Source organism: Leopardus geoffroyi, chromosome A2 (genome assembly GCF_018350155.1).
Source record: "Leopardus geoffroyi isolate Oge1 chromosome A2, O.geoffroyi_Oge1_pat1.0, whole genome shotgun sequence".
NCBI classification, from domain to species: domain Eukaryota; kingdom Metazoa; phylum Chordata; class Mammalia; order Carnivora; family Felidae; genus Leopardus; species Leopardus geoffroyi.
This window is the reverse complement of record NC_059331.1, coordinates 134,875,961-134,948,049: the sequence shown is the minus strand read 5'-3', so window position 1 is coordinate 134,948,049 and position 72,089 is coordinate 134,875,961. Positions and strand designations below refer to the sequence as shown.

The window sequence follows — 72,089 nt, the reverse complement described above, 5'->3', positions numbered from 1 at the left end:
GGTGCCTGGGTGGCTCAGTCGGTTAAATGTCCAACTCTTCGTCTCAGCTCAGGTCTTGATCTCAAGGTTGTGAGTTCAAACCCCAAGTTGGGCTCCACGCTGGGCATAGAGTCTACTTAAAAAAAAAAAAAAAAGAAAGAAAGAAAGAAAGACAACCATTAAAATTTACAACGTTAAAATTGTATTTGAAAAATTTAACAATCTCTTCCTTTATTTCTCACTGATAATTAAGGATAGATTTTTAACCCAATAGAGTTTTTTTCATATTAAGCATTTTGAGATAACAACAAAGCTCTATTCTGGGATAGATCTACCTACACATCAGAGAAGCTACCATGTAGCCAGCACATCAACTGAAAACAGAAAGAAACATTCAATATATGGGAAGCTAGAAATGTGGGCCCACTGCCCTGAGCTATTCCCTTCCCAACATCCCATCTGCCTCCCCTCCTCTTCCTCCTCTCTACCAGGTTTACCTTAAGCTATTTGGCACCTCCAACCCCAACTACTTCAGCAGCCTCACAGGCTGTGTAGTAAGATGAGTGGTGGTTCCCCAAAAGATATGCGCATCCCTTAATTCCTAGAAGCTGTAAATGTTACCTTATTTGGAGAAGAGTCTTTGCAGATGTAATTAAGTTAAGGATCTTGAGATGAAGGTATCATCCTGGATTAATTGGATGGTCACTAAACCCAATGACAAATGCCTTTAGAAGAAACACACAGGAGAGACTTGACAGATGGAAGATGAAGAAGTGGTGTGACCACAGAGGCAGAAATTGGAGTAATGCTCCACAAGGCCACAAGTCAAGGAATACCACCCCTGGCCTTGCTAGCTTCCCTGGGGCTGAGGCTGACAGGATAGTGTAGCATGGCCAGTGAGCCCCCGCGACGCACTGTCCTGGGGGTGGTCACATGGGTTGTTAGCATTCAACTCTCCCTCTGCTAGTTATGCAGTTACCTCTCACTAAGATTACCGATAATCTGTGTTGGAAAGAAAACTACTTTCTTTAAAAAATATCCATAGTTTCGGTAGGAAAAATATAAGCTCAGGATGGGTCAGTACCAGGAAAATCACCCCTCAGAAAATATTCGCAATTTTTATTTTTATTAAAGCATTCCTTGAGCATAATACAAAAGAGCCTGAAGAGGTGGTAGATGGTGGTGGAAGCCCTTCTATACTGGGATTAGAAGTATCTAGAATTCATATGTTTGTCTATTTGAACTTCATTTTTATTAACTCTCTGACACATTACTTTTTGAGGGGTAACAAAAGTTTGGAGAAATTTTCTTCAGCCCTCTTCACATCACAATCTGCTCCTTGCAGTTCCTTTGCCAGTCCTCTGTCCCTGCAACCCCCTCCCCTAACCCACCATGTGCTGCTCCTCAGGTAATAGTCCTCCTGCCTCTCCTAATAGCCTTGTGCCCATTTGTTTGAACTTTGCACTGGGATAAAGATATTTTCCCAAGGTGGCCTATCCTCCCAATTTATTGAAGAATTTTATAAAGAAAATACAAAAGTAGGGGTTCCTGGATGGCTCAGTCGGTTAAGCGTCCGACTTCGGCTCAGGTCATGATCTCGCGGTTTGGGAGTTCGAGCTTTGCGTTCGGCTCTGTGCTGACAGCCCAGAGCCTGGAGCCTGCTTCACATTCTGTATCTCCCTCTCTCTCTGCCCCTCCCCTGCTCGCACTATGTCTCTCTCTCTCTCAAAAATAAACGTTTCAAAAAAAAAAAAAATACCAAAGTAGGCTGCTTGACAATTTAAAATTAGTGATTGATTAGCTTTTGGGCTTCCAAAGCTACAATGATAGGCTTATAGATTTCACAGTTGTTGGGGAAGAGTGATAAAAAAGGAAAACAGGTTCCCTACTTCTTCTTCTTCTTCTTCTTCTTCTTCTTCTTCTTCTTCTTCTTGAGAGAGAGAGAGCATGTGTGTGAGCAGGGGAGGGACATAGAGAGAGGGAGAGAAAGGATCTTAAGCATGCTCCATGCTCAGGGCAGAGCCTGATGTAGGGCTCGATATGGGGCTTGATCCTACAACCCTGGGATCATGACCTGAGCCGAAATCAAGAACCTAACACTCCACAAACTGAGCCACCCAGCCGTTCCTACAGGTTCCCTTCTTCTAGGCCGGAGCATGGGAATATTAAACAAACAAGCAGAGCATGAACAATGCCTTCCTGGGGTGATAGAAATGATGGTGGTCACAACAACACACAGGGCATTCATTTCTAAAATTGTCATTGTATGAACAATCCTGGTGGAGTCCTCTTGTCTCATGGAATACTGTCTGAATTTCAGTTGAAAAGTACTAGGACTGACCCTTTGGATATAAGTAAACCCTCTTGTAGCTTCTTAGTAATACTAAGGATGGGCCCCTGGAGGAAGCTGGAATCTCCATTCATCTAGGCAAGTGGGATTCATTTTACTCTGACAAACTTATATAGCACATACTGTGACCACTGCTCTAAGTACTGCCACTGTTCCATTTTATAGATAGAAAAACAAGGTACAAAGAGATTTAACACCTTGTCCAAGGTCAGAGTTGATAAAGGACAGTGAGAGTCAAACCCAGGCACTCTGGTTAGACAGTCTGTTTGATATGATTTGATTAGCTTTTAAATCCAGTAAAGAGAATGGAAGGGTTCCTCTGCTGTTATTCAAATAACTGTTCCAAGAAATAAAAAGACATTGTGCATAAGGTAGTTACATATTAGTGTGAGTTGGTGTCACAGCATGATGGGAGGGTATCTCTGGCATTTTACAACAGGCAAAAGTCATACAAGAATATCTTGCATTTAGTATTGGAAAAGTTGAAACTGCCTTATGTACACAAGATTGAAATAATATTTATTTCAGCAAAATATTTTGAGCCTGTTCATACCCTGAGATTTGGAAAACCTGACATTTTCTTACCCTAGCTAGTGTAATCTATTTTAGCATTGGTGTTCTCCATTTTCTAATAAAATTAGAGTTTTAGGTTAAAGGGAAGTCTTTATTAAAGCAAATGTTGTTTTCAATGTGATGTTGTTTAATTTAACCAAACTGGTATCCAGGATGCCCCTGGGACATAAGCTCTGTAGACTGTGGGTTTTAGGAAGGTTAAAACATATGTCCGCTGGGTATTCTTGAGGGATCTTAAAATCTCAGGTAATATGTTACAATTTTCAATCAATTTTTGAGAATCCATACAAAAAACTCTTAATTGCCATTAATGTCTAGGAAGCCAGGTTGTGACTATTAATCTTTAACATAAAATTGAGAATCAATTACTTAATATACCTGAAGTTTTCTTCTAAACTTAATTGTTTTTTTTTTATTTTTTTAAATGTTTTTATTTATTTTTGAGACAGAGCATGAGCAGGGGAGCGGCAGAGAGAGAGGGAGACACAGAATCTGAAGCAGGCTCCAGGCTCTGAGTGGTCAGCACAGAGCCCGACACGGGGCTCAAACTCACAGAGTGTGAGATCATGACCTGAGCTGAAGTTGGACGCTTAACCAACTGAGCCACCCAGGCGCCCCTAAACTTAATTGTTAAGTAAGTGGTTTATGTCAGTATCTTTTTGTGGAGAGTCTAGCTCATCAAAAAGATGATAAAATTTCATATATTTAGAGATTAAAGATTGAGTCCAAGCTAAAATTGAGTTTGCTCTGGGTCAAGCAAAGTTGTTTGAAGAGAGAAGTTGCCATTTAATTAAAAACACCAGCAGGTGGAGACAATCTTATGAAAAGGTTTTTTCAAAATTTCAGACTTTAATGTCCTTTGTTTTCAGAACTTCAGGCACATCTTACCAGGCATATCCCCCTGGATCTGATATTGGCCTTTTAAAGAAACATATCCCAACAAAACTCACCATCTTTATCAACACAGAAACTCCCCAAAGCCCATCCTTTTTGGTTTTTTTTATGGAGGCCTCAATACCTAGGTGTGATTGACTAAATCAATGGCCGTTCATGACTGATCTCAAATTCTAGCCCCTCTCCCCTCCCAGAGGGCTGAAAGTTCCAACCTTCCAATCACATGGTTGGTTCCTCTGGCAAACTCAGGTGTGCTTGAAAAGGGTTTCTTATGAATAACTGAGGACACGTTTATCTCTCTAATAGCTTAGGAAATCCCAAGGGTTTTAGGAGTTCTGTGTCATGAACTGGATGAATACCAAATATGTATTTCTTGTTATAAATCACAATATGACAGACTTCCTCCCCTTTGCCTCCTGGGTCACTTACACTCCTATTAATGGCCCAGTTCCAGTGTTGTCTTCCTCCCTGAAATCTGCTTTGCTCTCACCTCTATTCCCTTCACACACCCCTCTACTGAGGGCTTAACACATTACATAATCATTGCTTGTTTGCACGTCTACCTCTCTACCCATCTGGTGAGCTTCTTGAGCTCATTGGCTCCTTGTACACCTTGTAAACATCACAGTCTTTTGTCAACTCTGAGCGACTGTTGAATAAATGAATGAACACGAGCTTGATGTTTTCTACATATTCATGAGACTATTATCTGGAGAATTTTCTGACATCAGCTCTACTTGGTGACCATATAAGATTATTGATAGTGAGAGAACTTTTGTATCAAGCCACAATTACGTGTATCTAAAATAGTTCATTTACTATTAATTTTCTTTTTCTCATATCACTCACCTACATTTGGAAATATATGTTACAAGGTATGTAAGCAAAATAGCTGTGTTGTTTCTTTTAATATTAACCAAAATTACCAGGTATCAGACTTATTTCCATTTATAAGATTCATGAAGTAAGAAGATATGATCCTTTTATTACCATGTAACCAGAGAAAACTTTGGAGCATAGATGTATTCTACATTTCTGAAACATGATTTGGGAGAATATGTGAGTTTGATACACTTAACTTTTAGGGAAAATACCAAGCCTATAGCCACAAATATTCTAGTTTTTCTAGACATTCAGAATACCTTCACAAGCCTTTTTTTTTCTTTTTTTTTTTTTTTCATTTGAAATATGTGGGTATTTTATGGGATTAAGAAGAAAAAGGATTTGGCTAGCATATCTAGTTTCTTTGAAGTGAAGTGAAATTTAGAATTTGATAGCTGGTCTAAATTTTCCAGATAGTGCATGTTGCTGATACATAAACTTATTTTCCTCAACCTAGTGTAAACAAATAAAGACACATGGTGGGATACAGTGTTCTCATGTCTATTCTGACTTTTAAAAACACACCTATCTTGTAATATTCCTTAGCCTTCTTCTTGTCTTAAAAGATATGACACATCGGAATGTATATTTGCTCAACAGAGTTGATGGAAGTCTTTGTCCATGGCAACCATGAATCTCAACCACACTCCACTTCAGCTCACCAAAAGATGGACTACTTTTATTACCTGAACAGGAAAACCGAGTCATTTAAAAGGGTCAAAAACCAGACTCTTTCCTAATCAGAGACCTTGGACCTTGGAACCCAAACATGTGCAACTTGGGTCCTGTCCTTTTGGAGACTAACTAATGGGAATAAATTTTTCCATAGCAGAAGAGACATTGTGATTTTTCCGTATTGCACTCCAATTTTTTGAGAATGTGCTTGAGAAGGATGCTGAACTAAATTCTAGATTTCTGTCTTCTATTTCAAATACATTCCATGCAGATTATGGCACAAGTGTAGGGTGCGCTACTCAGCCTCCCCACACACTATGATTCATACGGAAACCCCTTTTACTGGCTGCCAACAAACCAAGAGCTTGGGATAGCAGGATTTGAGAAGGCACGAATTCAGAGTGAGCTCCGGCTGGGCAGGAACACAGTGTGCATTCCAGGCTGGCAAAAGTGCCCAGTTTACAATTGCAAGGGAAGGCAGACCTGCTGATGCTGAAAAACAGTCAAGGAGGCTAATAAATACTTGGTAAATGAAGCCAAGAAGTGCACGATTTCTCTCTCTCTGTCTCTCCACCTTTCTTTTCTTCTTTTCTTTTCTTTTCTTTTCCCTCTCTCATTTCTCTAATGTGTTCTCAGAGCTGAGACGTTAACTGTAAATTTTCCAAAGTCCCTATTCCTTGTGTAACGGCAAGCCACTGTGTTATACTTAGCTATCTCTGTAGCTACATACTGATCCATCCTTAAACTTGTAATGCTAAAGTATGTGCTGGTTTGAATCGGCATTACCATACAAGGCAGCTTTGAATTCCTCATGGTAACCTTTTTATTACTCCTTTTGAATTTCCCAAGCACTGCCAAAACGTCTTGAACTTTGGGAATGATTATAAACTTTATAAACATAAACCTTTGATTCCACTTTGAAATCTGTTAAAGAATGCCAAAATTATATTAGCAATGCACATTTCAAAACCAAAGACTTGGAATACTATTTTGATTACTCTAACCCTAGAAAACATTTGTTGGTATCATTGGACAATTCATAAATGGGCCTTGCAACAGCTGTGCTGGTTTTCAGGAAGATTCTACAACCCAGAAACAAAGACTGGGCTGCAAAGCTAGCCTGTGTGTCTGTGTTTGCACATGCCTCAGATATTTAGAAAGCTGCCCCTTTAAAATCTCCAAAACATTTGTTAGAAACACTTCATAATATAAGTATGTTTCCCCTGGCACCTCAGCAGGGCAATTCTTGTTTTCAGCTCAAAATATGGGGGATTTAGTTCAGAAACAGAAAGGGTTTTGTCTTGAACATGGTTCTGCTGCTGGTTGTATGACCCAGAATCAATGCAATGTGGAGCAACTCTATAAGAAGGAGCTTTCTCCAGAAACTGGGTGAAAGCTTCTGAAGGATGCAAATGTGCATGGAATAAACCCATATGGAAGTGCAAACAAGCAAAGAAAACTATTTTTATGTGGTCTTGGTATAGTTTATATGAAAGGGAAGAGACATGTACTCAGTATGACAATATGGCAAGGTGAGTAAGAATTCAGACTTTGAGACTGGATTAACAAAGCTCGAATTCCAGTTCTTCTGCTTCCGAGCTTTGTGGCCTTGGTCAAATCACACAATCTCATTGTCCTGTTTCCTTATCTGTAAAATGATATAATAAAACCTACCTCCAAGGGAGTGAGTGTATATGTATAAAGCATTTAGAACAGCGACTAGGTCTGCCATTCAGAAGAATGATAAGGCAATTTTGATTTTTATTTTAGTTTTATTTTATTTTCAGAGAGAGAGAGCAGGGGAGGGGCAGAGAGAAAGGGAGAGAGAGAATCCCAAGCAAGGATTCCCACCATCAACATGGAGCCCATTCTGGGGCTCGAAACCATGAACCGTGAGATCATGACCTGAGGTAAAATCAAGAGTCGGACACTTAACCGAGTCCCCAGGTGCCCCTGATAATGGCAGTTTTAAAAAAAGAGAGTGACTGGGGCGCCTGGGTGGCGCAGTCGGTTAAGCGTCCGACTTCAGCCAGGTCACGATCTCGCGGTCCGGGGGTTCGAGCCCCGCGTCGGGTTCTGGGCTGATGGCTCAGAGCCTGGAGCCTGTTTCCGATTCTGTGTCTCCCTCTCTCTCTGCCCCTCCCCCGTTCATGCTCTGTCTCTCTCTGTCCCAAAAATAAATAAACGTTGAAAAAAAAAAAAAAGAGAGTGACTAAGAATGAACTTTGTTTCAAACAATGTAATAGCAAGCTCTCATGTAATAATGCTTGCCCCATCACTCATACCTAGAAAAGATCATTCTAAAGCTATTAAATTTTCCTTTGGTAAAATGCAGATTAAGTACTCTGAAAAAGGCTAAGATAGATCTTTTGGCTAGACATTAGCAATAGAAATCCTATGCTCCTTTTACAAGTAGAGAAGCATGAATTATCCTCAGCCTTTAATGAGGAGACTGACCCCTCCCTCTGGGATGCAACCCGTTACAGCCGGGCTTAGCCTGTGTTCCTACTCTGTCTTATGTCACCATAGGGCAGAGGGGAATCCTTAATAAATATTAAATGGTGATGATGATTTCACAATAATGCCTTACAGTTACCTCCTAGATTTTGCAAAACTGCATAAGGTATTTCCTGATACTGTAAAATACGAGTGTAGTGCCATTTAGTAGAAAATAATGGAAAATCAATTCAGAATGAAAGTACTTTCAGTTGCTGTGGTCCTATATGGTCTTCCAGCTTTTCTTCCCAGGCCCCATTTTAAGTCCATTAGCAGAACTTCTTTTTCAACAAAGAAAGAAAGAGAAAATGTGTGTGTGTGTTGGGGTGGGGGGGAAGTGCTATATGCCTTTGTTAAGCAGGACTGCCAAAACTCTCATCTCTCACATAATCCCTTATAATTCACTCTTATATATGCTTAATTACATTGAAGGTAACTGTATAAATTATATAAATTGCATAAATTGTATAAATTGCAATTCAAGAGGTGCCTGGGTAGCTCAGTAGGTTAATTGTCCAGTCAGCTCAGGCCATGATATGGTTTGTGGGTTCAAGCCCCATGTCAAGCTCTGTGCTGACAGCTCAGAGACTGGAGCCTGCTTCAGATTCTGTGTTTCCTTCTCTCTGTGTCCTTCCCTGACTTGCACTCTGCCTCATTCTGTCTCTCAAAAATAAATAAATGTTAAAACAGTTTTAAAAATTGCAATTCAAAGGAATCAACTCATTTTTAAATGTGATAAAAATGGTAAGAAATTGGGTAAATCACTGATTATGAATAGTATTACATACTCTTTGATAAACTGTAAGTATTGACAAACTTCCAGGCTAATCTCCAGATTTTGTCTCTACTGTTCTACTTATCACAATGGATTGAACACCTATCTCCCTTTTAATATATAAGATGTGAACATCTTGAAGGCAAGGCCTATATTGTACACAGTTTCACACCCATAGTACTTGGGAGCTTGTGGGTGACTAATCAGTCCCCCCTCAATCTTCCTTAAATAAATGACTTTTATTTATTTCTTTTTTTATTATTTTTTATTTTTTTTTTAAATTTTTTTTTTGTTTGTTTTTCAACATTTATTTATTTTTGGGACAGAGAGAGAGCATGAACAGGGGAGGGGCAGAGAGAGAGGGAGACACAGAATCGGAAACAGGCTCCAGGCTCTGAGCCATCAGCCCAGAGCCTGACGCGGGGCTCGAACTCACAGACCGCGAGATCGTGACCTGGCTGAAGTCGGACGCTTAACCGACTGTGCCACCCAGGCGCCCCATGACTTTTATTTCATAGAACTTGGAGAATAAACAAGGACCTGTGTTCTAAATTCTTTCCCACTGAATCTTTAATAGCACTAAAGGTGTTTCTCATCTTGGCAACTGGAGTGCTGAGGATTCCATTTGTTCAGCATAGGAATTCAAGAACTGAAGATTCCCAGTAGGAATATAGGCCTTCCATTTGCTCTAGGACAGTGATCCTAACCTCCAGAATGTACTGTCCTGAAAACAGTACTCACCAGGGTTTCTGAATCTGGATTATTATGAATGTCCTTATGTTTATAAACTCTACAGATAGAGTTTATGGACTTATGTTTATCAAGACTGCACATTTGTATAAATCTTTAAGCAGAGGGAGAGGAAAGGCAGACAAAAGGATGAGTTAATACCTTAAGTATTATATTTGTATAAGTAACATTTTGTAGTATATGGAGTAAATTTACGTATTTTACAAGAATTCTTCTTTATGTATCAACTAAATCTGTTACATAAGTCTTACAGATACTATGGCTGTATAACAAATTACCCCCAAATTTGTTGAAACACCCATTCATTATGTCCATGAAATCTATGGTTGGGAATATGGACAGGCCACAGTGGGTTCAGCTTGTCTGCTGACATCAGGGCTTTAGCTAGAAGACTTGAGGCTGGGAATGGAATAGTTTGAAGAATCATTCACTCATGTGTCTAGAAGTTGATGCTGGCATTGGGCTGGGCCTCAGTTCCTTTCCATATGGACCTTCCCACATGGAATCTCCATATGGGCTACTTTGGGACTCCTCACACTCTGATGACTGGGCCCCGTCCCTTGAAATAGCCTAGAGAGGTCATACTTGTTGTGATCTAGCATATGAAGCCATGCCTGCCATATTCTGTATATTTTGGTAGTCACAAAGTTCCCCTCAGGCTCAAGGGGAGGGAAGATAGATTTCAGGTGGTAAGTGGCAAGGTTCTGGAAGAACATGTGAAACCATAAATATTACTATGGCTATTTTTGAAAATGCAGTCTGCCACATAGGGAATGATATTCCCATTTTATGGAGGAGAAATTGAGACACAAAATACGTGGTTGCTCAGAACTTTCAATGTCTATTGTAGAAGTTCCCAAACTGCTGATTTTTAATTCACCAGTAAAGAGAACATAGTGCCTTAATTTTACCCTGGAAAAATAGAGAGTAACATGAAAATAATTTCAAAAATATCATTAACATACAGTCACATTTCATAAGGACACTAGTACCCTTTTTTGTAAGTTAATCTGAGATGCCAACATAACTTTTATTCACTGACTTCTTTATCTACATCTCTAGCTAGGTTTTCTTCAGATTCAGATTTCAGGTTCCAGAGTATACTCCTACACCTGCCTCAAGTTCAACATTTTCCAAAGCAAACTCATTTTTCTCTCAACCTCCATAAGTTTAAGGAAGCTCCTCCATAAGGAGATCTTCCATTTCTGTTGATGTCACTGCCATTCTTCTTATTGGCAGGAATAGGGTTTTGGGGTTGTCCTTGACTCCTCCCTGTCCTTCAATCCCACTGTGACTAGGTATTTTAGACTCTGGTTTTGTAATGCTTTTATTTATCTATCCACTAATCTAGGAAAATGGGAAAATAACCTCTGTTATTGGAGAAGACATTTCAATATCTCAGTCACTTTAAGATCATTTCTGTTGTCTCTTTTCAGGAACAGGATGTCATTACTTTAATGTTCTGTTTACTTGTTTGTCTCCTCCAGGAGGCTATGAAGAACTGAGAGCAGGAGTCTTACCTTATTCACCTCCAGTTTCCTAGTATCCCAGTGTAATACATGATGTAGTCAAGGTATGTTTGTAGAACTAGTAAGTGATCTACTTTATCTGTACTAGTTAGGAAAGACTATAAACTCCCATGACAAAAACCTTAAATTCAGTGGCTTAAAACAATAAATGCTTACTTCTTGCCTACATCATGTTCCAGTGGGCAACAGTGTGATAAAGGGCTCCTTTATCTCTTGGCTCCACTATCTTCTAGGGAATTTTAAGTTTTAACAGCCAAACCTAGAGTGCTCTTGCAGTGAATTCTGGGAAATAGAGTCCCACTGGAGATAAGTTTAGTTATCATCTAGCCAATATCACACAATCCTTTCAATGATATACTTATTTTTAATTATAATAGTCATCTTGTAGATCTGCAGGCCCTCCCCTCCCCCTTTATTTCCATTCTATCTCCCCGCCACCCCCCCCCCACCTCATTTGGGGAGAGTTTTATCTGTTTTTGGCATAAACTTGTTTGCCAAGTGTGACACAATTGGGGTTAGATCATCTTTTGGGGGGGATTTGGACTCAGAACCTAGAGGTGGCCCCAAGTCTCTCAGTGTGATGAAATTTGTAACCTGTGAACCCAGGAATGTCAGGATATCCATCATTCACTAATCATGTGAACTGAGGACCAGAACATGTCCACAGAAAAAGAAAAATGGAACAGATATGCATGGAGGAACTTGGATGAAAGCAAGATGGGGGAAGAGAACTGGTTGTTGCCCATCCCCGTTTCTATTCTTTCCTTAGGCTGACAACTTCCTGCCTGTACCCTTATAATGAATAATCCTTTGGAAAAATTTGGAAAAGCCAAAAAAATATGCTAATCAGAAAGACACTTTCTGCAAAGAATTTGAAGCAGGTCAAAAGGAGAACTCATATAATTAAGTTCTCTGGAAAAATCACAGAGGTATTTAAGTCTCTGTGTAGGGTCATATTTTGCTCAAAGTCTCCTGGAAGTCAAAATAAATAGAAGAGATAGTTATTTATGTCACTCTCAATTTCAGAAATGAGGAAACGCATACCTGTCTTTGGATAGTAATGCTCTGGTAGCACTGTTAGGGAGGAAGAAAATTTCCTCTACTTTACTGTGTTCTTTGGCTGATAAATTGAATTAAGACAGATTAACAGGAGAAAAACATATTTAATTACAAATGTGTGGGAGCCCCATAAGAATATCAGACCCCACAGGCAGCCAGGCAATTGAGCCTCATATACCATCCAGAGCTAAGGAGAAGGGGGTAAGGAGTCTGAGACTTCCAAGAGGAGGAAGACAATTTACAGGAAGATGGGAAAAACAAGTATTTGGTAAACAAATGTTTGCCATACCATACAAAGACAATGGGACACAGAGAGGAATTTGATCTCCAGACCAGGGTGAGCTTCCCCCAGCTTAACCACACCTAGCCCATATTCTTTGTAGTTATCTCTGGTGATAGTCTTTCCCTGGACCAGGCACTCTGTCTAAATTCTTTTAGGCAGATAAGGGAAAGGGAAAGCTTTTCCCAAGTCTTTGGACCTTGATTAACTTCAGCTCAAAATAATCCACCTGCCAAATTGGCAAACTCATTCTGAAGCCCTTCAGCACTAAGCTCTAATAGTAATTTCTTAGGCAGTGGGGTATAAATGATTCATGTGGGAGAGTCCACAGCCTTCTCTCAATCCACTGAGACTATCAAAGAGGATCCCAGTTCTCAGATGTTAAGATAAAGGCAAATACTTGGAATCTTAGAACAATTGTGATTTCATTATAGCTACTATCCATGCCCTTATTGTCTAATATTTTTAATGGCTTTGACCTATTTGTATATTCTCTGATCTTGAATCTATTTTCCCCCATTTGGCCACATTTAATTTTATGTATTAGAATTCTTTACTTCCATTCTCTCTAGAACATAAAGCACCATGAGAACAGGGACCTTGTCTTGTTCACTACTTTGTTCCCAGTGCCTGCAGGCATTCCAGGCCTATAACAGATGTTCAATAAATATTTATTGACTGTGTGAGTAGTGAGTGAATGAATGAATGATTCAATGGAGATAAGTGGAGATGGAAGAGTGCAAGAGAAGAGAAGTTGGGTAAGACTGAAGTTTGGGGGCCTTGTGAAGAGAACAGCTAGAGGTGTGATGAAACAGTTTGGAGAGAAGAGGGAATTTTAATAAGTATTGCTGAAGGTAATGTGTTTTGATCCTTGTATCATTATTTTTTAAAAGCTAAAGTAACTATTTTTTCCACTTCCCTTCCCCCATGGTCTTCTCAAGTTCTACATATGAAACCATATGATATCTGTCTTTCTCTGACTATCTTATTTCACTTAGCGTAATAGACTCCAATTCCATCCATGTTGCTGCAAGAGTTGAGGGGGTGGTGAAGGGGGAAGAGAAAAAGGGTGATGGGCATTGACGAGGGCACTTGTTGGGATGAGCACTGACTGTTGTATGTAAGCAATGAATCATGGGAATTGACTCCCAAAACCAAGAGCACACTGTATACATATATACATTGTTTTTTATCCAACTTGACAATAAATTATATTTAAAAAATAAATAAAGTTGAGCTCATATGGGCATGCATATACATAAAAAAATAAATGAAAACTAAAGTAAAAAATTTTTTTAACTTACTGAGATATACTTCTTCTACTGATCTATTTAAAAACAAAAATTTGACTGGAGCACCTGGGTAGCTCAGTAAGTTAAGTGTCTGACTCTTGGTTTCAGCTCAGATCATGATCTTGCATTTTGTCAATTCAAACTGTGCATTGGGCTCTGGACTGACAGTGCAGAACCTCCTTGGGACTCTTCTCTCTCTCCCCCTCTCTCTGCCCCTTCCCCACTCACTCTCTCAGTCTCTCTCGAAATGAATAAGCTTAAAAAATTTTTTTTTAAATAAAAAAATTGATCAGATGAATTCCATCTCAACTAGTAAAACTCTTACCTGGTTTTCCTGGCTTATTCAGATGTCAATTCATTTTGTTATTCACCATTTTGGAGGCATATATCATGTGTTGAGTGTTCTATTGGATTCCAGGGAAACAACATAAATAATATATTCCTACACTCAATTAGGGCAATGATATAAGTAATCTAGTAGTATAGATCAAAACCTTTGTGGCAGCAGGGGATGGGTCTCAAACTTAGTAGGATGTGAAAGTGTCATGGATCAGCTTCTTAGAGGTAGCTCCCTTTGCAGTCTTGGATGTATGAAAGAAGTTGCTAACTTCAAAAAGCTGTTAGCATCTGGGTATGACTAGATAACAATGAATATGTGTGAACAGTTGGAAAAAGAGGCTGGATCACTGTTAGATTTTTAAGTAGGAGAATAGAAATTCCATCTTTGTATTGCACTGGGGCAGAGTAATAGAGAACAGATCAGGACAGTGTTTCTCAAATTGTGGACCCAGATATCAGCATCAGCATCACTTGGGAATTTTTTAGGAATGCAGAAATCAGACCCCACTCAAGACCTACTGAATCAGAAACTCTGGGGAGTGGTGTCTGGTAGTCTGTATTGAACAAGTCCTTCAGGTTATTTTGCTGCATACTAAAGTTTGAGAATCACTCAGTGAGCATGAGGTTGAGAGGGTGAGACTATAGGCAGAAAGGCCTAATAGGAACTTAGAATATCCCTGGTGAGGAACAGTGAGGTCATCAACTATAGTGCTGGGTATGGTATTGGAGAGGCAGGCGTAGACAGATTCAAACATATGTTTCAGATGGTCAGATAAGTCAGCATTGTAGGGAGATCAAGGAATAAGATATAGGTTGAGAGACAGACTTTAATGGAGGAAGTAACAATGACCTGTGACTTGAAATGGATCAGAAAGATAGAATGAGATGGAGAGGGGAACAAGTCAAGCAAGATCTAGTAACCAGTCACTTCAATGACTGCACAGTGTCTCTTGTTGTGACTCCACATCACCTCTGTCCACTTAAGTGGCATCCTGCCTAAGAAAGATATCCCCAATTGATGCCCTTGTCTCATCTCACAAGCCAACAGAAACCCCAAGCCTCAGAACTAAACAGCTTCCCAGCAACCCCATACCCTACAGCTAAAGAATCTGAACTCTAAATAATAATTTGCCACAATGTTGAGTTGCTTGCCAGCACAATAGCCATTACCCTTCTTCCTATATCAGCAAATTAATATTGTTCTGGGTGGTCATATGCTCAGCCCTTAGGGTATGAATTATAATTGACAAGTCAACCATAACGATGGCTTTCCTTTTTCTCTGAGGTGACCTTCTTCTAGCCAATGAAGTGGGAGGGTAGCTAAGTCTGCTGGGGGCTCCTGGGAAAGACTTTACTCCCTGTTAAGACAGTAAAATACCCTTTTGCCTCTCCTCTGCTTTGTACTTTGGGTACTGTTGTGTGAGGGAGAGGTGCTTGAATGAAAGGACAAACGAGAGTGGAAGGCAACACATACAGGATGGCAGAGCAGAGAGATTAGAGAGAGCTTGTTCTGAGCCAAATTTGGACTAGCCTATGTTTTGTCTTTAAGCCACTCTTAGCTGTGTTTTTAGTTACTTACAGCCAAATGCATTCCTAATTGATGACTCATTCTTCACTAGCAAACTACCGGAACTAACCTCGGTATGCCTCTCAGCTCTGTTTACCCCAGACATCTAGATTTTTTGGCCTCATTTGGAAATCTGATATCCATTCTGCCTTTTAAATTTTAATCTGGCCCTATCCCTTCCCACACTCTCTAACTTTACCTCTGTGTCCTCCGCATGCAGCTTCTGTGAACTGCAGACTCTCTGTACCCTCAACTGCTTCATCTCCTTATTCCAACAGATAGCCAAGTATCCCTAAGGTCTCTGTTTCTTCCATAGTATTCTCTAGTAGAGGCCAATTATTTTTGCTTTCATATGGGCATTCCACAGTGCTTGTAGTGTCCATGTCTTCCTCATTCTCCATTGGCATTGCCACTAATTCCTTTTTTTTTTCCTAAAAAGAATCACAGCTCTTTAAAGTATATGTAGTAGATGGCTTTGGACTTTACCACCTATTTCTACCCTCAGTTGTCATCTTCTATCAAATTCCAGGATACCTCTAATATTTTTTTATAACTGTGGCCTCTGGCTCATTCTTCTCTCAACCATTTTCCGTATTGTTAATTTTGGTAACTTCAGCATATTGATATATGTGGGCTTATTATTTCCTAGACTCCTCGAATTCAATGATTTGTCCTCTATCCTACTCAGCTATAACTATGAGGAGGAGAGGGACAATCAATGGGACTTGGCCAGAAGTTCTCTAGACTCCTAAACCCAGCCCTCCTTTGAACTATATCATGATGCCTTCACAGTCAGTCAGTATTTATGGGGGCATAAACTCTGACATCTCTGCATTCAGTAATGGCTAACTCCAAGAAAGATAACTGGGTGCAAGTTGTTTTGTTATTGTCTGAAGGTCAAGATATTCTGGGGGGAAGTATCATTGAAGAAAAATCAATAGCAGCCTTCATAAATGTCAGAATAAAATGCCATTCAAAACTTGTATAAAAGGTTAATGATATCTTATTTTAAGTGTTTCAAAATACATGATCAGATTAAATAGAAGCTACAATGTCATGTTTTTCCCCATGAAAAGACAAAGTAATTAGCTAAAGCTATTTAAATATCCTGATAAATATATGAAAAAGTTGTCATTGAACATTTAAATCAGGAGAGGTCAGGAAAGGGCAGTGTAAGAATCCGTGGTAAAATGCTATTTTATGGAGACATTGAGGGAGTCGTAAGTTTTCAGAGGAATTAAGCGAATACCCAGGAGACAAGTTCAGATATGCCAGGGCATCTTGAGACAAAGGCTTAATACCGATCTTGGGTTATGGTGTCTCTTTGGTAACCATGGTGAAGCTGGATGAGCTTAAATACTGTGTGTTGGAAATTCCTCGAGAATGAGTCAATAGTGAATCTCTTGCGGGTAAAATTGGGCTGAAATATTTCAAAGTCAGATTTGGAAATCTATGCTCGAAGACTTCAGAAATATCAGCTAGAGTCGGTTAAAGGACAAACCTCACAGGCCCTTATTTAAAAAAAAAAAAAAGATATTTTACAACAAATAGGCTAGTGTGTCTCTTGAGCAACTTGTATTTCTTAATGGGATCAAATAACTGAAATCCACTGATTTCTCAAAATTATCACTGAATCCATGTGTTATAAGCACATTTCTGCTTAGAGATGAACAGGATATGTGCAGATTCTGTGAATGAGTTCATGATTAATCATTCTAAAGAGTCATATTCTTCCAATAAGGATGATAAATGTATTGCCTCAGTTTTCTTCAGCAACTGATGTATCATAATCTTCTTCTGAACTTCCTGGGTCAGGAAAGAAACTCTTCTGTTCTCAAGTACTCACTGCTGAGTAGGGAATAAGAGAATCAGAAGTCACCATTTTACCTTTTAATATCCAAGATGGTGGCTTCAGCAGATGGGAAAAAAACATTTCTCTTACTCTCTGTGGTGCCTTCATCATGGTTCATATTCTGATGCCTTCGCTTTCCCAGTCTAGTCCTTCCAGGGTGAGTGTCTGTCTGCTGCTGTGTAGACATAGTTGTTAAATGCCTGCTATACTGAGTGCAAAATGATAAGATAGATCTCTATTAGAACTTAAATGGAATTTGGATGATAAAGATTTCCATTTATTGACCCATGAGAAATTAGTAGATCCAAAGCTTATTCTTCAATGTCTACTTTTTAAGAAAAACAATGCAGGGATCCAGATAAAAACATTTATTACTTCCCTATCTTTTTTCTATTGCAAGGGGAGGATTTAACTTTGGTCCCTATACCAAGTAAACCATTGTTTAGAATTGAAGAAAATGCAAAATATAAAATGATGGTGGTGAGGGAGGGATCTCACTTTAAATGCTAAAGGAAATACTAGAAGAAAAATAAATCTTAGAAAATCTAGTAACAATCTTAGTCTTTTGTTAAGTGTTTATACCACAAAGTATTGAAGAGACTTTGTTTTTCCAAAAAAAAAAAAAAGCAAAACCAAAACTGATTAACAATTAAAAATGGCACTCATTTTCTTGTATTACATTTCATTATAGTTCATTCTCTTGTATTACAAGACCAAACTAAAAATTAAGTCAGGGCAAAGAGTAAAAACCAGTGGCTCTGTATTTCTCAGGTAAAGTAGTTTATTCTTTTAGGTAATGCCTAATATACATGCACTAACCATACATGATTAGTGAATGATGGATTTGGTCAAATTTCTTGTATGGAAATTTCTTTTAGGCTATGGGCGGACATGTAAAGTGTAGCCATGTTAATATGCAGGGGAGTTGCTTCAATTTATTCCCATATAGCCATGCCTGGGAAAGTTAACTTATTCAACTTTGTGACAAAAAAATGGTATGGAAAATGTATTTTTTTCATTTGAGATAAAGGTAAAAAGAGCAAGCATAAAGTGATATTTATAGACAATGATGGACATTTGTAATACAAGCATTTAAAATTGTATGTAGGATTAGATTACTCCTTTAGATAAGGTGAAATGTGTTCAAGCCCCAAAAGATACTTTTTCATGACCGGGGAAGGCATAGTGCAGAATAATGTATAAATGTATATATCTGTATGTTAGTGATAGTGTGTGAGTGGTGGGACGGGGTATGGAATTTAGGAAAAGCGCCATCAGCCAGACAATCATGAGATGGGAAAAAAAAAATCCAAAGCGAATTATTTTGAGTATGTGCCAGAGAAAACCACTACTCCCACTATGATAGAAATACTTTAGACTGGAAAAAAAAAATCTCATGATCCACTAATACCAGAAAGAATTAATCCCCCACTATTCCACACTTGCTTCCTTTTTCACATTAGGTTGCTATAAAGAATTGTTAGAAAACCAAAAAACAATTCAAGTATAAGACTAATATTTATGGGATTCATCTTCAAAGAAGATAGCTTAACTTCAGTGAAACTTCAGTGAAAATGACTTTCCTTTTCTGAAACAGAAAACTCTTGCATGAATTGAAAACCAACTTAAATGCCTTGATTTACTTAAACCTTTCCCTTCTCCATCATGAAAAGCCTAGTTTCTGTCTTGTTAGAAACAGCCTTTATTTTTGTATGAGGTTTTATCCATGGAGACAACGCCCCCTGCTGTGACAAGTGCTTAATTGCAAAAGTATTTTCCTTTTTTTTTTTTTTTTTTTTTGCTCTCAGAAAGGTTGACTAAAGGTACAATTGTTGAAGTGAAAATGACTTTATTTTGAATATACATATCATTCATTCAGTTTCATTTTTATATTGCATAGCCGTGTATGGAAGTATACAGGGAAAAATAAACAGAAATATCTAGGCATGGAAGTATACAGTCAAAGAAGACATTCAATACATATCCTTGAACAGGCTTAGTAGCGTTGTAGGACAGTATCCATTAGAAAAGAATGGGTTCATGCAAAAAATCTATCCAAACAATGGTAGGCAAGTGCAATCAGTACAAGTTATAGTTTTTTGGGTACAAAAAGTATACATGTTCTTTGGATTGAAAACATAATATAAATGAATGGCTTGGCTTTTATGTCTAAGCCAAAAATCATCTATAGAAGATGTGTGGATGTCACATGTGACAATAATGTGCTTAAGGCCACAGACAGAGGTCACCAGCTGACAAAGAGAATGCTGAGAGGTAGGGCAAGTAAAAAAAGAAGAAAAAAAAAAAAAAAGAAAAGAAAGGAAAGAAAGAAAAAGAAAAAGAAATGCAATAAAACCACCTCTGCCTAAATTAGAAAATAGCAAAGGCATTAAAATGATAACAGCTCTCCATACTATGCTGCATTTCTATTTTCTGTCAAAACAATTCACTGTGAATCACTACAAAGTTCAGTGAATAAGATAAGGCAACACATGTAAAGCCTTGGCATTAGGGCAAGTTTAATTTCCTTTCATTTTACACAGGAGGGGGGAAAAGAATACAGAACTAGAAAATGCACATCTTTCCATTCAACAACACTAATTTTTAAATGTTCATATATACTGTGTTTGGCACAAGAGGGATAGGCACATGAAGATTAATTAAATCTCAAGCTTCCACCTCCAAGATTTTACATATGGAAAGCTAAGCAAAGATAACAGTTCTTTACTGTTTTAAAAATCAAATGCTTAAGCAGGTTTTAAAAATTGAGATGAAAAATATGATAAGGAAAAACAGCAAAGAAAGATACTGAACAAAATCTCCTGGTTTCCTTTACAGTTCCTTTTTTTCCCGTTTATTTTTTCCAAATTGCATTTTACAGCAGAAATGCAGACCACTTAGGATAGCTATGGCTCACTATTGCTTGGTGCTTTCCTCTTAAGACATCATCTTCTTACACTCCACTGAACAGAAAACCATCCCTTCTACTGGCATGAACTTCTGCCCAATGAGACACTTGCTGCAGCAGGAACACAAAAAGCACTCTGTGGACGCATGCCAGCTGAAGTTGTTATAGGTCACTCGCTGCACTTCAGGATCAATGGCATTGTGGCATCCTTGACAAACCTGTTAAGTCAATTACACAAATAAGAGAAGAGGATGAGAGATCAAACTGTGATGGTAACATTGTCATGTAGGAACAAACAACACATTTCTTTCAGGTGGTAAATTTAACTGAGAATGGCCACCTCAAGAATATACAGCTGAGAGTGACCTTCTGGTTAACCTTTTTAGCCAACTTAATTGGGGTCTAAATGTAGAGCACTGTGAGGAATAACAGGTGAAGGCCAAAAGGTGATTTGATGCTTGTAAGATATCCCATGATGTTTGAAGCAGAAAGTCTTGATGGCAAGTTTCAAAGCAGTTTCCTTTCAGCGTATTCTACTAGACTGCATCTTAGTAATTATAAAAAAAAGTCTTACGATTTTTCCTATAATACCAAATGCTGGTGAAGATGTGGAACACCAGGAACTCTTATTCATTACTGGTGGGAATGCGAAATGTATAGCTACTCTGGGAGATAGTTTAACAGTTTCTTAGAAAACTAAACCTACTTTTATCATAAAATCTAAAATTGTGCTCCTTGGTATTTACCTAAAGGAGTTGAAAACTTAGACCCACAAAAACCTGCACATGGATGTTTATAGGATCTTTGTTCATAATTGCCAAAATTTGAAGCAACCAAGATTTCCTTTGGTAGGTGAAGGGATAAATACACTGTGGTACATCCAGACAATGGACTATTAACCAGTGCTAAAAAGATATGAGGTATCAAACCATGAAAAACATGGAGGATTAAATGCATATTGCTGAGTGAAAGAAGCCAGTCTAAAAAAGCAACATACTGTATGATTCCACCTCTATGACATTTGGCAAAGGCAAAACTATGGAGAAAATAAGAAGATTGTGGTTGCCAGGGGTGGGATAGGGAGGTGGGAGAAAGGAACAGGTAGAGCACAGAGGACTTTTAGGTCAGTGAAAACATTCTCAATGATATTATAATGATGGATGTGTGTCATTCGCCTGTTCTACACATTTGTCCAAACCCACAGAATATACAACACCAGGAATGAACCCTGAGGTAAACTACAGACTTTGGGTGATTATGATATGTCAATGTAGATTCATCCTTGGTAAAAAATGTAGCATTCAGGTGAGTGATGTTGATAATGACTGATGTTATATATGTTTGAGCACAGGGGTTACAAAGGAAGTTGCTGGATCTTCCTCTCACTTATGTTTTAAAACTAAAACTGCTCTTAAAAAAATAGTCTTAAAAAAAGATTTTTCCTCACTCTTTAAAGCTTCGAAGTAGTAATTTTACTAGCTTTACCTCTGACACATGAGATTATTAACACCACTAATTTCTAGACAGTATGAAATGAAAATCATGTTCAAGGTAATTAAGGACTCAATTAAAAATACTGACAGTGTTTGAGAATAATTAGTTTGCACTAAAAATATAACTTGTAGTTAACTGGTTTCTGTTCTAAGTCATAATTTATGTATAATCTAATATTGTAAAACATTAATACTTACATTCTTTGTACCATTCAGTGTATGTTATGTACAAATAAATATATGGCATACATGCACATTCACACCCAGACACATACATAATTTTCTCCTTTAGCTGAGCATGTATATGAAGAAAATACATGAACAACCCTCAGTATTATAGGAGAAAACAAAACTACCCTATTAAGACCTCCAAAACACTAGACAGACCATAGGCCTTCTTGTTTATGCATGTTCTGAATGAACGTGACCATCTAAAGGTTTTGTTTTAAGTATTTTTATAACAAGTGAAGAAAGGAACGAATTGTCCTGAATTACATAAAAATGTCTAATCTTCCACACCTTTGGTTTCTTAATGTCTGTCAGGAATCACTGAGAGCTGAAGGTAGGTCATTTAACCTGACCCTCCTTACTTAGGAGACCTTAAAATGTCTCCTAAGAGAGAATCCCAAGAAGGCTTAGCATCATCAGAGCAGAACTTGATGTGGGGCTCGATCCCATGAACTGTGAGATCATGACCTGAGCTGAAACCAAGAGTTGGACGCTGAACCCAACTGAGCCACCCAGATGCCCCTTTCATTTGTGATTTTCAAAAAGAGATAACTACTATTCAATTATATGTAAAATTGGCGGAATTGTTTAGATTAAAAAAAATGAACTATACACTGAATGGTATAGGAATTTAGGGTTAGTGGTTTCGTATAATTTAGTTTTGCTAATAATTTGTCATTCATCCCGAAGTCTGACATTTAGTCCCAGCTAAGGTCTACTGCTCCTAATTTTTCATAAATCTGAAAGTTGCCTAGGCCTCATTGAGGGTCTGGGGATTATGGAAACAATCAGGGGATAATGTGTTTTTCACTTTCTGCTTGGCATTTGATTTTTCTGGGTTCTTAAACCTCTGATATTTCAATTAGTTCTTATATCCTTAAATTTCTCCTACTTCTTTTAGTTTATGTATACACAATGTGAAAAAGCCAATGACACTGGTTGTAATGAGCTCTCTGGCGGGAGGTTCCTGTGAGATCTCAGAGATGTGAATTCAGGGGGTGGCCATTTGAGACCAGAATTCCAGAGACCATGCAGAGACAAACTAGGTGTATTTCCCATTACCCTCTTTCCAAGTTAATTTTTATCTCAGAAATGCCCTGTTTTGAGTTCAGTTCTTGCCTTCAGGTTTATACATAATTTGTTTGTTTGTTTGAAGATTAAAAGATCTTAGCAGGGGCGCCTGGGTGGCTCAGTCGGCTGGGCGTCCGACTTCACCTCAGGTCACGATCTCGCGGTCCGTGAGTTCGAGCCCCGCGTCAGCTCTGGGCTGATGGCTCAGACCTGGAGCCTGCTTCCGATTCTGTGTCTCCCTTTCTCTCTGCCCCTCCCCCGTTCATGCTCTGTCTCTCTCTGTCTCAAAAATAAATAAAACGTTAAAATTAAAAAAAAAAAAAGATCTTAGCAGACTGATGCTCTGAACTAGATAATCTTCAAAATTTTACACCATTTAGTATGTGGCATGGGTAGCTCTTTTTGCCATGTGCTGGCTTGTTCAGGCAATGGAGAGAAATGTTCATTTTACTTTTAGACAAAGGGCAACAGTGCATCTTACTGAGAAAGTAAACTTTCTAAAAGAAATCACACCATATTGTAAACCTAAATAATTTAGACTCTCTCTCTTTTAATAATATCTGTGGTTATTCCTCTCTATTGGTTAGTTACAATATAATGAAGAGAAACTTCTAACAGTTAAATAAAGCAGCTTCATCTATTTAAAGCTTTATTCAGTAAATATTTATTGAGTATCTACTATGCTGTTCTAGTGTTGGAAGTACAAAACAAAACAAACAAAATTTCTGCCCCCATGGGGTCTGCATCCTAGTCCTTGAGATCAAGGTCACACACCCCTACAATAAAATACATATTATGGTAACCCTTTCTTTTCCTTTAGAGAAACTGTAGGAACAAAATTCAGAGAAGCAGTTTTTAGCTAAATTATGTACCAGGCCACATGGTGATTCATTATCTTTTCCCCAAGTACAATGAGGGTCCCTGTTGATCCCAAAGATAATGAGAAATATTAGAACACAAATCAGTCACTCAAACATTTCCTAAGGGCAGACATTAAGGACATGGAAATAAACAGGCAAGCTCTATCCACCAGCTACTTATAGTCTAGGGGAGGAGACAGATGGGTGGTATTACTTACATACAGATGTGACTCATGGGAACACAGAGAGGCATTGTGGCCAGAGAAAAGGGGTGGAGCTTGGGGCAAAAAATCAAGAAAGGTGTTCTAAAAAAAGTTAAGCCTACATCAATTCTGGGGGAATATACAAGCATGTCAGGTAAAATAGGGAATAGGAAGGAGGGTGGATCAGACAAAGGAATTAGTGTGAATAGAAGACCAAGAACAGTGTAAAAACTAGAAAATGAGTAACTTTGTGTTAGATAACTAGTAGAAGAGGCTGGACAGGCAAGAAAGGGCTAGATCTGTTAAGAAAAGGCTTGATGATTATGTTTGCATTTCAGAAAGATTATCTTCCATCATAACAGAAGGTGGCTTTGCACAAGGTGAAGAATGGAAGTGGGGAGACCAAATTCGAGGTCACTACAATAATCCGAATGACAAAAAATAAAGGTCTGATGTTGAGTAGTTGTAACTGTGAGGATCTGAGATTTACTGATAAGGCAGAATTGACAGAAAATGATGGACTATACTTGGGAATGTATAAAGGTTGAAAATTTTGGCACTGGCATCAAAACTAGTTATTTTATTTTCCGTAGTATCACACTCCTGGAATGATATAAATATTTCATTCTATTCTTTTATGCTTTACTTGATAGCTCATGGGAGTCTTTAGCTAGTACATATTTTCCTGCTTATAAAGAAGTAAATGTCTATCATTTTAATACCGCTGGATTAAAGGGTTTACCATATATGGTCAATTTTCTTTATATACTCTTTATCTAAATTACTTATCTCTTGGCCATCATGCAATAGCAGCTCTGTGTAAGCAGGATAGAGCTAAGAAAAAATATATATTTATTTTTTATGTATTTTTATATTATATTTTATAAATATATTTATATTTTAAGTATATTTATCATTAAATATTTGAATGTTTGGCTGATGCAAATAAATCTAAACATACAGGTCAAATTTTGTTATACTAAATCAATTTGCAATGAGGGTTTTAGAACTAGGCATTGTACAATCTCCAGGTTAAAAATAAAAAATGAAGCCTTAGTGGGGGCTTTAGGAACATGAACAGAAATCATAAACACTCAAATACAGCTAAGGAATATGAACAGCCCCTAAAAATATTAATGTAAATGATTCTGATCTATATGATGAGAATCAATCAATCTCATTCCCATTAAAGAACTATTTTTTAGTGGGGATTTGATTACTAAGTAGTGCTTATAATCTACAGAATATACTGTACAGGTAGAAATCTTGAGGTAGCTCACAGTGAATGTATGTATTGTTTTTGAATTACCTGAAATTTAACACCCTGTGGTAGGGATTACATGTTTCCTATTTAAGGGTATTACCATCTGTTTCTCATTTGTGAGAGGGTCAAATAAAGGCATAATGTAAAGTCCTAAAGCAGGTCAAGGCGACCATATGCCTAGAATGCTCCTTACCACAGCATGATTCTTCACATAGCAGGGCTTACACACGGGCTTGTCATTGACCATCACGTATATTTCCCCAGCTAGGATGTTGTCACAGTCAAAGCAGCAGAAGTGTTTCAAATGCCAATTTTGGTTTTCTGCCTGGGTGTACTCATTGCTGAATATTAACTGAAAAGAGGGCAAAAATAAGATGAATCATATATTTTCCTTTTTGGTACAAACGACAACGCCAGTTTCTTTAGATCAATAAAGGTTTTAGATCCACAGATAATATCAACCTACTTTCCTGGGCTCAAAGTCTAAAAATAACCTAAAGCTTACACTCGGCTTATTATTTAGTTTAGCACAAATCAATCTTTTTTGTTTCTAGACGGTCTTTCATTAGTCAACACAATTAACACGGTCACTCAGAATGACTGAAGTTAAAAGATTTTCTTTTCCACTCATCTCCTCTGCATGTAAATAAAGCAACTGATGCTTGGTTAATTCATGTCACCTTTCTGCTAAGGATGGCCTTGTTAGATGGTAAGGGGACTCTATGGAGGTACAAGAAGTAGCCTGCCTGCGGTGGCCGCAGAGAACATACCTCATCACAGCCAGCACATCGTGGTTTCTCACTGTCACAGTAATGTCTGCCACAGTATAGCTTCCCATTCTTCCAGAAATAAATCATGTCGACCAGGAGTTCCTGGCAGGCACTGCAGACGAAACAAGCCGGGTGCCACAGTTTATCATAGCCGGCTCTTTCAGCGTAGATGGCTGGGTCACCCTCCTTCATACTCAGTTTGCAGCAGTAGCAGGACTGAAAGGGAAGCCATCCAAAACAATCTGGTCATCGTAACCTGGGCATTTCTTATCATCAGTTTACCAGGAATTCGGAGAAAAAATTTACAAGAGAGATGATTTCTACTATAGTAATTGGTCCATGGAGACAACCAGGTGTTCTTACTTCCAGGAAGTGGGCTCCCTTGGCTTCCTCCAGTCTCTTCAAACCTAATTTTTGTGCCCTGCTGGTAACAGAGCACTGTTTCTTGAATTAAAGTCACTTACAGAAAAGGGCTAACAGTAATTTTCACCACAATTTTTAAGGCGTTCTCTCAAAATGATTACCTTAGAGCTTATTATTACCTTTTCTTGCTAAGCCTTATTGGTTGGATCTATGGGAAATATATTACAGTAAGTTTGGCTCTTACTTTTTGTTCATCTGTATCATAATTCTCTTCTACTTTCAAGGCATAAAAAAAAGACTTCAATTTCTCTAAGAGATTTTTTAAAAATATGATTGACTATATAGTTGACCCTTGGACAACACAGGGGTTAGGGGTGCTGACTCCCCAATGCAGTAAAAAATCCATGAATAACTTTCTTTTCCACGTATAAATTTTGACTTCCTCAAAACTTAACTACTAAGAGTCTACTGTTGACTGGAAGCCTTAAAATGGTCCATTAACACATATTTTGTATGTTATATGTATTATATAATGTATTCTTACAATAAACTAAACTAGAAAAAAGAAATTATTAAGAAAATCCTATGGAAGAGAAAATACATTTATAGTACTATATTGTATTAATTAAAAAAATCTGTGATAAGTGGACATGCACAGTTCAAACCCATTTTTCAGGGTCAACTGTATACTCACATAAATTTAAATTTGAATTTTAGGCATGTTCTCACAAACAAAACTGAGTTAACCAAAGCATATATTATTCTTGTTTGTGGGAAGAGATAAACAATTAACACCAAAATTATGTTTAGAAATAGATTCTATATTAGTATGTCATATTCCAGCATGACACCAATGCTAACTACCATGTACACATACAACTCCCAATTATCCTTGGCAACAGATAATCAGAAAACCTCGCTTTAGACAGAGGTTTCCAACATGATGATTTGCTAAAATAAACCTAAACTGAATTTTAATTTATTTCCTTCACCTACCCTTTTGGAAAACAGAGGAATGGCTCCTCAAAAAAATGTTCAAAGAAAGGGAAATAACCAGTAAATACGCCAATTAAGCCAATGGTGTGACCTCTCTACTTACATACTGAGTTCTTTTGTGTTCGGCCGATTTGCCCTCCATGGCCCCCACTGCTGCCGTGGTGCTTCTGTCCCCTCCAGGGAGGAGCATTCTGTTGGGGCCCTGCGTGTCCATCTCACGGGGAAGTTTGACATCTCCTACTCCCAGAGCCTCACTCTTATATTTCTTCACAAACTGTTCCATCTCCTTCACCTCTTTGGGAGACAACTCATGGCACTTTGAAGGGTCTTGATCGTGTGCAGGGAGCTGCTTTGCCAGCTGCTTCTTTCGGTACTGTGCCCCCTCTGAGCCTGCCACGGGCTGCTTCTCCTTCGGCAGCATCTGCATGTATTGCCTGGCCTGAGCCACAAGGAGACCAGTGTTAACTGGGAGATGGTCTGGCCATTAGACAAGCAATATTTTATAATACACATCAGAAGAGAGTTATTTAAGAAAGAAAAGTGTTTTATCCATTTGTAACAGTCTTCGTAATACAAATATGTTGAGATGAAAACACATTCAAAAAAGGTACAGCAAATAGATTTAGTTCAGTAAAAATAAACACATTTTTCTCCATGATATGAAAGTTTTTTTCAGCTTATAAAAGATTTTGCTTACTAATGTCTACTTGAGCTAAATATACAAATGTATATTTGCAAGAGAACATCAATTTTTAGAAGGCACGTTTAGATGTTTAGAATGGCCTGTATAGATCAACAGTGTTTTCACCATTATAAAAAATATTATCACAAGGTTCACTTGAATGATTTTAACTAATCTTCTTAAAAGACTTCCAAATGTCATATTTAGTTGTTATTAACAGTAAAGGGAGTTTGACACAAAATTGCCCTTTTTTGGCCTTACATAGTAAAATATACTGTTTAACATTGTTTCATTCTAAAAAAAAATGACAGAAAATTCTATTCTTTACACATTCCTCGCTATCTTAAGAGAAATCTTCTCAAGAGTAAGCTAGAAGTTATTAGATTTATACAAAACATCTGTTTTCATCTAATTATTAAGAATGTCAGACCATTCGCTCAAAAAGATTAACATATCTAAGTAGTCAAGAAATTCTATAAAGTATCTAATCTTAGTTTTAAAAAACCAATAGCAGTTGGAAGTCAAAGTAACGAGAACCCCAGAAAAATAATGGACTTGGGGTTGATTAGCTCACTAAAGGACTGCCCTAAATAAGTAGCCTCAGAACTTTAACAAAGAGATGGCCCTTCCCCTTATTATTTACCAATGCCTGATTCTGGACAGGAGGAGCCCACTCGTAGGTAACTGTATTGATGGAGACATTCTTCTTGGCAGCAACTGGATTGGTCAGTATCATAACATTGCGTTTATACATGGGAATTCCATCTGTTTTTAGCTTGGCAATCAGGGTGGTATATTTGGTGTCTTCAAAAAGTTTTCCCACTTTTCGATCCTCTTCATTGCTCAAGAGGACGTCATGCTCTTCCTGGCCACACTTGCAGTTACGACATATTTTTCTATAAGTTTGGAGATAAGTAAGCAATAACTAATTATACCTAATCAATAAGTAAATATACTCAAATATTTATAGTTTATAAAATATTTTTATATGCATTCCATATAATGGTACAGAAAGGCAAGCCACTGGGTGGGGATTCTAAGTACCCATCCATAAATTTAAGCAAGGAAACATAAAAATGTACCTTCACTTTATAAAACCTTAAAAAGTTAGGTTTTGATTAAGTGTATGCTCAAGGGGGCATGTCTGAACATTCCTCATTTTCTTAAATAGATAAGTAAATAATATCACCAAAACACTATCATAGAAAGAGGTTTCATATTTTATTGCATGGTAACATTTATTTCATAGTCATTACCCAAGTTTTTTTGTTTTTTTGTTTTTTTTTAAGTGAGAGGGAGGCTGATATAACTTTTCTGATTAAGGACTATTATCCTAGATTTAGCTTTAGCTTTCCTCATTTCCTTTCCTGTCCCCTTTCTATTTCCTTTCCTCTCCTTTTTCATTTCCTGTTTCCTTTTTCCTTTCTCTTTCTTTCCTTTCCTTTCTTTTACTTCTTCAAACATTCAGTGACCACTTACTATGTGCTTTCTTATGTATAAAAAAAAAAGATAAATGAAAGTCTCTGGACTTTTCAAAAAATGAAATGAAAGATACCACTAAATGAAAGACACCGCTCCCCTTCCCCAATCTGGTCTAGCAGGTAATCATTCTTTAATGCAACATATATGAGTGTCCATGTGCTAAACAATGTACTTTATTGATATGCCCTATTACTGCATTTGTGATAGGAAAGAAAAGTACAAGGCACTTTGAGAGGGTATAATTTTGACTTGGAACTGGTGAGAAAAGGACTCCATAAAAACAAATTCCATAAGAAAGTAATATATTTAGGTTGAGGTCTGAAGGATGTATAAAACAAGCATGAAATATGTTTGTGTGTGTGTGTGTGTGTGTGTGTGTGTGTGTGTGTATTTGAGATGGGGTAAAGAAAGAAGAAGAAAAGCCTCCAAATATTGAGTAGAAAGAGTATTTGTGGTGGTCCTGAATTAGGAAAGAGCTTGTGCCCTTAGGTCCCATGGTCTGAGAGGGCTGGTATGATTGCAGTGAGGTAAATAAATGGGGAGTGACAAGGTTGGAGAGGTAGGCAGGCATGAGATCATGCAGGGACTTGTAGGATACATTAAAGAATTTGGCTTTCACTCTAAGAATAAGCAGGAGGCACTGAAGGCTTTTAGGTAATGGATAACACAATTGGATCTGTAATACTTATAATATGGAAAATGGGTTAGGGGTAGACATAATTGGAAGTAGGGAGACCAATTAACATGTCAGTGGTGCATCCGGTTTGCAATGGCATGGTTCTAAGTAACAGGGACTACTTCACAAGTGGAATTTATATCTTGGATGGTTATTGTTGTAGTCTACATAAGATGTGTTATAGCTTGTACTAGAGTATTTAACAGTGCAGATTAAAAAAAAAAAAGTAACAGATTTAAGATCTCCTTGAATGTAAAACTGACTAAACTTTGTGGTTCATTTGGATGTAGTGATGGTAAAGGGAAGGCCCAGTCTGTCAAAAAATGAACCCAGGTTTCCAAGATGAGTAAGCTGGTAGAAGAAATGTAACTTATTAAGACAATAAATGTAAAAGAAGAATAGATCTTAGGTATTAGGGGAAGATTGATGAAAGTCCTCCAAAATTCAACTACTGAGAAGTTTGAAATGCCTATGAAACAGTATAAAGGTATCAAGTAGATTGTAGGATATAGAGATCTAGTGTTAAAAACTGTAGCCTGGTAGAAAATATAAATTTGGGAATCAGGGTATGACACATTTGCATATAAGTTGAATAGATCACTTTCATCTCCTGGGCAAGAATAGAGGGAAAAGGTAGAGGACTGGAGGAAGGAAGGAGCCTGGCAAAGAAGCAGAAGCTGGAGAAGGTGACAGAGGAAAACAGTGAAGTAGAGAGATTTTGTGGTGTTAAAAACCTAAGCTGGAAGTAAATATAGGGCAAAAAGAATATATAAATCAGAGGGAGGAGGTGAGAGTTTTAAAAGCCATTCGAATATTCTTACATTGTTCAGGAAGATATTGAAGAGGTAGATTAACATTAGATGTTGTTAAAGCATGTGTTTTAAACTATCTAGAAAACTAAAGAAGGAAATACTACATATAATTTCAAACATATAGAGAAAATGGAATGACAATATAAAACTCAATTAAACAGAAGGCAGTAAGAGAGGAGGAAAAAAGAAACTTAGGACATTAGGACATTTAGAAAGCACAAATTAAGATGGTTGATATAATCCAAATATACCGAAAGTCACAATAAACAGACTCAATTCTCCAGTTAAAAGACAAAGGATTTCAGACTGGATAATACAACAAAATCAAACTATACACAACTCGGAAGAAACACTTAAAATTTAAGGACACAGAAAGGATGAAAGTGTAAAGACGTAAAAAGATACATCAGGCAAATACCAACAAAAAGTAAGTTAGGCATCTGTATTAAAATCATGCACTTTGGACTTTAATGCTTTCATTTAATCTGTAGTAAAGAGTGTGCCTACATAGTGACAGAAGTTTAAAATCACCTCTATGATGTAACGATTCTAAAATTAATATAGTCTAATAACCTAAATTCTAATTATATAAGCAAGACACCAAAACTTTAAGAAATAGACAAACTTATTATAGTAATGTTAAAAAATTAGATATAAAGATTTGAGTAACACAATAAGCCTGATCAAGCAGACACATAAAAAATATCTTATCCAGTGACTGGGGAACACATTCTTTTGGGGAACATTTGAAACACTTCAGAAAACTGAACACATACTGTGCCATAGACAAAGTCTCAAATGCCCAGGAGGGGGCGCCTGCGTGGCTCAGTCAGTTGAGTTTCTGACGTCAGCTCAGGTCATGATGTCATCGTTCATGAGTTCAAGCCCCATATCAGACTCTGTGCTGACAGCTCAGAGCCTGAAGCCTGCTTCGGATTCTGCGTCTCCCTCTCTCTCTGCCCCTCCCCCACTCACGCTCTGTTTCTCTCTCAAAAATAAACAAACATTTAAAAAATAAAAAAATAAAAAAAAAATAAATGCCCAAGGAATCACCATCAACCACATTATCTGAACAGAATATAATTATGCTAGACATCAACAGCAAAAAAGTAACTAGAAAGTAATTTTGGGGTGCCTGGGTGGCTCAGTTAAGCATCCGACTTCAGCTCAGGACACGATCTTACGGTTCGTGGGTTTGACCCCCACATTAGGCTCTGTGCTGACAGCATGGGGCCTGCTTGGGATTCTCTGTCTCCCTCCCTCTCTGCCCCTCCCCTGATCTCTCTCTCTTTCTCTTTTTGTCTCTCTCTCAAAATAAATAAACTTAAAAAAAAGAAAATACTTTTAAAAGACTCCTTAAAAATTTAATATTGAAACAATCACAATAGAAATGAAAAGAAATAGCATTTTTGGGAAAAAAGAAAACAAAACTATTACTTCTTGAAATGCAGAACACAACTAAAGGGGTGCTTAGGACAAAAGGGACAGCTAACATGCTCAAGTTAGAAAGAAGAGAGAATAAAATTAATTAACTCAGGAAGTTAAAAAAAAAAATTAGAAAAAATAAGCCTGAAGTACATGGAAGGAAAATAAAGATAACAGCAGAAACTAATAAAGCAAATGTTTGCTTCTTGTAAGATGCAGGAAAAAAAACATTCAATACATTTCAACATCCCTTCTGATTATATTTTGTTTATTCATTTTAGCTATAGAAGGAAACTAGACAGGATTTTGGAAAGGGTTTCTGGAAAAAAGCTCAAACTCAGCACACATCATTAGTGCATTCATTTTAGGATGTGAAGCGAGGAAGCAACCTTGCCATCACTTCATTCACATAGTCCTGTGGGTACTAATCAGAGAAGTAAGAAAAATCAAAGAAATAGAAGTTATAAGGATTCATCAGAAAGGAAAAGTTAAACTGTTGTTAATCACAGATGCAATGATTGATCATACAAATGTATTAACATCAGTAAGAGTTTAAGAAGCACTCTGGATTTAAAATAAATAAAATTGGATTTCTCTACACCAAAAAAACTAGGAAAAACAACTAAATATTTATTAGATTGATCTCTTTACTAGATAACAAATTATTAAATAATTACAGATTTTTGTGTCCTGTTTTCTTAAGGTGAGGTGTCCAAACCAAAAATATCAGATCTGACATGTGCAGTCCCAGAAAGAGATTGAGACAGAGAGGGACAGAGTCAGAGATATGAAGGCTAGGGGGGCAAACTAATTTCCTTGTGCACAAATTGGTCAGAAATCTTTATTTGGTAAGCATCTGAAGAGTCTGAAGATTCTAGTTCAGCTATAAAAGACTCTTATATCTGGTTATCTCATACTCCCACCCAGTGGAAAGGAGTATATTGTTCTATTACAGTATGTTCTTCATTCTTGTTCATCAGTTAACAAAAATGATATAATTATTTATAAAACCATCACATTACTTTTGGATCAAGTTTAAAATCATACTTTACTGAGGGGAAAATGGCAGGGTGGGAATTTAGTTCCTAATATAGATAAATAGATCCTTATATGGCTGTGAACTATAGCATGCATCCTAATAATTAGTAAAGTGACTGACTATGGGAGGAAGTAATAATGTTGCAAGGATATGTGATGAAAGGTATGGATTTCCTCTGGAAATGTTTATTATCCAGTTCTATTCCAGAACAACATGTACACCAGAAAATAAGGGGAACTAGATTTTAGAATTTGAAAGACAAAAAAGCACCTAAAAAAAAAAAGCCTTCTGGTTTTCAATTCACAAGCTATGACAAACTGTAACATGAGTAAATAAATTATATTTACTATGAAAATGTTATACATAAAAAGGTATATTAACCAATGATATAAGAGTCATCTCTATACTTTTTCTTATTACTTATATCAGCTATTTTTGGGAGATTTACATTCTGAGAATATATATATTTTCCCCATCTCCCCCCTCACCAACCCAACATACCTTATTAAGCAAGTAAAATCGGTTAAAGCAATATACTAATAGCAGCAGGAAAAAGAAGTTTTCAGCTTTCAAAGTGGGGAAAACCTGATTGATTCATGATAGCTTTTAAAATCACAAATACATTATAAACCCCATCTGCATCCTTGCCGCAACATGGTGGTCTGTGGTAAAGAGCACTTGGCAGGAATGTGACTCAGTAGGGGTGGGATGGTTTTTCAGTTAGAGTTGTCATATGACAACAGCTGGAGTGACCACAACCCTTCCAGACCCCTTACCCTGGAGCTCCATTTTTACAACAAAAAGGGATAGCCACAAACCACAATTCAAGAAAGAAACCTATAAAATCTGGGCCAGGTGCCAGGAACTATCCATTACAGAAACGTATGCTATTTAATACTTAAATCTATGCTATTTACTAGTTTAAAAATTTTTTTTAATAATTAATTTTGGGGGTTTTTAGTCTACAGTGTTTTACGTTTGAATCACCCATATTTAAATTGGAAAACTTTATTTTTACAAATATCTTTTAAGAACTTTTAAACTCATTAGGAAGACATCCTGTAAGTTAATTGAGAGGAAAATTCTGTTGAGGAATTGGGGGATTTTCTTGGTATCCAAGAAAAAGCATAAGAATGAGTAGGATATTTATCACATAATTAATTTCAATCTGAAATAACGCAGATTCCATCCATCCTTAAGAAAATGAAGAACTTTAAAAAACTGGTTTTATGCCAACTTATAACAAGACAACAATGGCATGGGTGAGCACAGTACTCACGTTGCTGGGGTGTGTACAAACATGTATGGTTTGTTTAGTATCTTTCCTCAGATGCTCCACCAGTAATTTTTGATGATATATGCAGACAGATAGCCTGTTTACTACATTTATTTGATAGCAGTTTTGGGGGGAGTTGTAAGTCAGTTACCATACTTAGCACAGTTGCCAAATCTCTAAATCTTCTAAACTGTCCTAGAGCACTTGTCCCCAAATTCTCCATAGGATGTTAATAAAAGTTATGTGGGGGAAGAAAGAAGGGAGGCGAATTCAGAATTAAGTTTATTTAAAATGATCTTTTTTATGACTTTTTAAAAAGATGCAAATGTAGTCTGAGAGAGTGAGAAGGGGAGGAGGATTATTTGTATGAAAAAGTTCTTTGTAAAAAAAAAGTTGAGCATGTTAACACACACACACGCAAAGGTTAATATGAATGACAAATCAGGACTGTAAACTCAAATTTTTACATTACAACTTCAGATTTCTTGAGTTAAATCCAGGAGAGGGAATGCCAAACTGTACCAAAGGTACTGCCTCAGAAAAATATATAGATTTACAGTTTCAAGCTGAAAGCAGGCAAGAAACTATCCTCCATCCCCAACCCCAAAGAGAAATTATTTTTGTATCACTATTTGTAAAAAAAAAAAAAAAAATATATATATATATATATATATATATATATATATATATATATATTTGTTTTTACAAGGCAAGTAGTAGCAACTGGAGTGCTCTGACATGCTGCCAGCACTCACAGTGATTTAAAGGTATGGTCATGGCACTACTACAAACCATATTTTAAAAGGGCTGGAAGCTGCCCGTTTATAAGAGGGATATACTTATATGGACTTAAGCATGGGCCTCTTGTTACAGAATTCAACACAAGGATTAATCCATTTATGGTGTGGAATTTTTAGTTTTCAGCCAGCCCTAAGCCAATCGGAAATTCTCTGAACAGATGTATGCTATATTCAAGTAACATTTTTCTTTTAAGATGCCACTGTTTTATTAGATGGATTTATGGAAGATAAGACAAAAGAGTAATTTTATTGCTTACGTAATAAATGATCTATTATTCCAAATAATATTACTATACGTTCATATGAAATAATTGATTATAAACTTGAAATCTTGGGTTTGCATCTTAACATTTCATAAATATTTGTTAGCTCTAAATATTACTTTTACTTGACAGTGTGTCCAGAAGATAGTATAGCTCTTATTTGGTAAGTATCAGGCATCCTCAACCTTTTATTTTCTCCTAGTCTTGTAATTATTGATGGAGTGAAGAAAGAGAGTGCTCACAGATAAAGCATCGTTGTCCAAAAAAGACATATGTCACAAAAGCACCACACTATAGAGAAGACAGCCTGGTGCAGTCCAAAGTTCACTGGTCATGAGCGTGTAAACATGGGTTCTAGTTTCTGTTCTGCTGTCTAGAGAGATGGTTGAGGAGGAAGGTTTTGGCAAGCTTTGAGTCCAAATTCTAGCTCTGCCACCTATAAGCCTTGCCTTTGGTAAGTCATTTAACTTCCCTCAGTGTTTGATTTCTCATATATAAAATGGGAATACTATCACTTATCCCAAAGGATAGTATGAAGATTAGTAACAACCAAGTATGTAAAGTGCTATGATAAGCAGAAGTTTAAGACAGCCCCTATGACCTGCATTCTCTGGTGTTAATCTCATGATTATGTTACTATGGTATGGCAAAGAGAAATTATCTAGGTGTGCCAAATCTCATCACATGAGCCCTTAAAAAACATAAGTTTTCTCTGGCTGGGAGCAGAAGAGGAAGTCGGAGAGATTTAAGGCACAGAAAGGATTCCAAGCACGTTATTGACTTTGAAGACAGAGATGGCCATGTGCCAAGGAATGTGAGTGGCTTCTAGAAGCTGGGAACAGCCCCTGACTGACAGCCAGCAAATAAACAGGGACCTCATGCCTGCAACCACAGGAAATGAAGGAAGTGAGTTCTACCAACATTACAAATGAGTCTGGAAGCAGATTCTTCTCCCAATTTCCAGATTAGACCTCAATCTGGCCAAAACCTTGATTTCAGCCTTTTGAAATCCTAAGCAGAGGATCCAGTTAAGCCTGCCTTGACTTCTGACCTAATGCATAAATGGATGTTTAGTCAATTAATAGGTGTTGTTTTAACCTGCTAATTTGGAGTAATTTGTTGTGCAGCATAGAAAATCATTACAAGTGCTTATTAGCATGTGACACATAGGAAATTTTTATAAATTATATTTCTTATTAATAATTATTAGGCTCAAATAAGTCATTTTCACTTCCTTGGGTTTTAGGTCGTTGATCTATAAAATGAGGTTTGGCTAACTGAGTTCCAAGTTTTACTCTAAACTTCCGTAAGTTTAAGAATTTATTTTTAGTTTTTTATAACTGTTGTGACACACCTTGACAGGCAGTCATGCCTACTGAATCTCTTCCATTCACTCTTTACATTCATTCCGCACCCTTTTGCACGGTACCCTGGGCCATGCTATAGGAGGCTGACCCCTAAGGACTGCAGCAGTGGGCTACCTTGTCCCCAGCAATGGAAGATGCCAACAGGAAATCTGAATGATGAAGATAGTAAGGTCTTATTTATTTGCTGGCTCCTACAAATATATAAGGTGCCAAGGCCAAAAATGACCCTTTACTTGGGGGTATGCAGAAGTAGGAAGAGGGTGGTAAGGACTGAATTGTGTCCCCCCAAATTCATATGTTGTAGCTCTAACCCTCCATGTGACTGTATTTGTAGATAGAGCTTTTAGAAGATAAAGTTAAATGAGGTCATAAGAGTAGGGTCCTAATCTGATAGGACTGGTGGCCTTCAAGAAGAAGAGAGAAGATATCTTTCTCTCTCCATATGCACGCACGGAGAAAAGGACATGTGAGGACACAGAGAGAAGCTGGCCATCTGCAAACCAGGAAGAGGTTTCTTACCAGAACCCAACCATGCTGATACTGAACTTCTTGAACTTCTGGCCTCCAGAACTAGAAGACAATAAATATCTGTTGTTTAACCCACCCAGTCTATGGTATTTTGCTATGGAAGCCTGAGCTAATACAGGGATCAAGGAAGAGTTCTCAGAGGTAATGCTTGACAGAGACTTGAAGAATAGGAAGGACTTTTGTTTCATCATAGTGAAATGTAGGGTTTTTCCAACTGAATGAAACATACCAAAAAACACACAAGTTCCAGGGAGCAGTATATATCTCAGCAGTTAAAACAGAGGCTACTTGGAAGAGAAGTGGGAGAGGAGACTGGACAAGCAAGCAGGAGTAGAAAGCAGTGAGGGTTCTTAAGCTATTGGGAAGTACACAACAGTATCCATTTTCAAGACCATTCTTGTGGCTGAATAGAAGTCAGGCTGGTAAAATGTGGAGAATAATTTAACTCTGATTTTCACAATGTGCCCCATGAAGCCCTTAGAGTCTTAGAAGTCAAGGGTTACCATGAAGATAGAGGAGGAAGCTAAGTGGACAGGATCCTGGGACTCCATGTCCACTGCAGTCACAGCAGTCTGTGGCCTTGGACCAGACCTGGGATCTTCATTACACTCAAGACAACCAGACTTTTGCTTCAAAGACTGTACTGAAAACCAGACTTTTACTTCAAAGACTGTACTGAAAATGGCTATCTGGAGGTCAAAAGCACCTGCCCTCCAGCCTTCCAGCTATGGTGAAAAATTCAGAGAATTACCAAGAATTCTGAGGGAGAGATGTGTCCAGATTCATGCCAGGAAGAAGACAGATTTACTAAGTAATACCACCTGGATGAAGCATATAAACTCAAGCTAGGTTGGAGGCTGTGGCAAAACCATAGTCTTTTATGGCTCTTAACAGATTCTCAGAGTCTATCAAGGTAAGTAAATGAAAAAAATTAAAATTAAAAAGTGATTTTCATGCCACAGAAATCTGCTCTTCTCTGACATTTTTTTAAATCTGAAAATCTCAGATTATAGTGATCTGTAATAAAAAAAATATATAGCACAAACAATAATTACTCTAAACCAACCTTCTGCTTTAGAGAAAAGATGCTATCACTTAGGAATGAGCTTTAAAAATCTCATTAGCAGTTTTTGGCAACTGTATGGTCAAACTAAAAAGGTTTTTAAAGGTTTTTTAAGATTTTTAAAGATTTACAGTTAGAACCATGCCCAGCAGAGGGCACTGCAACTCTCTCCACAGCCCACTGTGAGCACCACTGAATGGTGTGCACATCAGGAGCTGAAATATTCTAGTCCATGAAAACTATTTTGTGTCTAGTGACTTAATGTTTCAGAACCACAACAGACATGTTGCCTAACTTCTATGTCCCTAAAAAGGTGGCACAGGGAAGATCCATGAAAGTCTTGTAATTAAAAAACTCCCTGAAGATAGAGCTTTATTTGTAGCTCCCTACAAATAAAGAACTGTACCATCATTTCTGCATGGGCTGAGGTTTCCACTACCTTCATTATTTAAAACAACTGCCGTTGTTTCCTAAAACTTGCTAAATAAACTAGCTTTTAAAAGAACCTAATATCTCAAATTTTAATTGTTTATATTCTCCTATAACTTACATTGTACACAATCCCAATAGCTGATGAAATTTTTTATTCTAGGGAGTTTTCCATGGAAATATGCAGCACAGAAATTGTTCTCGAGTGAGACTTATTCTAACCAGGCATCTGACATCCTAATAATGTATAGTTGATCACTTTAACGTTTTTCTTCTAACAATGATGTGCTGATTCTAATTTGAACAGACTTAGATCAACTACCATTATAGTCTTGACAGCCATTGATGAACAAAATTTACATTCTTCATAAGAACAGGTTTAAAATACCAATTTTTAGGTTTATATAACATACACTATTACTTTAAAATATGTAAATAAGATCTACACAAAATTCACATTTTGATCCACCAACATTTGTCCTCCATATATTTGAACTTGATACAAGCCAATGATGGCAATGAATTATTTTTTTAATTCAAGTGTTAAAGCTAAAAATTTCGAAGAGTCCTTAGATACCAGTCTATGTCCTGACAACCAGCACATGAGTGCTTAATCATATTTATTGTTTATTGCAAATATATAGGTAAAATGTGCAAAGTTATCAATTTTTAAGAAAAGAATTATAATTAATAAACAGTCCTAGAAGATTACCATAAACTTATCTGCCACTCAGGAAAGAGGCGTAAATTCAGTATTCTAGACTCATAGGAAATCTGAAGGACAGCAAATAAACAATTTCAAATATAGTTACGATGGTCCAATTAGCTCAGTCACACTTAATGGTAGGAAAACAGAATAGCTTTAGCCTTTATTTTTTAGAAAAGAATATGACAGATCTACAACTTAACAACCATGCTAGAGAATTTATAAGAGATCTCCACTGTCTGAGGAAGCAGTGCCAAAGAGCAGAAATTACTAATGTGGCTGTCATTTTCAAAACATTACCTCCAGAAGTGTAGTTCGAATCCTTCACATTTTTCTTTGCATTTTAAACAGGGAGCTCCAAATCCTTGCTCATGACCTAAGCCCATCTGTTAAGTAGAAAACAATGTGTGTTATAACATTTTTTAAAAATCTAAAAAATTCAATAAACTGTCCTTCTAATTCTACTAACCACTCCTGTTTTTTTTTTTAAATTAAAATTTTTTAAGATTTCTTAAAATTTAAATCCAAGTTAGCTAACACATAGCGTAATAATGACTTCAGGAATAGAATTTACTGATTCATCACTTACATATAACACCCAGTGCTCATCCCAACAAGTGTCCTCCTTAATGCCCATTACCCATTTAGCCCATTCCCCCCACCCAATACTGCTCCAGCAACCCTCAGTTTGTTCTCTGCATTTAAGAGTCTCTTATGGTTTGTCTCCCTCTCTGTATTTATCTTAATTTTGCTTCTCTTCCCCTATGTTTATCTGTTTTGATTCTTAAACTCCACATATGACCACTCCTGTTGATAGAAGTTTCAAACAAATCTTTTATGAGTATCACATTGTTTGGTCAATGAGGACACTTAGGTATGGATATGGGGACTCCAAATACCTACCCAACATACCTTGTATTCTTACTGATTTTTTCATGAAAGGAAAAGCATCAGAATACAACTGTTTAGAGGACTACAAATACTGCAAGTTGCAAAAAGTCATGAATTTATTTCTTTGGTCACTAAATGCCCTGTATGCAATAGGAACAGGGAGTTAAAGAGCCAGAGCTTGGGAAGCAAGCCTGTCCCCAAATGACATATTTTTTTTAGCAAACAAGGAATATAAAAAAGATTTTAGGAATTCTGATTCAAATAATTTTATTTCATTTATTATTTATTATTCATTTATTTTATTAACATATGGTCAATTTTGTTCATTATTTCTATATTTATTACATTCAAAATGCTATTATTTATAAGTATAATAGCAATAACATATGTTGAATGCAAGGAATAGAGGTAAGCACTTATCAAAACCTTATAAAATCTCATAAGCAATATTATTCTCTATTTTAGAGATGACAACTGAAATTCAGGAAGGTTACAGAACTTGCTTAAGACCAACATGTAAATAAATGGTAGAGAAGTGATCTGAGTCCAGGTCTTTCTGACACCAAAGCCTGTGCTTTTATGCCTGGGGTGGGAATGGGGGGGTGTACTACTGCCCTAATTATAACAATCTATTTTTTAATCACAATAAACAACAATCCTTGGGAACTTACTGAGACATGACTTAATAAACAAAAGAGGAAAGAGTGCAGATGAGGGAAGGACCCAAGAAGGCAATGTAAGCTCTTTTACCCAACTATTGATATTAAAGATCAGCCCACTTTATATCATCCCATTGGCAAATCACCAGCGACCAGGCTACTCTGTTTTAAATATCACATCAGTGACTCCCAACAAATTCCTTAGCAGCTAGTGCCTGGGGTAAGAGTTCAAGCTGGACAAACAATAGATTTTCTACCATGACACCCTTTTGTAACTTTGCCAAGTTGTGTTTTTGCTACGTAATCTAAACCACACTATAATTTGTTCCTTGAAAGCTCAGTCTGACCATGCCCTGAAGTTTAGATGAAGCCCTTCCTTTTTTTCTCTGAAGAAAATGACCACATCCTCTTACCGTAATGAAGATCTACCCAGCTGCTCAGGGGAACCCACATTATTTTTAAGTCATACCATCTCAAACTGTCCATTATTAACTAAATTTCATCACCTTTGCCATGCCCCCATTACCAATTTTCAAAAGATGTTGAAATTATATACTTTAATACTAGATGACACTTTATTATTATTATTATTTTAAGGAATTAAATTGTTTCCTTGTCGCTAGTGATCACAGCTCATACTACGGAAGTAAAATGGGTTAAGCAAAAGAGAGAGAGGAACTGATTATTTGAATTTTCTGGTCTTTTGTAAGGAATGTAATTAAAGAATTTTCTCCATTACGATATCCAGACTAAAATGAACAGCAAATCTAAAAAAGTGTATTCTTTTTCAAGCTCTTTCAAGTTTTCCATTACAGGAGAGTTAAGAATCCTGAATCCACCTGGTGTATGGATTTCCTTCATACGGTGTTCCATTCATCTCCTGCCAAACTCTGCTCCCACATGAAAATTAAGATGACGTTATTAAGACTTAATCACATAGCTTAGCTCAAATCAGCTGCTTCTAAACTCTCCTGTGCATCATTCACAGTAAGAAATACATTTATCTCATGACAGATATATGCACACACATATGGAATTAAATTAATAATAAACAAATTCTTACCTGCCTTCAAATCTGAATCACCTGGTCTGAGCAACACTGGCCTTAATAAAATACAGCAAGCACAGTGGAAAAATACCATCTCGTTCTCGAATTCTGAATGAATTTTGGAAGCTTAGCTAATATAACCAGAACCCTACTTGGTCAGCAGAGATGTGACAGTAAGGCCCAGCGTAGTTCATTGCCAACATAAAGTCAGCATTGGAAAGGGCCAAATTTTTTCCTTCCTACCTGCTTTTTATTCCTCTTAAAATAGTTATCAGTTTATCTATTAGGATTATTAGAACTGGTGATGTTTCACGAACATGTCTTTTAAAGTGGCCCACATGCTCTTATTGCTGGACAGGCCTGGGCATCCCCCCTGGTGTAAGAGGCCAGGAAAGGAAAATCAAGAGAGCAGTTCTGCCCTGGCTGTGCAGCTAGTCAACAGCACGCTGATCTCACACCCCATGTGTGGCAGGCCCTCCACTCAGTGCCTTGGTGGAACTTCCCTGCGGCTTCCAAAGATTTCCTGGCCCATCTCTGTTTAAAGGGAAAGGGCTAGAAATGCAGGTGCCTGAGCGCTCTAGATCGGGAAGATATGAATCTGTCAGGAAGGTTAGGAAGGCTGTTTTGAACAAATATTGCTTGAACTGCGCTGAAAGGATGAGCGGCTCCTAAGTCAGTGGGGAGGGGGAGGGGGAGGGGGAGGAAGCACATTCAAGGTGAGGGGACAGTTATGCGAAGGTCTGTGGCAGAAGCGGGAATTGTTAGAGCTGGGACACCTCAGAGCACTCAAAAGGTGATAGGACCAGACTTGCCACAGGCAGAGTGGGGTTTTGTTTTCACCTTATCTTTTCCTTTTCCCAAGGAAAAAAATAATCTTCCAAGGATGAGACTGGTAAGGAAGAAGCACTAGAGAAAGGCACTGGGTGGGGAGTTGGGGAGCAAGAGCACCCACCCCTCAAGCTCTGCTGGCCAAGCCACAGAGGGGACCCCTCAGGGAGATTAGAACACCTGACTCTGAAAGAAGACGTAATCTGAGAAAATGGCTCTGCAGCCTGCCGGGAGAACTCAGAAAGCACTGCTCCTGTGTTCTTCCACCCACTCTGGCTTGCCTGGAAGGCCAGCTAAGTCTCCATACAGGTTCCTCCTACCACGGTTTATGACCACCTGAAGAAAGTTTCCCTCCCACCTCTCCACACACACACACTTTCATCTTCCCCAAACACTCAGACACAAGTTGTGAGGGGACTCTAAAAGTATCATAGAGAGGGAACAGGAGCATGAAGGAGAGTGGAATGAGATCATGGCAGTATGATACACTCTCCTGCCACAATTCAATGAAAGTAGTTCTAATTAAAAATAAACCCACAATAAAAAAGACACCTAGTTTTTAAAACCATTGTTCGCAGCTATCAAGATTAGTAAGTTTCACACTGGGAATGAACTTGTTTTCCTAGAAGAATTTCATTAAAAGAAATTATTTTTATAGCTATAAATATATAGGTATAAAAAAACCTGCTTGATTCCCAGCAATGAAGATCTCTAACCCATGCCACTTACTGGGTGAGAACTTCCATATTCTTACCCTCTTTATAAACCTCTGTTAGGATAAAAAAGCATAGTGCCACTAATAACCAAGAAATGTGGTTCACACTCTAGTGTGTGCCTAGTTCCACATCTAGAATGCAATGTGTTCTCTAATCCTGTTAAATCCAATTTATATGATAAAATTGTACCAGAGCAGATATATTTCTACTGGTATGAGGCAAATTTCTTCTGTTTCTGTTTCTGCCACAACTTAGGCATCTAGGCATCTGCTATCCTTCCCTTCCCAAGTCAAACATATCACGTGAAGGCAAGTGTACAAATTCCACTCTATAGTAAAATGAGTTTCAGAGCCAGAGCTGCCTCGAGCAGTTTCTCCCATTCCAGACCTTTTTGGTCAGAGGTCACAGAAGCTGAGATTCCCTGGCTCTTCCAGTGCAAGAGTATGGAACTCTATTTACCCTAAGGGCTCAGCCAATTTCTCTCCCTCCTTCACTTCTGTATTGAGGATTCCCTGAAGTGTAGGACCCCGGACTCTTATGCCTAGACTTCTTCCCTCCCCTTTATTCTTAGCACAGGCTGAACCCTCTGGTTAGCATCCTTCTTTCCTCAAGAGCCTTGGTGGTTACTCTCAGACATCCAGATCTTATAGGTTGTTCTCTGCCCAGGTGTCCGCGCTTGAGAATTCTTGGTGAGGAGTAAGAACAGACAAGGTGTTACTTGATGACACCCAGAGTGTGTGCAGGGGAGTGAGGGCCCAGAAAGTGCTGGCAACCTGGCTGTTTGGAAAGTGAAGTCCAGATCCCTGGACTAATATAAACACCAAGATATGTGTCCTCATAGGTAATATGTTGTGAGAATTAGTCATCCCAGGTATTAAGGAAATGATCAAGAACGACTTGGCTAAACAGAGAACTGTGAAAATGTAGAAAGAGCACTCAAGGGAGTTGGAAAACTGTGGTCTGGTCCCCAGGTGTTACTGCTAGGCCTAGGGATTTCAGAAGTCATTTTCTTCTCTGGATTTCCTCATGTGGATAATGAAATGAAGGGATTGAGTTAGATTAACTCTAACAAACTTTTTAATTCTAAAATTATGACTGTAAATCATGTTTCAGATTAACTTTACCTGAGTCTGTTATTCGGCATAGTCATCTGCTCAACATCTAAACACTAAATAGACAGTAGTCATTTGAGAAAGCTAATAGATTATTGCCTCTTATTGGTCAGAATCCTTTGGAATTCAGTGTGGAGGAGTTGTTTATATAGGAAACAAAAAAAAAAATAAGTTCTGAGAGCTGAGATACAGTTCTGTTACATGTAATCATTTTAGTAGCAAATGTGATATGGTATTCCCTGCAGAATCAACACTTGGTGCCTAAAAACACATGTTTTTCATAAGCACACAGGTCCCAAAGCTCTCTACTTACTTCATACAATTTTAGTAACACATTCTGGCCAGCGTCAATACAAGGATATGACAGATTAATTTTTCTTCTTCAGTGTCCAAAAAAACAGATCCTTTAGATTGACTATATTTGGAAAAGCTATGGTCAGGCTTTAGGAATACCTATCAAAGTCAATTGAAAAAATAAAAATGACTATAGTATTTATCCTGAAATGCTAGTCCTAGACAAGTAAGGTTTTTAAAATATCCTTAACTATAGGCTCCAGAACTTACATTACCATGATCTGTGCCTCCAAACACCCCTTGTCCCCTGCTTAGTATTCTAGGATAAGAAATGGGATCGATTTCTCTGTATTCATAATTTCAGGTAACCAGATAGGTTGGCAACATTTCAAGTGACCCTTCTGACCCAGGAAAGGCTATTGCATGTCAGATACTTTAAAGAAAAAGGAAAGAAGGTTACGGAACATCTGGTATTTCAAACATGGTCTGAGTTGATTTAGAGATAATTTGAATCTGGAAGATATTATGCAGCATTCAGGGTGAGATCATCTGATTCATGCTGTTTTCATAACCAAATTTCCCTCCGGAGCAAAGAATCATATGTGGTTACTAAACAAGCAAGTGTTACTAAGACTTCTTTAATCATTTTGGAATGAAGCAGACCAAGGTAGATTACATGAAATATACATAAATTCTCTCTCTCTGTACATGTACATGCCTATTTACCTACCTATCACATATGTATATATACATATATTCATATTATATTCTTAAAGAGCATTTTAGATCTTGCTTATATAAATGAATATTCTGAACAAAGGAACTACATTTCCAAAAAATGATCTCTCTCAGTACATAGCTCTTTTAGAAAACTGATCTGTGATCTGTGAAGTTCTCCCCACCTGAATCAATTCATTTTGATTAATTTGTGACACAAAAACTTAAAATGTTTTCCATTTTTTGTTCTTTGGCTGCTTTCCAAGCTCTGTCAACAATGGCAATACCCACCTCCACCCCCAGAAAAAGGCTAGGTTACACAGAAAACCAGACTTAAATATAAAAATAGAGGTATCTTTCAGCTTTTATAGTTTGGCAAATTTCTTAGATGAGAATACAAAGAGATAATTTATTATGATTAAGAGCTACTATTAATCATTTCTAATAAAATTGCTCTATCTTTTTCTTTGCTTATAAGAACAAAACCTGTGCATCTCTCACTAAAGTTTGAAATACATAAGAGGAAGAATGAAGAAAGAGACATCACCACTCACCTAGTCACACAAACTGGGGCCCAGAGTCCTCCTTATCTCTGTCTAGCCATGCTTACTATGCTCCAAGTCTTGCTGGTCTGTCCTCTAAAAACTACATGGTTTGTTTCCTCACCTCCACTCCACTGCTCAATGTTCAAACTTCTATCAGGTCAGCCTGGGACAACACTTTCCTAGCTGACCACTCCATTTGAAAGCATCCTATTGCCACTCTCAAAATTATTTTAATAAAACCTAAAGATGATCACCACATTCCACTTGTTAGATGAGTTCAATGAATTCAATGAGTTCAATGAATTCGACATGCCTTAGCATTGCAGAGAAGTTGGTTTTCAACCCACACCTCCCTTGCAAACCTCTGCTTCCAGAAAAGCTTTTCCCTTTGCTGGATCTCATTCCCTTTCCCCTCCATCTGGCAAAATCCTACTTTCTATAGACCTAATCCAAACATCAGTTACTGCGTGATGCCCTTCTTGGACTATTCTCAGCCAAGTTCTAAATTCCTATCAGTCTATTATTTAGTCCCTTTCCACTACGCTATGACTATTTACACATCAGTTTACCCCATTAGACTACAAGTTTCTTGCTCATATTTGAACTCCTGATGCTTGTCATGGAGGCTGAGCTTGACAGAAATGCCAGAAAGTTTTTATTTATTTATTTATTTATTTATTTATTTATTTATTTAATACTGGTCTTAATTATCTAATGACCTTTTAACATGATACTTTTACTCCAGGAACTCCCATTGCTTTTCAAAAAAATAAAAATTAAAATAATAAAAATTTTTTAAAAAAGAAGAAAAAGAAGAAAGCTGTGGTAGGGGTGGTTTTTGCCAGGCATGGTTCTAAGATTTTTACACGGATCATCTCATTTTATCCTCACAGCAAACCTATGAAAGTCTGAAGTACTATTAATTATTATGTGCATTTTCATACAGATGAAAAGCTGGAGCAGAGAATTGTTAACTGCCTCAGGTCAGCTGTATTGCAGAAGACCCATTCTTAACCACTAATGCCTAAATGTAGGTCATGAACATGGAAAGATCTTGGATTAGATAAAGAGTAAATTAGTTTTTTGAAAATAGAAATCAATATAATTTTTAACTTGACACCAAGGATTATAGCTCAAGAATAGAATAATCAATTAACAGTCTTCAGCTGTCAATAGCACTTACAAATGGGAATAAAACTCTTCACTGTAGATTCCACAATTCATTTCCACATTCCTTCAGTTTTTCAGTGCCATAACTTTCAAAGCCAGAGCCCTACATGAATCTATATCATAAAATCCACTGTGAGCCAAATGGAGTGACATCTTTTTGTTCGCACACAGTAGTAAACCATCACACAGATTATTGTATTAGGAAAAAAGGAAACAAGTGATCTTTCGGCCTAAATAGTTTATAATAAATTCTATTCTGGAGGTACTGTGTCAGTCTTCCTGGAACTTTAATAAATTAAATAGATAACTCCCACTCAATCTGTCCCTACATTTCTTAAGGCAGTACCAGTATCAAGTAAGTGACACAGGGACTGTCACCAAGGCAATTTGTCTATTTCCAGTCTGAGATGCAGCAGATTACCTAAGATAGCTATACAACTTCAGTAATTATGGTAAATTTTTGACAAGATCAGAAGTAGATCCTGCTGCTTTCTTCTACAAATCAATAATGAATTTTAGTTCTGGTATGATATCTTGAAACATTTCTAATTATATATTTTTTTATACTTAATGACAGTGGTATTTACACCTCCACCACCACCAATTGTTAAGATGTTACTACTGCCAGGCACAATACAGACACCATTTCATTTAATTCACAAGACAACCTATGGGAAAGGTTAATCTTCCCAATTTCACACACGAGGAAACTGGGACTTGGACAAATTGAGTAATTTGTCTAAGACTGCCCCGCTAGCAAGTGGCAGAAGTGAGATTTGAATCTTAGCAATTATAACTCCAAATCCTGAGCTCTTAACTACAAAGTCATCATTTTTTCTTCTCCAAAATGAGAGTTTGAAGACAAATAATAATTTAAATGAGTAATATTCCTCATCTGTAACTCCTCTGGAACAATAGGTTTTGATCTCAAAGACTGCCTATTCGTCACTAGCCGGAGCTCCTCCTTCTTAGACAAATGTGAGACTGATGACAAGGAACCTGAATGTCTGGACACCAGCTGCACTAATGCTAAAGGCCCTGAGGTGATTATTCACACATGCAAGAGGACCCTCAAAAGAATAGGGTGTGGGTCAAGGAAAATCTCCAGGATCCTGATGCAAAATAGGATTCTTCCAATGGTATAACAAGAGAGAAAATGTTTTAAAAGAAACAATGAATCCAAAGTATTTTTATATCACCCCCTGGAAAAAATAAAAGTGAAAAATAAAAACAAAAAGAAACAGTGAAATACAAATGGAAAACTTAAGTCTCAAACTTGAAAGATCTTTATTCAAAATATGTAGACTTATCATTAATACTAAAAACTATTTGCTACGTTATGTATTTATACATCATATAAAAGATTCCATATAATGCCCAGGGGTGATATAATGAGGCAAAAACTGAAGTAATACTTGTCATGTTTTTCAAATCACGAAATTTCTACATTTATAATGGAAAATCTCTGTATTGGTTACAAATTACCCCCAAAAGTTAGGGGCTGAAAATAAACATTTATGATCTCACAGTCAGCCAGCTGGGAGTGGCTTAATGAGGTGGACTGGCTCAGGGCCTCTTCCTACATTGCAATCAAGGGTCAGCCAGGGATGCAGGCATCACAAAGCTTGACTGGGGCCAAGACACACTTTTAAGCTGTCTCACAGGGGTGCCTCATGACATGGCAGCTGGTTTTTCCCAGGGCAAATGATCCCAGAGAGAGTGAGAGCACCCAAGATGGAAGCTGTGGCCTTTAATCTCGGAAGGGACATACCATCACTTCTGCCACGTCACACTCTTTGGCAGCAACTGACCAGGTTCGGCCCACTCAAGGGGAGGGGAATAGACAAAAGTATGAATTCTAGGAGTTGGGAATCAATGGTGGCCATCTTAGAAGCTTCCTTCCACAACCTCTTTTCTGTTTTGATTTTAAATCCAAAGACTAAGTGATCTGTGATGAGACAGACATATTACAAAGTGAAGGGGTATAGGGTGTGCTTATCTACCACTCTTGTCTTTATTTTTTTCCATTTCAAATATTTAAATGTCTCTTCAATCAAATGGGCATAGTAACACAGAGCTTTGCTCCTTACATATAAATATTCTTATTCCTCTCAGTCTGTTAGCTATTTACTCAGTCAGGCCCAGGGAACAGTCTTCCGGAAGACAGGGTAGAATATGATTTTTAGTCTCTCAGTCTTATTTTCCATCAATCTCAGCACATATACACACTTGTGTAGTACATATATACACACATATTTATTGTGTTTTAGAACACAATCATAAAATAGAATACAGAATATCAGGTTTGATTAGCAAGAAAATTTCAAAAATATGTTTAAGACAAAAAATTCACTATTTTTATAATATGCCATAGTCCTCCTCCACATTAAAAATGGAAAAAGATTTATATAAACTTTGTTCTATTACATAAATCTATCTGGTGATGGAATTAAGTAAAAGAAAAAAATATATAGCCCTTCTTTGTGATGTCAGGATGCAAATTACTTAATTCCAATTAGGTAATATTTATAGTCAGCAATTCCTAACTATTTTTCTAGTACTGCTTACCTATTGAAACCCAATGTATCCTCACAGTTTTACTATGGAAAAAATAATTTAGGTTTTTAAAAAAATCTACACTCATTTTAGGTAAGCAAATGATTTAAAAATGTATTGTCTGTTCAGTTTATGCTGGTTCCTTATAAACATGTTTCGAGCTGACTACTATCAAATTATTTCTATTCTATTGCTTAAAGGAAGTTGCTTGAAATATTCACCAATAGAATACCTCCTTTGTAGACTCTACTCAAAAAAGGCCTTCTCTCAATCCGTTACTTTGAGAAAGACAATGCAGGCTATAAAAATGTCACAATTAATAGGTTATGATTGCGGCTGAAATAGTTTTTCAATAGGATTGGCTGAGCTCCGGCTCCCTGGAAGGACTCTGCAATGGCATGTGCTTTTATACACAGCCCTCAAAGCTTCCCAATTATTAGCTATAAAAGGGATTTTAAAAATCTGAGTCCAAAAGGCGTCTGTAGTAGTCCCTTGAAAGAATTTAGATCAAACAAACAATCCTAATTTGGTCTTGTGTCACTACCTCAACAGCTGACTGTAAAGAGTGTATCCCACACATAGCTGTATATTGAGAGGCCTTTATTAAGACTCTGTATATCCTAAAACTTGAATATTGGCATCATTTTTTCCAGGCCTAAAGGCTAGAGTATCATTTCTTTAGGAGTAACCTGTTATAACAGATGAGTGAGGGCGTGGGGAAGATGACTATGCACTTGTGTTATTTATTGCCACTAGCTGCTTATCTAATCAGAGCACAGGCAGGGAGAGAGCAGTGCAGGTGTGTCCTCACAGAGCAGAGAAGGGGAGGCTTGTGGCACTGGCTGAGAGCGCCATTCCAGGAGGCTGCCCAGGAAAGCCAGAGGATCCAAGGGAACATAGAAAGTAAAGGCCAATGGAGAGAAGGCATAGGAATGGCAACGAGGAGTGGGGGAGGATAAAAAGTACAAAATGACAGGATTTGGATTTTCTACTTTTGCCCAGGATTGGCGTCAGGGGCCTTTAGAACAAAAACAAAGTCTAACAGCACAGATTGGGGGTCTCGGAACCTGAGAAAGGCAGGGAGAGATGTAGGAAACCCTAATTCCAGATGCTGCATGCATATTTACTTATTGTCTATAGTTTTTTCACACCATCCCTTACTCTGGAAAAACAAGAGAATTATGTTCATGTGGTGTTCTGTGTAAACATAAGAGCCTTAACTAATTTTTGACCCATTTTTTTCTTTTCTTTTTTAAAAATGTTTATGTATTTTGAAAGAGAGAGTGAGAGTGAGCGAGCACGTGCAGGGGAGGGGTGGAGACAGGGGGAGAGAGAATCCCAAGCAGGCTCCTCACTGTCAGCACAGAGGGGCTCGATCCCACAAACCATGAGATTATGACCTGAGCAGAAATTAAGAATCAGTTGCTTAACTGACTGACCCACCCAGGTGCCCCTGACTTGGTTTTTGATGTTTGATCCATTAGAGAAATGGTACAGATTCACATGCTTTTTATTTTATAATTAGACCACAGTCCAAAGATTTCTGTGCTACAAAAGGTACACAGACATCATTTTAAATTTGTCTAGGGTTCAGGGGAAAAAGACCACTTTCAAAACATGCATGTACCACCTTTTTACAATTAGGATCAAATGTCAGTTGCAGATGAATTTAAGTTTCCTTTATCTTCATAAACAGAACAATTAGTAAAGAAATAAAACGTAGATCTGATATATTAGAAACAGCCTATTCTGAAGTGACCAGTGATGTCAGGGAAGCTACAGTGTCCTGATTCTTTTTTTTTTTTTTCCACACATACAGAGGGCTATGAAGATAACTCAGAGTGAGAAAAGCATTTTCTAAGACCCTTCCTGTAGCTTTCAGTGTGGGAGGCTGAGAAGACTTACATTCTAACAATAGAGGGTGTGTAAATTATGATTGACTGCCTAGCAGTACTTAAATATACTGGCTTAAAATAACCATTCGTCCTGAAGTTTATGATCATAATATTCTGCTCATGGCTTTTCCAGTTTGGCACTTTGGACTGGGTTTAGCTGGATGGTTTTTCTAGTCTCAGCTAGGTTCACCGCATCTGCCGTCACTTTTCAGGTCAACTAGGGACAGCTGGCCTAGAGGAGCCTCAGCTGAGATATTTCATCTGTTACATGTGGTCTTTGATCCCCCAGCAGGCTGGGGTAGGCTAGCTCCATAGTAGCAGCAAGGTTCCATGAAAGTAGAAGGAGACAAGGCCTGTTGACATCCAAGCTTGGAGCACACACAACATCACTGCTACCATACTTTTTTGGCGGCCCAGAGTCAAAGGTAGGAAAATAGATTCCATTTTTTAATGGGAAGTGTTGCAAAATATTGTGGCTATTTTTGCAATTTATCACAAAATCTCTGAGGAAGATTCTGTTTAGGAAAACATAATACCTAGTCATGTTAAATCAAATGCCCTCTCCTGAGAGCCTCATTGATATAGCTTTGAATCTTTCCTATAGTGACTAGCGCATGGTGCCTGCTCAAACAAGTACTAGGAACGATTACTTAAAAAATCTTTACTTTTGGGGTGCCTAGGTGGCTCAGTCAGTTAAGTGCCCAACTTCAGCTCAGGTCATGATCTCACCATTTGTGGGTTGGAGCCGTATCAGGCTCTATGCTGACAGCTCTGAGCCTGGAGCCTGCTTTAGATTCTGTATCTCCCTCTCTGCCCCTCCCCCACTCGTATTCTCTCATTCTCTCTCTCAAAAATAAACATGAATAAATTTTTTAAAAAATTTTACTTTTAGGGGCGCCTGGGTGGCTCAGTTGGTTAGGCGTCTGACTTCAGCTCAGGTCATGATCTCACGGTCCATGAGTTCGAGCCCCGCATGTCTGTGCTGACAGCTCAGAGCCTGGAGCCTGTTTCGGATTCTGTGTCTCCCTCTCTCTCTCTGACCCCCCCCCATTCATGCTCTGTCTCTCTCTGTCTCAAAAAAAAAAATAAATAAAACGTTAAAAAATTTTACTTTTATTATAAAAATTAAAATCAAAATTTAAAAATTACAAAAAGGAAACTAAATGAATAATATAATACATCCCAACTGTTGAACTTTAGATATTTTTTTGTGTCCAACAAAGCACCAAGTATCAATTTTATCCTGAGAGCGTGCTGTCATAAAATTGTTGATGATATATTCAGGTGCTTATTAAATGGTTTGAAGATCTATGCAGGATTTTCTTCCTTCTAGATTGCGTTTATTGATAATGATCATGATACATCTATTTATTGTTCAGGCACCATACTTTGTGCTTTAAAATGTTCATTTCAATCATCCTTACACCCCTGTGAGACAGATAGTTGTAACCCATTTTCCGATCAAGATCCCGAGGTTTAGAATGTTAAGTAACTTTGCCAAATTCACACAGCTTGTAAGTGCCAGGGCAAAGAACTGAATCCAGGATTGTAAAGCTGATAACCACTGCAATTCGGTTCTCCCAACATTTACTCATTGATGCCAAAGTCTACTTAACTAAAACAAACAAACAAACAAACAAACAAAAAAACTGATCAGGGAACATTAACAACATTAATAATTAACACTGATTGGGGCACTGGGTGGCTCAGTTGGTTAAGCATCCAACTTCGGCTCAGGTCGTGATTTAACATTTTGAGCCCCACATGCAGGTCTGTGCTAGCAGCTCAGAGCTTGGAGCCTGCTTTGGTTTCTGTGTCTCCCTCTCTCTCTGCCCCTCTCTCGCTCATCCTGTCTCTCTCAAAAGCAAGTAAACACTAAAAAAAAAAAAAAAATGTTTTTTTAATTAACACTGATAAAGCAATTGCTAACACCATTCTAAGTATTTACAAGATATGCTTTATTTAGTTACACAATAACCCAAAAAGGAAGTAATATCCATGTTTTATAGATAAGCTCTCCTGAAGCCAAGAAAACTAAGAAACTTGTCCAAATTTCTAGGGGACTATCAAATTGGGATTCAAACTTATGTCTGGAGACATCAAAGTCTGTTCTGCTCCCTCTAAAGTCCCTGTGTTCAGTGCAGTGAGCAACAGTGGCCCACAGGATGATCCCATCCTCTGCCTTGACTTCATCTTGATCCAGGAGAAAAGTACTAACAAACAACATGTCTATTGTTTTTCCCTGGGACATCTTAAAAGCAATATGGATATTAAGCCATCAAAATCTGTCTTCCCTCCCTCACCTTTCTTTAATTTCTGCCAATTTCTCTTCAGTTAATTTTCTATTCTGCCTCCCCGGCACAGTCCAACACAGAGCAACATTTGAACATTTGTGAACTCTATTTTCAATTTGTCGCAGTATTTAAAAGGTCAGGATTTGTAGCCACCACCCCCCCTCCTTAAAAACTTTTGGCAACTTGCCATTTTCTAGAAAAAAATTAGTTCTATATTTCTTCACATGGAGACTGTATGACTTAGCTGGAGTGAATTTGGAGAGCTCTGAGTCTAAAAGCTAACAGAAGAATGACAAGGATAAAAACAAGGATGCTCAGGGTGCCTGGGTAACTAACTAGGTTAAGTGTTTGACTTCAGCTCAGGTCATGATCTCACAGTTTGTGAGTTTGCGCCCCACATCGGACTCTGTGGTTACAGCTCAGAGCCTGGAGCCTGCTTCAGGTTCTGTGTCTCCCTCTCACTCTGCCCCTCCTCTGCTCACGCTCTGACTCTCTCTCTCAAAAATAAATGAACGTTAAAAAAAATGCTCTAAAAATAAAATAAGGGATACTGCAAGGTTACTTTTCCTTTATAATTTTTCAGAAGAGCCTCTGAGCCTCTGAAAAATCAGTAGTCTGTGATACTGTGTAGACTGCTGATACATGAGGTATCTTCAGAAAAGTATACTTCAGCCTGCAATATTCAACAATCCCACTGTGGTATGTGTGGCGGACTGAAGTAATAATCCCAATTCTTTATTTCCAGGTATTAAACATTCACACCCCTGCCATAGCCTCATAGTCACTAGTAGACTGGACTTCTCTCCTTGATGTCAGATATGACTGCTGTGGCACAAGCAGATGCTTAAAATGGGTTCCTACAGTTGGGCATGCCCGCTACAGTTCCAGCCTTTTGCTTAAGATATTCAATGATCTAAGGAGGATGAAAGGTCTGTGGAGTCAATGTAGTCCCAACCCACAACTTGGAGCCAAATCCAGACTACACAAAATAGACTCCGGTGTGAAATTTCCTCCTGGACTTCAAGAGATGACATAGTGTAATAAATAAGAATCAGGGTTAGGATAGAGAAATAGATCCTTAGCAGTAGGCATCTGTACTAGCTCAGTGACACAATTCCCCGATTCAAACCTGTAACCTAGTAGAATTAGAAACCACTGTAGATCATGTACCTTGGCTTTATTTTAGAAGAGTCAAACTGAAAATGTTAATGGTATGACTATCAAAGGCTTACTGACTTTTCACAGCTGTGTTCCTTTGGTTCATGCTATTTATTCTTCCTGCAGGGCCTTCTTTGCCTAATGGAACCTTATTTATCCTATAGGAGTTAAGTTTGGATGTTGTTTCCTCCATAAAATGCTCCCGAATCCACCCAATTCAAGTTAATTACTTCTGCTTCTGAGACTTCTTACTAGACGTCTGTATTCCTATTATTGCAGTGCTACTCAAAAATGTGGCAATCTGCAAAGTCTTGGATATCAGTCTGTAAAGAGACATATAAAGAAACTGAAAGTAAGCTATGAGGAATTATTAGCAATTTGACAGAAATTTTATGTCAGATGCCCCTAATAATGTAAAAAAAAATTTTAAATGCTTATTTATTTTTGAGAGAGAAAGAGTGCAAGCAGGGGAGGGGCGGAAAGAGAGGGAGACACAGAATCCAAAGTAGGCTCCAGGCTAGGAGCTTTCAGCAGAGAGCCCGACATGAGGCTCGAACCCACAAACCATGAGATCATGACCTGAGCCAAAGTCAGATGCTTAACCAACTGAGCCACCCAGGTGCCCCTCCCCTTAATAATTTCTTAATTGGCCTTGTATTTGCCTTTTTTTTTTCTTTTAGTAATTCATTTTTATGGTGTTTTCTTAAAAGTATTGGTCCATGGGGCGCATAGGTGGCTCAGCTGGTTAAGCATTCGACTCTTGATTTCATGGGTTTGGGAGATGGATCCCTGTGTCGGGCTCAGCACTGACAGCAGAGCCTACTTGGGATTCTCTCCCTCTCTCTCTGCCCCTCTCTAGCTCATGCTTGCATGCTCTCTCTCTCTCAAAATAAATAAACATTTAAATAATATTGGCTCATGACAGATTCTACAGTGACAGCTATTTTGAGCAACACTGTGTTACAGCACTTCTTTCCTTCTATCCAGTGTTGTAGTTAACTTACATATCTGTCTTACATATCAGTTTAGTTTGCCTGCCTGCCTTGTTTTATCTACCACAGCTGCTATCACAGTGTTTTGTGGAATATAAAACTCAACAGGTGATATTGATAGGAATGGAATTTACTTTTTGTAATCTTACATTTAAATTGCCCTTTTAATATTCTCTATGAAAAACAAAGGGTAACTTTGTTTTGTTTAACTCCCAATTATTTTTATTGTAGGCCACTACCCCATGAAGGAAGAAACATTCTTTACCTTTACTTTGTGACTCATTCTATCAACACTTTCAGATATTATACTCAGAGAAACAAAAATCCACCTAACATATGCATGATCATTTTGCAATGAAACATGATATCACTTTATCTTCAGTCAAGGGAAGGGCAAATTCACTGTAGCTACACACTTACTAATGGAGTCAGCACCAAGGCATGTGTGCTGAGCTTTCAGCCTCTTTTTTTGCAAGGCTCACTGTTTAGATAAGAAACTATGCAAACGACAACCTGAAACCTCTTTTACAGTTTTGCATGGTGATCAGAATGTCACAATAATAAGCACAGCTGAATCACTTGTAATCTGAGGACGATCCAGCATTTCAGAGATTTAACATATTTGTATAGCAGTAGTCTTGCTGTCATTTGGCAGATGAGATCTCAGTGGTCCTCGCTGCCTGGCTTCTCATACAGCTCCCCCTTCAAGCCTGGCCCAAACCCAAGCAGTCCTGCATTCTTGCAGAATACCTAAGGACCAGACAAATTGGAAATCTTAAACTATGCTCTTCTCCTTTTTAAAATATGACCAGAAAGAAAGTCACAATACCTGGAACCAACCAATTTTTATACCTATGTACTCAGTGTGATAGGAACAAAGAACCTTCCATAGCATGTTCCCCAAATATACTGCATGGGTTTCTTGTGGTTCTTTTTTCAATCACCTTCTGTTCTTTCCTAATATTTTTGTCAGAGGCAATGAGTAGTGATTATAGTGGTTGATGAGAAGGAAGAAAGAGAAAAGCAATTAAGTCATTTTTGGGTCACAGCATGAACTTGCATTAGGAAATTATAATCATGCATACTCTTATCTCCCCAATTCCCTATTATTTAAGTAGGAAGTTGAGTAGATTGGGCACTTAAGAAAAAACAGGTGAAATAACTCTAAATATGACTACAGCTCTTTTACACAAAAGCCAAAGACTAGAGCTGGATAACTGAAAAGCATAACCTTTACATTTAATCCCCTAATAACAATGCTCAAGGCCAATTTTAATACATGATATTTACTCGAAGAGCAGAGGTGAACTTATCAGTTCACCTTAAATCTTGAAAATGTATGAGGTTTTGAAACCTGTTTTCAATTGGTTAGTTTTTTCTGTTTTCGTCTCCTTGAAAAAGTTGATTTCATAATTCACGATTTATATAATGTTCTCTCAATGTCACCACCCTGTAAAGAGCAAAATAATTTCCTACCATATATTAATGATCTAACGAGAGAGTTTTAAAAAAATCATAGTTTCATGGCAGTAGTTACCAAACAAAGACACAACCAGAAAACAGAACCCAGGAATGACTCTTGTAGGGCATTTGTAACCAGGAAGAACTTAGTTTGTGTAACTTCATAGGCATAAAATTGTAACTAATTATAGCATTGTCCATTCATGAGCTTTTTCACATTCTAACACATAAGAGCTGCTTTCTCATTTATTTTCCATTTGCCAATAAGATAAATAAAGAAGAATTCCTAATTACAAAGTTTACAAGACCAGGAACTGATACTAAGAATTACCACTAAAACTGCACATTCTCTATGTCAGAAATCTAGTGTACTGCTGACCTGTAAGGAGTTCACTAAGGGGTATAATCCCAGTTGTGCTTTTTATCATTTATTTTGTCATTTACTTTGTTCTATAATTCCTTTTAGCAGTGTAAATTCTATGATACAAGATACCATATCTTTTCTGTTCATGCTACACCCACAGAGTCTAGAGCAGTGCTTGACACATAAAATACTAATAATTTTGAAATAAATCATCTTATTTTAGGAGAGAGAACTTTTAAAGACAATAAAAAATCCATTATTTTTCACCTACCTGTAATTAAATACCAAGGAAAGTGATATATCACATCTAGAATTGTTTGATCTATGGTAAAGGAGCAGTTTATTATGCATTTGAAGCTTCCTATTACACATTTAAATTAATCAAACTTAACGTATTCAAATATCTCACAAATATTAAAAAGGCAAATTAAGTAAAAACAAGTTGAAAAATAGCTAATATTTTAAAAAAAATTGTTTAATGTATAGGTTTCCTCATGGAATTCACAGAACTACCTAAACATTATACACTGTACTATTTTATTAAAATCACACATATTTATATATTCTTGGCTTGTGTGATTTTTAGGCACCATGGAACTTTGTCTACTTGGTAGGCTACTGCTAATATTTATCACAGTTAAAAAGAATCACAGTTCCCCTATTAATTTTTATAGATATGGAAACTGAGATCCAAAGTGGCCAACATCACAAAACCTAGAGTGGACCAAGATCTACTAACTCAGCTCAGAGTGATTTTATCAACATCACACTGATAAGCAGAAGTGAGAAAGCTAATATACTATATTTCTTTCTATACCCTATAGGCCTTTACATTTACTGGGACTTACTGACCTTTTCTGTTTTCTGAATACACTGTGGTAATATGGTTTGAAAAAAAAATTATATTCAAATTAGCATGGGGCCAAACTGTATTCCTACTTATAATTCTCAGAAAAAAAGAACATAGGAAGGAGTCCTCTTTTGCCAATTTATCATTCTCTTTCTACTAAGTAGGGCCCTCACAGTAACCCTTGTTGTTCTCTGATGGTCCATGAAGTCAATGCCATGCTCACAATGCTGGTATAATCAATCCTATAGCTCAGGGAGAGCCTCATGAAATCACTGATCATTCTGGTGTTTCCCATTGCTTCTTAAAAGATCTTCTTGAATCAAGAATGGGAAATTTAAAATAATGACAACAACAACAACAACATTCTTAGCTCTCTGGTCTGCTGTGCCAGTGGCCCTCTGAGCACTTTGCTACTGGGGGATAGAAAGGTTTAGCCTACCATACTATAAGTAAGGCTTTCTGTCACCTCAGGGATTCAGCAGGGAGAACGGACTCTTCTACAGCCCATCCCATGAGTGCTTCTATACAGTTCCAGATGTCACTGAAATCCCAAAGCAGAGAGCCAAACGCAGGGTTACTGTTGTTCAAGGACCATATTAAGCTACTAGGAGAAGTTGGAAGAATCCTAGAGGATACAGTCCAGAATATGATTGGCACTTGTAAAATTTCTTTGTTTGTAAAAGTCTCCAAGAAGTCCCTTTTTACAATACTTTTACTTTATTTAGGCTTTGTCTTTGTCCAAAGAAGGTCTATGACAAATTACACAAAAGGGCAAACATATAACATGGATAAAGTATAAATAAAATATAGAAAACCAGTAGGGTGGTAATTTTATTGGAATAGAAACCACTTCTTCCAAATAATTCCTTTAAACAAAAATGTTGAAATGTGTTTTAGGTTATTCCTCTTTTTATATAAGGGTAATTCATTCAGCATATATTTAGCAAACAAGGCAAGTGTATAAGAGGACTCAAGGGCTAGAGGGCATGATGCAGGAGCATGGGCTCTGAAGACTATAGTTCAAGATCATACTTAGGTTCATCTGAAACTGCCAGAACCTATCCACACCTGTTTCTTTATCCTTAAAATGAGGCTGAGGTCTACTTCGTAAGATTGCTTTAAACAACAAACAAAACTACACAAGTGTAAATAGAATAAGAATTCATTGCCCAAGCTTGAAATTTAGGAAAGAAGAAAATCATAATCTAGAAGAAGAAACGAATGAGTGTACTAAGAGTTACAGAGAACAAGCTTTGGGAATTCAGAAGAAAGATTTTGCATCTAGCTAGAACAAGAAGAAAGATTTTCTGGAGGATAGCATGTGGGGTGGGGGGAGAAGGGGAGTGTCTTGAAGGATGAGTAATATTTAGTATTGTAGATGAGAAAGCGAAGTCAAGGAGTAAGGTGATGGGACATGGTAACAGCCAGCAGAGATATAAATCCCCAATTCTACTTCATAGGATAGCACAAAGGAACAAAATCAATAGAAAGCCTACTACAGTTCTATTCAAACCAATATTCAGGGCAAGTTAGAGAAAGTGACTTTTCATATCCAATTAATGTAATGAATCACACCATGGGTTAGAAGAGATAAAAGCCCAGCTGAGGACCACTTCACTTTCTTCTATACTTGTTCTGAGGGACAGAGTAACTGCCTCTAAGGCAAAGCCCTGGCAGTACCTTGCCCTCCCATTACCCCCAGCTTTGCCAATGATTCTCGCAGCAAGAATGGCTTCAAGCCGAGAATCCAACTGTAGATTTGAACATCCAGGTCACCGTTTACTTACCTTTTCTACTTCAATCAAGGGCCACCTATGAGAAAAGTCTCATTCTAATTCCTAATGGAAATGATCTTCGTGGTTCAGTAGTCTTGCCAACTGCCATCGCGTGGTTTTACTATTTTTCTTTGGCTAATGACAGAAGCTTTTAAAACAAGTTTGGATGCTGAGAAAGGGGATTTTTAGTGACCTGTAATTGTTAAAGTGCATCTCATCTTTTCTTAAAATAAAATTAAAGAAACAAAGAAGAGAGTCCTAGGAAAAATAGGTATGGTGTTAGGAAGGATCAAAAGACAAAGGTTAGAAAAGGAGGTGAAAACTAAGATGTAAAATTAAAAGCCCTGCAGCAATTCCAGGCAGCATAAGGGAAATTATTGGAGTTCTCTTTCTCTCTGGTATGTTTTTAAAGGGAAAAAAGTGATTCTCATGGGAGAGTAACATAGCAAAGAAAGAGGAAAACAGCTGGCTCTGGGCCATGATTTACCATTCACCACAAAATGAGACTCTGTTTCTGCTTCTCAAAGGCCGTTGTTTTTTCCAAGCAGACACGGGCTCTACTTACACGAAGTCAATTATAATGAAGAGACATAAGACATAAGGAAGAGATCTAGCTAGACAAATAACTTAGAAGCAGGGCACAGACATAAGAAAGTCAAATTCTACTCTAAAATATTATTAAAACAAAAACTCTGTACAACCAAACTAGCTCTACATCCTAGCAACAGCTCGCCTGCTTCAAACAAAACAAAATATAGCAAAATCTAATTATAAAAATCCTTTGTCTTTGTGATGGTGGGACCGGTAATTAATCCAAATCTGGGCAAATGATGTGGACACCAAGCTCTTCTTTTATAAGCCAAGAATCCTGTAATAGTATCATCTGCCTAAGTTTTTGTGGAATCAAGACAACCTTTTTAATTCTTTTTATACAAAATGTTAATGGGAAAAAAAGGTAACATTTTTCATATGCCTGGGGAAAACTCCTTATGAAATCAACAGTATAAGGGTTTTAGAGAGAAAAAAATACCACGTATCTTAATTTAGTTTTATTTAAGTGGTTGTGTCTTTGTTTCAACTTCCAACCTGACTTTTTTAAAAGTCTGTTCAAACTATTACTTGATTTTGTACACCCAAGCCAAAAAGAAGGGAGACTTGAAAACTAGGTGGCAAAACAGGGTGAGAAGGCTCTGCTAGTAGATCAGAGATAATCTTGTAATGTTTCCTTCCAGAATGTTAGAGAACAATTTCTAAAGGCAATGCAAGTCTCTTTTTGAGATTATGGCTACAGCTATGAATTGTATTGCTAGGATGGCCAAACTCTGTACTGGGAAACTTTTGTCGAATCCACACGATATCAAGTCTGTCAAGGGTCCTACAAAGGCACAGAGAGGGTAGGGCTGGTGGTCAAACTGGACATTTTGGGGTCTTTTAATAGTTTCCAATTTATGGGTTGAGGACTCTTCCCTGAGAATCAGCAGTGATGACAAGGTAGTGAAACAAGGATTTGTTACCATCATGGCATTGTAAGAGCTTTAAATTTATAGAATATTTTTTGCTTTGGCGTGGAGGAAGGAGAAGAGGAGGATTAGAGAAAAGGATAAGGTTCTTGGTTGAAAAGGTTACACCACGTATCAAAGGGCATTTTTTATCATAATCCACATTTTGAAACTAAGGAAATTGTTTCTAAATAATGTCTGGATGTTTTCCTTGTAAGGACACTAATTCTTAACTTTGGACTTTCTCCCTCAGAATTACTTCCTCTTTGTCCCAAATAATTTCAAAATCACTTTTAAATGTTGACTCCCCCTCCCCGTTTTAAGTACATATCCTCTTCCAGAGCACAAGGTATGGAGTTCCCATATACCTCCCTATACCTACCCCCCCCCCCAAACCCTCCTGCTGTACCAATATCCCACACCAAAGTGGTACCTTTGTTACAAACCAATGAACCTACATTGACACATCATTATCCCCCAAAGTTCAGAGTTTATATTAGGGTTCACGCTTGGTGTTGTTCATTCTATGCATTTTTACAAATATATAATGACATGTATCAACAATGGAGGTGGTGTACAGAATAGTCTCATTACCCCTAAAAAGAATCCTCTGTGCTTCACCTATTCAGCCCTCCCTCCCAAAAGGATGCCGAATTTTTAAAAAGTCGTTTTTGTATCAATGTTTACAAGCACAGTCAAGACCCCACCTCAAATTTTAGACATGAGTAGTTCTTACCCACTTGAAAAAATAAGCAGTGTTCATCAACCGAACGCTAACTAAGCAGCCAACAAAATGCTTTTCTAGTGGCAAGCAAGATTAACAAAAAATATTAGTGTCATTTAAAAGTGAAGAATAAGACACCAAACAGGAAGAGAATAGAATGCAGTCACATTAATAATTTACATTATGTTTTCCTGTCCTTATATTCCTTTTTGAGGGCTGGTTCTAGTCCTAAGTGATGAACTGTTTTTCTACTGCAAGTTTTCATTTTGCAACATCTTCCTAACCTAATATTTTGCATTTGCCTACATTTTCAAAAATCCATTTCTGGGAATGAAACAGAATTAATGCTCAAGTCAAGTCAGGAACTTAGTTTTTAGAAGATGAAATAATGCAATATTGACAACCACAGTGGGCAAGAGAAGCAAATTCAGTTCTTCCCCCCCCCCCCCCCCCCCTTTCTCTCACTCTGCAGAACTTCCTTCCCTATTTGATAAAGGGCAGCTAGCTTAAATTTACCGTAAAGTAAACAGGACCAATTCTCTGGAACCAGACCTTTCACAAAGAATGTTACACTAGAATGTGACATCAGCATTCCTTCTGAGTCACAGTTTGGTGCCCACCCTTTTCTCCCAGGAGACGTGAAGCTCCCATACCAGGGAGCAGCTCAGGTAGGGCTGTGGATCATGAAGTCCCAGGGGCGGCAGACGGGGCGCGGTGGACAGCCTTGCGGAAACGTCTCCTCATGCTAAACCACTAGTGACAATCTCTCCTTAGGGGCTAGCTGCCAAAATGGAAGAACATTTTCTTTGAGAGATAAAGCACTAAGAGGGAGGCAGTGCTTTAGAAGTCAATAATGAACAAAAAAAGAAAAAAAAAATCACTTGTCACGTTATCACTAGCCTCGAGTAGGAAGGAAATGCATGAAATCAGCACTCACTTTTGAGAGACACGCTCCGCCAAGATGGGAGGGAAGGAGGTCTGAACTGTCAAAGTCACATCAGTGCTCCTAAACCACAAAGGCTTAATAAAGTTGAACTTCCTGAGACAGGAAGAAGTGTCATGATCTCGCCCGAACTTGCCCTGCCCTCATCCTTTTTTTTTTAGGTAGGCACAGGCGCAGCTGAAACAGACTAAAGGAAAGTTTCAAACACCTTCAACCGTTGGACTTGGTTAGACTGGAAGAAATGTCCCGCGCCCGGTCTAGCTCTCGCGCCGGACTCTCTGTCGCTCCCGGATTTCAGGAGTTAGTGGGGCTGCCAGGCACTCCCGCTGCCTGCGGGAGAGACCGGCACCTGGGCCAGCGCACAGGGGACCCGGAGCCAGCTCGCGCCGGGCAGCCCGTGCACCCCACCCGCTGCCCGCAGCCAGGGGGCGGCACCCTGCGCAGGTGAAGCGGCTGCTGCCCGCCGTCCGTGCCCCCCTACCTTCTTCACTTTGGCCTCCAGATCCATGTTTGTGTGTCAAAGGAGGTCCTCCTCCTGTCCGGGATCTCACTCCCAGGATCGCCTGGCCTCTGGCTCCGCTGCGGGTACTGGGGGAGGATCTGCAGGGACTCCAGTTACCGGAGCTGCTCCACCGGCTCCGTCAAACTTCCGCTGCCCAGTCCTCCGCAGCCTTCCTGCTGCGGGACCCGGGAACAAAGAGGCCCAGGCAGCCAATGGCAGCCGGGCACTGCCGGGCGGCCGCCAATCACCGAGCGCCGCACGCACCTTCGCAGCCAAGCTGGTCGCAGGCAAGGTGAGGGGCGGGGCCGAGTTCGGGAAACTCAGACCTGGTCTCTGTGGGTGCACTGAGCTTCTGCAGATTCTCTCGCAAAGGAATTGGGGTCCACCCAGCCTCTAGCTGAAGATGAGGAAGACCCTTTCCATTCTGGCAGCTTGTACCTGTGTTTGCCTGAGACCTTAGATATGTGTCCTGGGGAGTACTTATCTCACTGTTAGCTTCTTGGTTTATTTTTGGGAGCAAAGACAAAGACGAGAGATAGTGGAGACTTTTAGGGATTTCTGTGATGGGCGTTGCACCCTAATTTCGCTACTGAGTTGTAGAGGTGACCAGGTCTCAAATGCTTTTGTCCATAAACCCAAGCACTGGCAAAGAACTTCATCTCACAGCCCTGATCTATAAACAGAATTGTATGTATGTTTTCCTAGCATTCAATTGTTCAAAAACAGGGATGACGTGAATCACTTCAGAGACAGGTTGTGCCATTCCTTTGGAAGTAGAGGTTTGCCCTTTGTCCCTGCTACCTGAAATGGTGTGAGGCTGCTCATGTTCTCAGGCCTTGATGAAGTTTCATAGGCATAGCAAGCAGCACTAGAGCAGCAGAGCTGTTTCTTGGCCTCATGCCAGAGTGATCACAATGAATACCATCGGATTGGTGGGTCTGGAAAGGAGCCTAGGGATTACTGAGTATAGCTTTCTAATTTTTCTGGGAACTGAGGACCACAGAGGCGTAAGGATCTGCCCAAGTTCTTAGCGTCTTGGAGGCAGAGCTAGTGCTCATGAATCTAAGCAATGCCTGCAGCATGTTTGGCAGCATGAACACAGTATGCTAAGTAAAAGACAAGAGCCCATTTCTTTTTCAGTTTGTGGTAATGACAAAAAATTATAATATGCAGACAAAAGGTGACCTAATCGAGCATCTATTTTTAAAAAGAAAAAATTCCCCCAAATGTAGATATCTGGGTACAGATGTCTCTTCCTTTGCTCTGAAAATTTGGTATGGAAAACACCCAAAACTCATTTTAGCCAACACTCTGAAACCTTTACTTACTTGGCTATTTGTTAACATTATTCAACAGAGCATTGATGTATAATGTGTATGTTTTCCTTACCCTATTAATAAACTAAAATGGAATGACCAAAATGATTTGTGAATATTTCATTCTAACTCAGTTCAAGTAAAACTTTTCCATTCCGCTTCCCAAACCATCCTAAAATATTTGGGCCTCTACAAAGTTTACTTGGTATAAGCTCCCTGAACATGAAGCTTAGCCATGACAAGGCAATTTGGTCTCTTTCTGGGAGCTTACCAGATGGAAAATGTCCAATAAAACAGTTTAAATAAGACATCAAACAAATGTCATGACATAAGCCCATTTGGGTCCTATTTGGTGAGATTTCAGAGATGACACTAAGGAAAGATCTGAAGACTTTTTTTTTCTTTTTTTCTAACCATCGAATTCTGCCTTCTCTCTGTCTTTCTTCCCAACCCTCCAAGGTCATTTTATGTTTGTATTATTAGCAAGGATGGAAGTTGATTTCCATCTGCAATCTACTGTGCCAATATCATAGAAGATAAAATTGAAGTGGATAGGCGTTAATTTAGGAGGATTATATTGTGAGTCCTTATTTAGCAATTCAAGTGTTAAGCTAGAGAAGGAGTTAGAACTGGCACTGTTTACTAGATATCATTGATGACAGAGAAATGAGTAGAGGACAACACACATGTTTCTGGACATAGGACATCACCTATGTAGATGTTTCAGGAAAAGATAAAAATATAGGATGAAGCGCAGGATTTTGTTTAGTTGTACTTTCCTTTGGGGATGGTGGAGATAAGTTCCATTCTGAATATATTGGGTTTGAGGTTGGGATATTGAAGTGAAGTATCCAAAGAGAAATCTTGGAGATAAGAGCTGGACTGAAATGGTGATTTAGAACTCAGCATCCTACGCAGTTAAATGATCTGAAAGCCATGGATAGAGTAAGATCAGCATAGGAGATTGCAAAATAAAAGACAGTATCAACAAATACAATTGAGCAAAGCTGAGCAAGAGAATCATAGAAAGGAGATGAGAGCCAGTTAGAGTGTAAGAAGAACAGATTTTCAAGTAGAGTTCCAGCAACCAAGATGGGAAATTCAAGAAGGAATTAGTCAACAATGTCAAATTGTAGAGAAGGGTTGAATCCCCATTGGATTTAACAAAAAGGAAATCATTGGTAAACTTGGGAAATGCTAGCTATATCCCACTTGAAATAAGATGAGGGCCAAAATAAGGCAGTAGCAATGGGTATGGAGAATTGGAAGGAATAATCAATGATACTAAGGAGGTTGAAAATATTGGAATTGATTGGTTTGAAAAGAGGGAAGATAAGAATTCCAGAATGACTCTTAGGAATGTATTTTAGGTGAATGGTATGGTAGATATAACTCACTCCATAAGGTAAGAAACAGAAGAGAAGGAAGATTGAGAAAGATAATGGGTTTAGTTTTGAATGTGTTGATTTTTTGAGGGCAGTTGGATTGAGTCTGGTGGTCCAAAGAAAGATGTGGGCTACAGATCCAGATGGCTGATCATAAATACACAGGTACACGCACATACATATACACATATATGCCTATAAATAAGCACACACAGTAAACATTCTAGAAACACTAGGGAAAGTGAGGTAAAATTTCTAGATACAGTTGATTGTACCTATCTCCTCATTTATTACTGTTGTCCCAGAAGTCCTCTTTAGAAATGTTAATCGTCTATTAACATGTGTTAGAGGAACTCCTGTGCTCCTGAGATACCTATTATTGCTCATTAGCAGCTTGTACAGGATTACACATTGTTCTGTAGGGATATACCAACATCTCTCAGAACAAACTATTCCCTGTAGAATTTTTTTTACATTGACCAAACATTGGGCATTGGCTAAGTTAGTAATGGATGATCCATATGATAGATTTATTATAGGTTCTACATGATAATACTTAAGAATTTTTGTAATAATGAACAATTATTATGAGAACCAAAAAATAGGGTTATGTATATACTATACTCACAACTATGCAAAAATACCTTGAACAGAAAAGGAACATGAGGAAAATCCACTAAAATGTCAGTAGTGTTTGTCTTTGATTGGTGAGTCCATGGGGATTCCTTTCTTCCTTAAAAAAAAATTCCATGATGAGCATGACATATTTCTTAATGGAAAAAACCTTATTTAAAAATACGTTATTAAAAGCATTTTAGGAAGATGGAACAGTGGAAGCATAATTTTCAATCTCTCTGAAAACCCACATTAAAAAACAAAACAAAAAACCCAACTAGTTAGCAAAACCAAAAGCCTACAGAAAACCTTTACAATAAAACTAGGTGATAAGATATCAGCAAAATAAAGCAGTCAGGACAAACCACCAAGAGCCAGAAGACATGTATGTATAAACAGTTCTGTGGGGTGGAGGGAGGGAAGCAAAAGGGTAGTGTCTTATAGACAGAAGAATTCAAGATGTTCTCCCCCAGTTATTCATTTTAAAACACGGCAGGCCTATTATAACAGCAACTGACACAGTAAGAGTGATTAGAAGGGCTGATGCAGTCTCACCCTTGTAAGATTTCAAAACTGACCCTCCAAGACTCCCTTATAGAAAGACTCACAATAAGACACTGCATTGAGGGAAATCAAAATTGAGCGGAACAGGGCAGAACAGATATAGGAAAGTAAAAGGCTAGAGGAGCACTATCTAATATGGTAGCCAGTAACCACATGTGGTTTAATTAATTTAATTAACTAACATCAATTAAAATTTAAAATTCAGCTTCTTGGTCACACTAACCATATGTTAAGTGCCCAACATCCAGAGAGGGGAACAGAATCAAGAAATCCCAAAAGCACTGCTGTATTTTTTAACACTTCATAAAAATGAGGAAAGATGGAGCTCTCTGAATTGGGACATAATTTTCTGAACCCTGCCTCATTGTAGAAGTTTAGGAAAATTAATATCACATAAAAACGAGCAACAGTAAATTATCAAGGTCAAATTCAATACAACGTTATCATAAGAAAAAAGAGAAAATGAAGCAGAATAACTTCCCTACCAATAATGAGAGAACATCAGAAAGATGTGTCCACAAAACAGAACACAAATGTAAGCTATTATTTTAAAACAAGCTAAAAGACATTAAAAAGTTAACTCATGTCAGGAAAGAGACACACAAAGGAGAATTAGAAAAACTCAGAAGAGAGGTGATTAGAACTCAGAAAGGAGTTAGAAATAAAGAAAATAATGTTACATAAAGACTAAGCAGAAAAGAATACAAAGGCAAAACTGATGATACCTAAGAAAAATAGGTAAAAAAGAAGAATTTTTATTTCTAAAAAATCAAAAGGAAATGAAGAAAAAAAGAGAAAATATTCTAGAGACAGTAACAAACTGTAATTGAGAAAACTTTCCTAAATTAAGAAATATATATTTGGAACTGGATACTGAAAGATCATACTGTACCCCTGAATTAACTCAAAATAACTGAAACTAAGACATATTTTTGTAAAATTACTAGACTTTGAAGAATAGTGAGAAAAAATTCCTTGGGATATGTAGATTTAAAAAGCACATGACTTACAAGGAGAAGAAAATTATATTATCATCAGAATTCTTCTATAGAAATCTAGATCAGAAGAAACAGTAACATATTAAAGATATTCCAGAAGGATTGTGTGAGCCAAGGATTTTATATGAAGTGACTTTCAAGTTTAAAGGTCACAAACTTATTAACATAGAACCTAGGAAATGTAGTTCTCATGAACCCTTCCGGAGGAATCTTCACATGGCCATTTTCTGTGTGTGTGTGTGTGTGTACCTCACTCTTCTTTCTTTTGTGAAGTCATTGGATTTAGGGCCCACCCTGATAGAATATGACTTCATGTTGACTAATTACAGATGCAAAAATCTTATTTCCAAATAAGATCACATTCTGAGGTTTCAGGTGGATATGAATTTTGGAGGTACACTATTTGACCTACTAAGGTGGGGAACAAAAGCAACAGGCCACAATAAAACTCCTACTTGGAAAACAAACAAACAAAACCTATCTGTGGCCATTGTTCCACAGCAAACACTATTCCTGCAGAAGTGGGAATACAATGATTTTACTGTTAGCAACTTTAAATTTACTTGCATTTCAGATACACTGGATTATTGCTTCTGGGAGGCTCTTCCTTATCCATTGTCCCCTAAGGTGAAATTCTTAAAAGGCATTGTTTAAGATATTCTTTCTGGAGAGCTGTCCTACCATAAGAGCACCTTTGTGGAGGATTGGAGTATTTAGGAAAACATAAGGGAAGGAGTGATAGGGCCCTTTTGTCAGACTTATTTCAGGGGAACTTTAAATCAGTATTTCTCAGTCATGATACCAATGACATTTGGGGCCAGATAATTCTTTGTTGAAGGGGGCTGTCCTGTGTATTGCAGAATGTTTAACACTATTCCAGGTCTTGACCTACTAGATGCTAGTACCACCCTGCCCCAGTTGTGACAACCAAAAATGTCTCCAGATATTGCCAAATGTCTTATGTGGAGCTAAATCATTCTCAGTTGAGAATCATTTCTTTCAGTGATTCCAGAAATCTATTATTTACTGTTGTACAACAAGCCACCCCAAAACTTACTGGCTTCACACAATAAAAAACATTTATTTTGTTTACAAATCTACAGTTTGAGCAGGAAAGGCAAGGGTCCTTTGTCTCTGCTGCATATGACGTCAGCTGAGATGGCTGAACTGGGGCACTGCAAGATGGCTTCACACGACTGGCGTGTTGGTACTGGCTGTCAGCTGGGACCTCAAAGACATTTGTTGGTGGGAGGCCCCAGTTCCTCTCTACCTAGGCCTCTCTCAGCTGCTTGGATTTCTTTACAATATATTGGCTGGATTTCAAAAACTCATGTGTGGAATCTAAAAAACAAATAAATGAATAAAGAAGCAAAAGGGAGAATCAGAACAATGAATACAGAGGGAAGGAGGATGGAGGGTGGGTAAAATGGGTGAAGGGAGTGGGAGATACAGGCTTCCAGTTATGGAGTGAATAAATCATGGAGATAAATGTACAGCATAGGGAATGTAGTCAGTGCTATTGCAATAGTGGTGTATGATGACAGATGGTACCTACACTTGTGGTCAGCACAGCATAGTATATGAAAAAGTTGAACCACTTTGTTGTATATCTGAAATGAATGTAATGCTACGTGTCAACCATACTCAAATTAAAAAATTAAAAATAAATCAACAGCAACAAAAGCACCACCAACAACAAAAGCAAGTGTTCTAGGAGAGTGAAGTGGAATTTACAGCTTTTTAATGATCTGGCTTGGAAAGTCATACAGTATCATTTCCATCATGTTCTATTGTTTGAGATAGTTGCAAAGATCTGCCTTTAGTTTAATGGCAGGAGACATAGACCCCACCTTGATAAGAGGAGTGTCAAAATCACAATTTAAGAAGAGTACGTGGGATGGGAAATCTTGTTGCAATCTTTGGAAAATATAATCTTCTACCACCTGCCCTATTGTCACAAAAATTCACATCCCTTCCACATGCCAGATATAATTATTTCACCATCTAAGATCCTCAAGGCTCCTCAGTTCGAAGTCTAGTATCTGGTTTAGTCTAAACCAAGTCCAGGTGTGGATGATGCTCCGCAGGTGTGGTTAAATGATTATAGCTCTTTAAATACTATTCTTGTTCTGAAAGACTCTGGACTAAAACAAGTTATCTGTCTCTCACACATATGCAATATATAGTTGGGCAGTCCTAGAATATCTGCTATAGACAAATCT

The 72,089-nt window shown here is 37.9% G+C and overlaps 1 protein-coding gene across 2 annotated transcripts; it reads right to left on the bottom strand.

Annotated features, from left to right (window-relative positions):
- Nucleotides 1-19,787: 19,787 nt before the first annotated feature.
- On the bottom strand, nt 19,788-65,164 carry TES (testin LIM domain protein). Of its 2 annotated transcripts, XM_045495385.1 has the most exons (8): nt 64,969-65,164; nt 64,482-64,674; nt 40,297-40,382; nt 28,774-29,026; nt 27,552-27,887; nt 26,090-26,305; nt 25,513-25,671; nt 19,788-20,418 (listed from the first exon to the last, which is right to left on the bottom strand). In XM_045495385.1, the coding sequence occupies exons 3-8, from the start codon at nt 40,380-40,382 to the stop codon at nt 20,230-20,232; spliced, it is 1,239 nt and encodes a 412-aa protein (XP_045351341.1). In that variant the 5' UTR covers nt 64,482-64,674; nt 64,969-65,164; the 3' UTR covers nt 19,788-20,229. The 2 variants fall into 2 exon arrangements, with proteins under 2 accessions (XP_045351341.1, XP_045351340.1); XM_045495384.1 differs by lacking the exon at nt 64,482-64,674 and having other exon boundaries at nt 64,969-65,118.
- Nucleotides 65,165-72,089: the final 6,925 nt, after the last annotated feature.

Coding starts and splice junctions, on each gene's coding strand:
- TES (XM_045495384.1), bottom strand. CDS start 64,995: ATGGATCTGGAGGCCAAAGTGAAGAAG. Junction 27,888..28,773: donor CTGTCCAGAATCAGGCATTG/GTAAATAATAAG, acceptor CTTGTGGCTCAG/GCCAGGCAATACATGCAGAT. Junction 26,306..27,551: donor AACACAAAAGAACTCAGTAT/GTAAGTAGAGAG, acceptor CTTCCCTTTCAG/TCCTGCTACTGCTGCAAACT.